The sequence below is a fragment of the Apium graveolens genome, chromosome 3, assembly GCF_009905375.1.
Source record: "Apium graveolens cultivar Ventura chromosome 3, ASM990537v1, whole genome shotgun sequence".
Taxonomy (NCBI): domain Eukaryota; kingdom Viridiplantae; phylum Streptophyta; class Magnoliopsida; order Apiales; family Apiaceae; genus Apium; species Apium graveolens.
In genome coordinates this window covers 79093202-79163382 of record NC_133649.1, presented here as the reverse complement: position 1 = coordinate 79163382, position 70181 = coordinate 79093202, and the positions used below count along the sequence as shown (strand labels likewise).

At 34.0% G+C, this 70181-nt stretch overlaps 5 protein-coding genes, 1 non-coding gene and 1 pseudogene across 6 annotated transcripts; 3 read left to right on the top strand and 4 right to left on the bottom strand.

The window, feature by feature from the left end:
- Positions 1 to 18852: 18852 nt before the first annotated feature.
- Positions 18853 to 20421, top strand: LOC141710789 (CENP-B homolog protein 2-like). The gene has a single exon (XM_074513314.1). It carries the CDS (start codon positions 18853 to 18855, stop codon positions 20419 to 20421), a length of 1569 nt encoding a protein of 522 aa, XP_074369415.1.
- A 1342-nt stretch (positions 20422 to 21763) lies between these two features.
- TRNAT-AGU (transfer RNA threonine (anticodon AGU)) lies at positions 21764 to 21837 on the top strand. Its single transcript has one exon. It is a non-coding gene; the product is annotated as a tRNA-Thr (tRNA).
- Positions 21838 to 23310: 1473 nt separating this feature from the next.
- On the bottom strand, positions 23311 to 25294 carry LOC141712481 (mediator of RNA polymerase II transcription subunit 22a-like; annotated as a pseudogene).
- A 5479-nt stretch (positions 25295 to 30773) lies between these two features.
- Positions 30774 to 31214, bottom strand: LOC141714377 (F-box protein CPR1-like). The gene has a single exon (XM_074517896.1). It carries the CDS (start codon positions 31212 to 31214, stop codon positions 30774 to 30776), a length of 441 nt encoding a protein of 146 aa, XP_074373997.1.
- LOC141714376 (F-box protein At4g22390-like) lies at positions 31211 to 31713 on the bottom strand. The gene is made up of 2 exons (XM_074517895.1): positions 31709 to 31713; positions 31211 to 31619 (listed from the first exon to the last, which is right to left on the bottom strand). The coding sequence occupies exons 1-2, from the start codon at positions 31711 to 31713 to the stop codon at positions 31211 to 31213; spliced, it is 414 nt and encodes a 137-aa protein (XP_074373996.1).
- Positions 31714 to 56844: 25131 nt separating this feature from the next.
- On the top strand, positions 56845 to 57876 carry LOC141714374 (AP2/ERF and B3 domain-containing transcription factor At1g50680-like). Its single transcript, XM_074517894.1, has one exon. The coding sequence runs from the start codon at positions 56845 to 56847 to the stop codon at positions 57874 to 57876; it is 1032 nt and encodes a 343-aa protein (XP_074373995.1).
- Positions 57877 to 60061: 2185 nt separating this feature from the next.
- Positions 60062 to 64875, bottom strand: LOC141712480 (uncharacterized). Its single transcript, XM_074515449.1, has 9 exons — positions 63035 to 64875; positions 62841 to 62900; positions 62636 to 62738; positions 62419 to 62493; positions 62180 to 62330; positions 61965 to 62034; positions 61175 to 61240; positions 60396 to 60518; positions 60062 to 60289 (listed from the first exon to the last, which is right to left on the bottom strand). The coding sequence occupies exons 1-9, from the start codon at positions 64461 to 64463 to the stop codon at positions 60111 to 60113; spliced, it is 2256 nt and encodes a 751-aa protein (XP_074371550.1). The 5' UTR covers positions 64464 to 64875; the 3' UTR covers positions 60062 to 60110.
- Between the last annotated feature and the right edge of the window lie 5306 nt (positions 64876 to 70181).

The window sequence follows — 70181 nt, the reverse complement described above, 5'->3', positions numbered from 1 at the left end:
ACCAAGTAAATGGGAGTATTCCAAGCTCGAGGACCCCAAACAGAATTGTACTTGAAGTGTGCATAATGATTACTTGGACATTCAAGGAGGTAAAGCTGGAATGTATACCACGAGAAAAAAATAGCAACGCAGATGCTTTGGCCAAAATGGGATCTCAATAAGAAGTTGTGTTACGAGGCTCCATACCCTTGGAAATCTAGGAAGTCCCAGGCATTTCAGATGTGGAAGTAATGCAAGTAGATGAGACTCTTGAGGAAACATGGATGACGCCCATTCTTTCCTATATTAATAAGAAAACACTACCTTAAGAAAAGTTTAAGGCTAGAAGATTTTGATATTAGGCCACTAGATATATGGTTTATGATGGAGTATTATACAAGTGGGGTTTCAATCATCCGTTACTTAGATGTGTGGACGAGAAAGAAGGAAATTATATCTTGAGAGTGGTACATGAAGAAATCTGTGGTAATTACTCGGCGGTAGCTCGTTGGCAATGAAGATATTACGCCAAGGTTACTACTAGCCTACAATAAAGGAGGATGCTGTGAACTTTTCTAGAGCATGCGATCAATGTCAACATTTTTCTAATTACTCATCTATGTCGACAATATTTTTGACATATATGATGAGTCTGTGGTCGTTCGCCATATGGGGGATTGATCTCATTAGAGAACTCCCTAAAGCTAAAGTGGGTGTCAAGTATACAGTAGTCGCGGTTGACTACTTCACTAAATGGACGAAGGCCATGCCGCTAGCAACTATTACCGCTAATAAAATCAAAGACTTCGTCTTTAATTCCATTGCGTGCAAATTTTGGATCTTATATAAGCTTGTTTCTGATAATGGGAAAGAATTTGATAGCAATGAGCTACGAAAGTTGTGTGAGGATTTGAAAATCAAGAAGGTTTGTGGCAGTGTATCACCCGCAGAGTAATGGACAGACTGAAGCTGTCAACAAAATCATAAAATATACTTTCAAGACCAAGCTGGAGGAACGCAGAGGGAATTGGTCTAAGGAACTCCCGAAGGTCTTATGGTCTTACAAAACTACTCCAAGATCCACTACAGGGAAATCTCCCTTTGTGCTCACTTATGGATATGAGGTTATGGTCCCGTGGAAGTTGGTCCGGGATCACTTCGTAGGGATCATTATGCAGAAGGAGACACAGAGGTTAATTAGAGGCTTCACTTGGATCTCTTGGAGGAGACAAGGGAAAAATCTCAGCTGAAGCTTGCGGCGTATCAATAATGTGCAACGAGGTATTACAACAAGAAGGTAAAGGGACAATAATTAAAAGTTGGTGATCTGGTGCTCAGGAAAGTAATGCCAAATACAAAGAATCCTCATCATGGAATGTTTGGAGCCAATTGGGAAGGACCATACAAGATCAAAGTAATACCGTGGAAAGAAACTTATCATCTTGAAGACTTGGAAGGAAACCTTTGTTAGATATTGAGTGCAGTGAAATATAACACATGGGGGGGTTAATGTGTTACTTGGATTTTATTTGACTTTTAAAACTGTTTGGAATATGGATGAACAAAGAAGTTAAGAATTGTAGAGATATAATATTTAACAGTGAACACACCAAAACACAATATCCAAAACTCACTTAATTGTATTAATTTAGTTTTTCTTGCTACAAATCTTTGTTCTTAGAAATGAGAACTCAGCTACAATCTTTAGAGAGAATACAAGATTTTTCTAGATCTGTTTGTTACTTTTGAACTAAGGACCCATGTATGATTTATAGACTAGGAGCACGGGTTCACAAAACTTGCACTAAAATGTACTAAATCATTTTCTAAAGCAACATTATCTATTTCCTTTTTTGGTGTTAGCAAATTTGTGCAGAATATTGTAGGATTGTGACCATCCTTTGTCTAGTGAATCTTGGCCCTTGATTTTGTATTCTTCAAGCTGATTTTGTAGTCTTTCCAGTTCAGTGAATGAATTGTTTGTTGACTGATAACCTTGAATCTTGAACTTGTCTGCATTCTGAATTATGAGATAGGTTGTCGAGGTCTCCTTTTATTCTGTCGAGAAGTGACATATCAATAAGTGAAATGGCTTATCGATATCTCGAGTTCTCGATATATATAAATAACTTGTCGAGGTCTCTAGTTCTCAACATGTAGAATAGCTTTTCGACATCTATAGTTCTCGATATGGCTTTTGACTTGTCGACATCTTGAGTTCTCTATATGAAAATTTTGACTTGTTGATATCTCTAGGTCTCTACATGAAGAAATGACTTGTTGATATATCCAGTTCTCTACATGGGAAATTTGACTTGTCGATATCTAACATCTCTACATATAAGTTGACTTATCGATATCTCTTGGGACTTCTCGATAAGTCTATTTGGACTTCTCGACAGACTTCTCGATATCCCTTGCTCTGTGACTTGTCGATATCTTGACTTAGAACATTTTTTCCTAGAACAGTATTATTCAAATCCAAGCTGCTACACCTCTCTCTAAGGCATGATCATGATTTGATCTTCTTCCAGAGTTTATTCCTTAGCTTGAAGGCTGTGCATGGAATAATCCTCCAGTCTAATCTACTTAATATTTTTACAGACTCAAGGAATACAATTACAAAATACAAATACAAATTAGCATACAACTTAATCTTAGGGTTGTCAATATAACTTAGTCTTGTTATATATAGGCATGTCCTACACAACAAGCTTGTTCTGCGAGCATGAAATGTGGAACACCTTCAAAAGTATTATTATTAAGATGTGGCTACAACCCCTTACCAATTATTTATATTTCTAGTTGATTTAAGTAGGGCTATGCCTAAATGGTAGACTAGAAGCAATAAAATTCCTCCTAGCCTAGGGGGTAATGCATAGTAGTCATGGGACAGATGTAATTTTGATACTGGAGCGCATTATTTATAAAGACTTTGAAAATTTTCTCACTTCTTAGTGATTGTTATTTGTTTACTCTTGTTTACTCCTATATGAGCATCATATGTAGTGAAATTTTTTCAAAAGATGCATTCTAAGTGATAACTACAAAAGGATGGACATTATATATAAGTGATAAAATATGTATAACTTATGGCATGCCCTCATGTGGGAAGGCGCGCCCTCAAATCTGTTAATTGAGGTAAACTATAAGTTTCACTTGGATATTTTAACTGGCCTCCAAAAACTATGATGCGTCTTTATAAGAAGACACGCCCTCCTATTGTTAATACTTGTAATAAGTGAAAGAGGGAGGTAGATGCGCTTTAAGAAGATGATGCATTCTCATTACATGACAATCAGTTTGAAAGCTCAAGTAGACATATTGAGCATGGCATACTTGTATAAAGCAATAAAAAATAATACAATTTATTTCATAAATAAAAGTAGACACGCCCAGGTATGAGGACACGTCCTAACGATATTAAAGGTGCATACTTTATGAATAATTTTCATAATATTGTTAAAAGATGCACTCTATAGGATGAGGACATGTCATTCAGTCACGATGGGTAAAAGAGACTAAAAATTATGTCTAAGTGATGATTATTATCGAGTAGACGCGTACTCAAGATGTGCTGACTGGAGGTACTATAAGATTATTATTTGCAGATAAAATGAGTTAGACGCGTCCAAGCATGTTGATGCACCCTCATTATACACCACTCAACTTGAGTGTTGAAACAATTATGTTAAATATAGAAAAAAATGTAAAAATTTCCATATATGGAGATGAGGATGTATCCTATAGGAAGACGCGTCCTCCTATAATTTAAATTCAACAATGCATAAGAAAGGCAAGATGCGCCTTGGACTGAAGGCGCGCCCTACCAATGATACAAACCATGCATGATGTAATTTAAGGCACAAAACCTTGAAGAAGTTATCATTCAAAATATTAAAAATAGTTTACAACTTTGCAAGACTTGAGGGGACCTGCACCCATAATTGTCTAAAAAATAAAATTCAAATATGAAGACGCGTCCTAAGATGGGGGGCGTCCTAGTTTTTGCCTTGAGGGCCATCCTGGTTGTTACCTTTGGAAGGAGATAGATTAGGTTGAGTTTGAAGTGGAGAAGGAGATGGAGACGCGTCCCCATCTTCTTCATCTTCCTCCAAGCCAAGAGCAATTCTCTTATCTTTAATGGAGTCTGCATCTCTCACTCCAAAGTCACTCACCCATTTCTGGGTTTCCTCGTCGAATTAGAAAAAGTGTATTCTGGATCATTTGCAATGAAACCAGAACACCACTCCTCAAAACCAGCTGTAAATCCAGCTTGATGCACCAGCTTCTTTTCGGCCTTCCATCCATGCACCCTATCATCATTGAGAACATCCAAATCTGTCTGCGTGGTGGAGTTCAAGACAACAACTTCATCTATAGACTTTTCCATAGCAGTTATATGGCCTTGAAGACGCACTCTCCCATATTGCAGGTTGAGGATCTCAGTATCTTTTTCTTTGGTGAGGATCATAATATGTTTCTCCAAAGACTTGATCTTTTCTTCAACATTACTCTTATCATTCTCCGCAATAGCAAGATGCGCCTTTAACCTGGAAGTCATGTTTGCATTTTCTTTTGTGTAGAGGTGAAGTTCAGTTGCAGCCCTTATATGGCTTTTTCTATATGTCTTCAATTCTGAAGATCCAACTCTTCACCTCATCTTCAGAAAAACAACCAGTAGAAGACGCGCCTCGATGTTTGTGAACCAGTGAATCTTTATCAGGAATGGTTTTTTGGCGCTTTGAGGGCGCGTCCACCAAAGTGGTGTCAGTAATCTTTGGATGAGGAGAGGGGATAACAACAATATGAGGATCCTTGGTCTTGGGGTTATTTTTGGTACCCACATGCTTTGTCCTACCAGTTTTTGGCTTCTTAGAAGCACCAATGGAAAAAACCTTAGGAAGAGAAGTCATTTCTGCAAAGAAACATTTAGAAAGTTAGATTTGTACGCATCCTCCATGGACGACACGTCCAAAAAATATGAAGAGAGATTTATATTGATAGGAACAAGCATCAGTAAAAGAATAACATATGGCGCGCCTTAAGCAGAAGATGCGTCCATAATATGCATAAACATAATACTAACATATAAACTGCAAGTTAAACAATAAAATAGCAAGTACAGGTAGGAACACAGGATGCACCCTGAGAGGAAGACGCGTCCAATAATATATGGCTAACAAAAAACTGGGAACAATATTTATCAAGGAAGATAACAGCTAGAATATCTATGACTAAAAGATAACGTTTGACGCGTCCTAACCAAAGACGCGTCTAATAGTTATCATAGTTACCTTGCTCAAGATCAACCTTTCTGTTGATATCGATCTGCATCAACTCCTCAATATTGAATACTTTAGCTTTCTCAGAAGCGGTTGGAACAGGTTTCCCATTAAAAAATTCCCGATATTGACAAAGAGAGCCTACTCTTTTGGAAAGAGTATCGACTCTCTTTAAGTTGGCCTCTATAATCATCTTTTTGAGATTGAAGTTTTTCTCAGCAAACTTCAAAACTTTTTCAGCTCTTTTCTTCTTCTTGCCTGGCAATTTCTTTTGAGTTTTTTTTTGTATAAAAAATGGTAGAAAAGTTAACAAAAAGAAAGAAATGAAGGTTTAAAGAACTAGTAAGGCAAGGAGGACGCACTCACAACTTAAGACGCGTCGTGGCTTACTTGGATCCAAGTTAAAACGAAAGCGAGATCTCTTCACGTCATAGAGATAAAAGAATGATTCTTTCCACTTTCGTTTGTGGCTGATCTGTCCTTCATTAAAACCTTTGTTGTTGAGCCATTTATTAAACACAAGGAAATTATACTCATGAATGGACTTTCTAATACCAAAAAAGAAACTAAATTCTTCAATGGAGGGCGTGCCGAGCTCACATTCATGGTACATAATGAAAGAGCCTATTCTAGCTTGTAGGAATTTGGAGAAAACTGGACTGGAGCTACATCATACCACCTTAAAATCCTTTTGATGTATGGATGCAAGGGCGAGCCAACGCCAAAAGAAATGAGTTTTGGTGTAAGCACCATCCTAGGGATCCTTAAGTTTTTTATGTTGATGATGTGTGGCCTCATATTACGAAGAGGGAGCGCCCAGATGCCCTCATATCGTAATAGTTCATGTTTCAAATCTGTAGCCGTGGAGTTGAGGCCAACGCAAGCAAGTTTATTTTCATTCTTTCTCGACACATTCTTCGTCTCAGGAAAATTCTCAAGATCTTTCCGGTCAAAATCTAGATCCTAATCTTCTGGATCCCAATGCTCAAGCGGGGAATCAGATTTTTTTAGGATAAATGGGATATTTCTTAGGTTCAGGGGACCTCTTTTCAAATTCACTCTCACCGTGAGGAGAGGACGCGTCCTGAGCAGGTGACGCGTTCTCATAGATTGTCGTGCCTTCATTATCTTGAACTGGAGAACTAGACGGTTCTGGGTCAGATTCGACAACTCGAGCCTGTAATTTTTGAGAAGTAGGAAAGACGACCTTATCATCTATCCAATCCTCTATGGCTGATACTCTTGTGGCTTGGGAGTATCTTTTATGTTTAAGCTTCTTTCTCTCCATTCTTGAGGTCAGAGGTACATCATCGATGTAATCGTGTCTAAAAGCAGACATGTTGAAACCTTGTGATTTAATTTCTTCAAAAGCTCGAGCCCCAGCCTCAAGAAAATAATTGGTTCTATGAAATTCTGATAACTTGGGAATGAATGATATAGAATATGGGGATTCAAAACCCAATCCCCTATTGAGAACTTCAAATGGATGAAATGGAAAAGATGAAGATGCGCCCTCGCCTTTCAGCTGAAAATAAAAAAAGAAAATGTTGAAGGTGTGTCCATGATTTAGAATGATAAAAAAGGGAGATGACGCGTCCACGAGAAAGGACGCGCCCTGACTTATAAAAGAAAATATGGAAAGCATACAAACAAAGACGCGTCCTACTTATCTACTATACGTGGTCTAAAGTTAAAAAGAAAACATGATTGAAAGCTCTATACAGATGGCAGCAAATTAGTTGAAAAGTGAAGCAAGCATATGATGGGACGCGTCCTGAACGGTAGATACGTCCATGTTGTCTTCATTGTTACAGGGGATAGTGAATCGAATACCATCAATTTTGAGGGAAATATTCTAAACCCTAAGAACATGTAATTAATAATCACAACAAAAATATATGACAGTTTACCATATATATACACATATACTTATAGGAAGAATGAAGAACAACCATGAACAAGAGAGACAACCGAACAGTTTTATGCACACTACAGACGATTCAAAGCAGGAAACCAAGAAATGGAATAAGAAATATGTACCTTTTGACTTGGGTAATTTATTGAATGGAAGAAATCGGGAAATAAATGGTGAGATCGCCGTATTTATGAACTTCAATCTTTTTACAGTGGAGCAGTGGCGGTTTAATTGAGAGGGAAATGGTGAAAATTGGGGTTTTACTAATGAGGAGGTATTTATAGGTAAAAGGAAAAAGGGGTAAAGGATGACGTGTGCAACAGCTGTCAACCACGTTTAAAATTTTGATAGACTTTTCGCAGATGGATGACACGTCCACGAAAGACGTACCCTCGTAACAGTAGAGGGGGGATACACATTTTTGCTAAAAATCAAAGATTAAAATCCCAATTTTGTTTTCAACTGTATATGGAATTTGGGGGGTAATTGTTATAGCCAAAATTTTGTATCGGATCATTTTGGGTCAAGAACGGATAATTGGAATCAAATTGGAGCAAAAAGATGAAGAATTAGGTTTCAGGCCCCATGGCATGAAGTGTGAACGCGCCCTAGCTAGAGGATGCACCCTCATTGGGTGAAATGCATAATATGACTGTTTGGAAGTAAGATGACAATGCAAAAGGAAGTGAGTGCATTTCGTAGAGTGAGGACGCGCCCTCATAAGATGAAATGCAAGATGTGAATGGTTGGATCACAATGCAAGGGAGAATGCGTGCATCCCACAAAATGAGGACGCAGCCTGGCCTTGGAAGATGCACGATTTTGGATTCAATGGAATAGTTGTGCTTGTCTTCATCCAAGACAAGGCACACAAGAACGAACTTAGGACAAAGCGGACATGGAGGGAGCAATGGAGGATTATTTCATTAACATATTTGTTGTAGGTACTCTTTGAAGAATTCCCTCCTTGAGTCGGTCAAGGAGGGGGATGTCCTTGAAAAACTTGAAGGCCTCCATGAGCATGCCGGATGATTGAAGGCTTCCTCCTATATTCAACTAATGTCATCGTTGGGGATGCGGGGTTAACATTGGTATGTGCTTTGGGAGCATTGTTCTTGCATTCAATGGGTGTCCTCATTAGAGAACTTTGGAGTCATCATGCACTTTGCACCCAAAAGCTTGGGATCACCCGTCCTTTATCTGGTGGGTTATCCTCATTCGGGGGATAAGAATGTGTCTGGTATTTGGGGTGAACCGTGGATATACATGTGTTCACAAATCAAGGGAGATAGCTGTAGCGGAGTGTTATCCTTGCGCAGGGATATACATTATCCATGAAGTCCTACGATTAGGAACAAGCCTTGGGCCTTCGCGATTGGGCTTCATAGTTGGACATTCATAAAGTCATCGGAAGATGGATTCTGGAAGAACTTCTACCGTGCCTAGGAATAAGTAGTCTAAACCCATTATATTTCTTGTTCCCCAAGAACTATGTCAGGCTTGATCCCTATATAAAGGGTACGTAGGAACATTGAAAGAAGTTGGAAGTTGAGAGCTAGAAAAGGGCCATCATTAACCCTAATAATTCTCAGCCACCAATTAACACACAAACACCACACACCTCTTGATTTTCCGACAAAGAACCACCATCATAGATCTTGTTTCCGGCGTGAAACCTCTAACTTTGTTGTTTGTTATCAGATTCCTCCGTCAACACGTATAATATTTTAAATATTCATGTTGTTATTATTAGAGTTGAAAATGATGATAGGATACATTTGATGTAGATTTTGTTTGCTTTTTGACTTAAAATTAAGGTTGTCCGTACATGATTCAATTCTTTTTTCGCCGGTTTATTTTTTTTATTAATGTTTGATATATTTGGGAAAAGAGAAGAAAATGGACGATTGAGTATTAATCTAAAAAATGATATTTAATTATAAATAAATGTCATGTATTTGATTAAAAAATTAATCAACCTAACATAAAATTTAATTATTTAATTATTTTTTATATCTCAATCTCTTTATTTATGCGCGTAAAAAATACATGTAAGTATATAAATATGTATTTTTATTGTGAAATGTGGTCAAAATAAATACTTCTCATAATATTTTTAATTAATTAATCTCACACTTCATTTCTTCGCCAAAAATTTGTAAAATGATTACAATATAGACGTGTTGACTTTGAAATTTTTCATGAGATCGAAATTGGGAGAATGATTTTCAGTTTTTTCAGTTCTACTTACTCTTACTTGCCTTTTTTGCAGGCCTAAATGATTTAGGGAGGAAAATATTTTTTTTAATTTTGAATTTATATCCTATATCATTTTCGATAAAACTATAATTGCTCGGATTTTGAAGAACATGTTATAATTAAATTTGTTGAGACCCTTACAATTTTAACTTCCGATAAAATATTTAATTTAAACTTTTCTTTCTTTCATTTCCACGTTAATCTACTTATAATAATATTTTGATAATTGAAAATTTTGTGTCGTGACATGAAATTAGAAATCAGCATTCGAAACTTCTCAATCTTCAATATATATCTATATAAGGGAGAATCACAGTTGGCTGACGTGGCAATACTCACGATCTCCAATTCTATATTCCCGACTTCTCTTGATTTTGATTTCTTCGGAGAATCACAGTTGGATTACGTGGCAATACTCACGATCTCCAATTCTATATTCCCGACTTCTCATGATTTTGATTTCTTCGATTTTTTTTATAATAATTTTGATCAACTATCTGCATTCCTGTAACGATTCATGAACGAAAGCCCTTTTATATTCCCAACGCATACTTTTTTGTGCCTACATGTATACAATTTTAATATTCACAAGCCTAATTACAGTTTTGAGTGGATGCTTCCAATCACCTGTATGTATCTATATTTGTGTGTATGGCCGAAATTTTTTGCTTTTTGCTCTGTCATAGCGGTGAGTTACAATTTACATTTAACATTTATGTTTATGTTTATATTTATAATTTATAATTTATATTTACATTTACAATTATAAATCAATCTCAGTATATCTCAATTACATTTATCAGGAGTATTTGATTCTTTGGGTTTTAGTGTTTTCTCTCTCTTTGATATGTGTATATGCGGAACCATTGACAACATAGCGAAATGAAAATTAAAGCAATATCAAAATTATGCGTCAATCACTTCTCAACTTTGGTGGATGCATGAAATGGGTGCATATATCGCTCTCCTTAATCAACAATTTCAATTTAGTTTCTCTAGGTACATCTTTACTCTTAGATTATTTGAATTGCTTTGCATTAATTGGAGTTGTATGTATTTTTCAAGTTGGTATATGAAATTGAGCTATATTGACGTAATATGAAATTGAGCTATATTGACGCAATATTATACTTAAATGTTGATTAAGATTCAAAAAATGTGAAGCCACATAAGACTTTGAACTAGGAATTTATGATCTTTTAGGTTTGGTATGCTACTATATGTTGTCATGCTATTCTAAATAGATTTTATGCCCAGGAAATATATATAGATATAGTTGTAAGCACACATGTGATATCTATTGCTCTCTTCTTTCTTTGAATTACCATTTTATGGTCTTTGCTTATAACTTATTTATCATAAGTGGGCTTGAGTCTCAATTATTTAAGGTTTCTCATCAATCTGGTGAAGGTGTTACCTAATCTACCATCACAACCCCTGCATTGAAGCTATATAGTTTGATCTAATGTTTTTTTCTTTTAATAAGCATCCTACAACCATGTAAAAGACTGCTTCAATTTTTGGTAGAATATTTCTCATGGGTTGTTGGATTTTGATCATTACTTCATCAATTCATCAATATTAGGATTTAATATTTTGCTATAAATGTTTGATCTATTGACAGAGATACGAGGGATGGCTGGATAAAACAACAGAGAAGCTCAAAAAAAGAAAAATTAGCTGGAAGAATTATGAAACTGCTATATCAGCCAACCACAAATAAATGAGCATATGTGGTACACAGACTACCCTAAAAACCTCTTCGACCATTTATAAATTATAAAGATCAAACAATTATCACCATAAATATGTGTATAAATGGCATGCATGTGGTATGAGCTGCATATTAATACATTGACAGGGCGTGTTGTGTGTTCTGCCAAAGTTGTGTTGCTTTTGATCTTTTATAAAAAACTAAAGTGCAAATCTTACACGTTCGTATATTGATGCATGAGATCTTTCCGACTTAGTTTTCAGTTGATACTTGATTTAAGCATGTCTACAGATTGGTCAACTTCTTGGAGAAATTCAACTTTATGCAAGAATCTGATAAATGCTAATCAGCAGCTATGAGTTCTAAAGCCATGACTTCTTTCTTCTCTTAGCCAGCCAAGGAAGCTACTCTAACTCATTAGCTCTGAGAAAGAAGGGATAAAAAAGCGAAAAAAAAATTAATATGGAAGCTTTAAGAGCCAAGGTACCAAACATCTTCAATCTTTCTAGACAAAACTGTTAAGTAATAGATTTTCAGTAAATAATTCTATTGAACACAATTAATCTCTAATTTGTAGCTTTATTTGGAAATCAATTCAACTATAATTACTTAGTTTTAATTTGTGGGCAGTTATTTAAAAAAAAATCTATTTTGAGACATGAGTATACTATTATGATATTTAGTATCATTAATTACTTAGTATGATAATTTACCATTCGTTGTAATTTGTAAGTGTCTATTATGATATTTACGATGTTTTGGCATTGATTTGCCGTTTTGATTTTATCAGAGGAAAGGAATACTGTATAATGAATCTTAAAAACAAGAACCAACACCTAATAATTTACGTAGCATTTTAATTTTTGCTCAATAAGTGTTGGTATGTGAAATTTAATATATAAATATATATTATATAGTAGGTTTAGATTATTAGAAAACATGTTCCCATTTCAGATTCTTTACATTGTTGTGTCGCAGCTAACATTTATACAACAAAATGATTAAAAGTGCAAACACTTTAGACTACCTTAGTAACCTCAAATGCAGGAAAAATAAGCCAGAGTCGAGAAATATGTACCATTTATCATTGAAAGTTAGTGAGAATTCAAAATTAATTTTTCTAATGTTTGTTTATATTCGATTCTACTAAATTTTATACTTTGGACTGCTAATTTTGTCACTGTATCTGAATGCCGCTTGATAATAGACTGTATTACTAATGCTAAATATTTATTTTTATCTTTTAACATGTTAAGTTGTTTTACTGCAAAGTATGATGATTTAGTAGCAAAGTGTTTGGAACACGTTACAGAGACATCGTTAGTGTTCATCGTACTCGTGATAGCATTGTGCATTGTATTTCAGCTTGATGAAACTTAACTTACGTTGTATTTGCGCACTATTCAAATTTTTATTAAAAAATAGGTTGCTTTCATTGTTTCATGTATCGTTAAATAACAAAAATTGTGTTTGATGATTACATTTCGTAAAATAAAACTAATATAAGTGTCATTTGATAATTATGAATCTAAGGGGGAGAGTCAATGACTGTGGTGAAAGATGACGTCTGAGATGTAAAAGACAGCAGCGCGCTACAGTTACCAGGTCTCATCTCTCTTCATCCTAATTCAATGTCTCTCATTTTCTTTGTGCTCCTAAGAGGAACGGCTACATTAACATCAGTTTCACTTAAATGAGCACTTCTATTTTTGGCATATGGGAGAGCTAATTCCCACAATACATATTACCGTTGGCTATTTGGAGCTCCGGCTCTCCCTGCCGCATGTTATATGCTTCCAGAAAATGAGGAAAATGCAACCCACATGGACATGACTTTTTTGATATCAAATATAATAAAGTGTAAAGAGGGATAATTTCAGAAACCATATCGCGCTTTGAAAGAAAAGGGTTTTAATCTTGTATCAATCCAGTGTAGAATTCAATGGACAAGCGTGTTGTGCATATGTTGTGTACTTGATGATTTCATAAACAAAACATCTAAGTGGATTTTACTTAGTGAAATAATGTAGCACTCGACGGATAAGAATTATAGTCCCGACGGATAACTCATTATAGTCCCGACGGATGTTAACTTATTATCCATCGAGTGAGTAGCTTATGTAGTAATAAGTCTGTAGCACAGTTCTGTATACATCTTTGTATAGATTCTGTAGTAGCCTATAAGTCATGTTGACTTTAACTAGATATGCAGAATAGGTTGAGTAATTGTATATAAATGATGTCTTGTAATTCTGCATAAGTGAAATGAAGTCAAGTGCCAAAATAGCTACCGACGGATGATTAACAAAGCCATCGACTGATGATCAAATGACTATCAACGAATATTTAATATAGCAGTCGACGGATGATCAATGAAGCCATCAACGGATGTTCAGAAAGTTGACGGATGATCATATATCCAACGGATGTTCATAGAATCCAACGGATGATCATGTAGAGAATTCAAACAGCAGTTGAACAGTGAAAGCTGAGCACAGCCGTCGAGATGTATACAAATCTACTGTGGAAGCCCATTAACTGGGTAATAGAGGACGAAAAGCAGCAAAGCTTAAGTCTGATAGTTTTTATATTTATTCAGTCTTTTTGACTTTGTAATCTTGGTAATATATAAACCAAGAACGTAGCAAATAAAAAGACAGGTGTTGAGACACAAAAACAGAGAAATCTTTGTAAGCAAAATCCTTAGCATTTCCCTGTATTCTCAGCAGTTCGATTTGTAAGCAGCTGTGAGCATTCTTGCACACAGAGTCCTCTCGATATATAATATATATCTCTGGTGGAATTGTTTAAATCCACCAGAAAGTTTTTAAAGACTCTTATTTTTAATTACTTATATTTTAATTCAATTAAGTTTCTATTCCGCATTGTGCTAATCAAAACATTTATATCTATATTCGAGTTGTACATTTTTATTTCGAGAAAATGGTTCAAGAATTCCATTCAAACCCTTCTGCAATTCTTGCTATATTGTTAAATGACTAACAAAGCGCAATAGAGAATGAAACACCTCAGACACGCACGTCCGGATGTGGTGAGGAACATTTGGTAGTTAAGGGAAACAATCAAAGAATTTTAAGTCTAAAGGCTAATTAATATATCTTTTCTTCCGGTTCAGGTTCACTTATTTTAGAAATATGAGCATTCTTTTAATGAGTATTTGATAAAAGCACATTATTTTTTTTGGGAAGGATGAATTTTTTGAATGATATTTCAGTATGATTATCTTGGTGTGCATAGTGATATAGAGCTTGAAACAAAACCAGAGAGGGTTGAGGTTGAGTAGTCTCATAATACTAAGGTTAACACCGCACACATCCTCTGGCATGAGCAAACACATTTGGCAAAAAGTAAAGTGCAAGGTTATTTAACTAAATCTATTTATTTATCAATGAACTTCCAAGGATGTTATCAGTTGCTTCAGCATGGCTTATTATCCCAATTTTATTTGTATTTACAATATTTTTGTTTATGATTTTGAAGCAAGATTAAGATGTTTCATAGAGCTACTTTTGAGGGAAGCTGGCATTAACAAAAAGGAAAAAAATGAGATCGCAAGGTTAGTAGATTTTATTTGTAAGGAATTTACGGAGTGAGAGGTATGGCAGGTAGTCAGGATCATTTATTTAACTCCTAAGTGCAGTTGCTTGTGTATGTTGGTTGTTCATTTTGGCAACCTGAAATATAGTGTACATTTTCTTCATGTTTCCACTTTCTTGCAAGATTTAACGAGTGATTATAAATAAAATCTTAGTATGAATGCATTGATAAGGGCTTGATGATAATAGTTGTTTGCCTATATATATTGTTTTATGGAGTGCCAACTTCTTCTCAAATTAATTATTTTAAAAGTATTTTAAAAAAATTCTGAGGTTGAAGAAATATTAGTTATCTCTGTTTTAATATAAGATTTTTATATATTAAAACCATAGCACAATTTCATCTAACACCATGCTCACATCCAATTTATCTTTTCTTTTAATATTAAAATATTATCAGTTTTCCTTTGTCTAATAGCATGTCAGTATTAACTCCTTGTAAAACAAAAATAATGTTTAAGAAAGCGTTGTAGATGGATTATAAAGTTGTAACTTCTTCTCATATAATTTTTAAAGCAGAATTTCCTGACATCAAAAAAAAGGTTAACTTCATATTTTTAAAAACTGAAGTTTGAAAAAACTCAATAATTAAATGCTTAAAAACGAAGATAGTAGTTAAAAATCTAATATGAGGCAAATATTGTTGGGTTTCGAAGGCATAAAACACAGCGGATAAACGTAAATAAAATAAAAATTTCAAAACCCAAAAACAGGATCCATGTATAATTATGGGCAGATTATGGAGATAACGAATCATACCTTTCAAGAGCTTAACTTTCACAAACTCAACGGAGATCCTAGCTATCACGCTTTCTGTCTACCTCTCGGAGAAACACCTCTATGGTATCCACACGAGCACCTTCAAGAACGTCTCACGAACTTGACTACGGAATGGATGTACTAGCCTCCTTCTTGACGATCTGAATTGCCTCTGCCTCTCTTTGCTGCTAGGGTTTTCTCAAAAACGTACAAGCCTCTTTAACCTATCATTATGTATTTATAATGGCTGATTAAAAAAGGCCCATAACAGCAAAGCCCAACCCTAGTAGGTATTGGATTAAATAATAAAAACGAATTTCTATTATTTAATTAATAACTAAGTCATACCTAATTATTATGGGCAAAAAAACATTCCTTTTAATTCGAATTTATATTATCTCAATTAAGTCTTACTTAATTATAATAAAATTCAAATAATCATCAATTAATTTAAATCCATAATTTAAATTAACTATTCCATTAAGTGCTCTATTTGTGCGACCCTATAGGCTATTATTTAATTGGCAATAATTTTATTCTCTAATAAAATTATAAACAATGAGCGGTATCTAGTAATACATCATTGTTACCCAATTAAACAATAATTAAATCGTGATTAGATAAAACCTTTCGTGATTAATGTTTTCCGTGTAATATAATCCCTTTAACCATACATATTATAGATTAAACTCGAGGCATGTATTTAGTCATCCTCTTCAACATTTAATCCGGGTTTACTTGATCCATGAGTAGATTATCGAGACAAATCATTATTTGAGCATGGGCATACTTTTATAATCTCACTCAATCAAGAGGCCAATAATATCTCTCCTAATTATAGGAGGGTTAAATCCTTTATCTATCATTCATATTTCTCATACGACTCATGATATACCCGATGTCCACTTTTATCATCACCCGATCAAAAGTAACTTTTAATGTAGTCAAAGTATATTAATCCTCGTATAGAAATATAATGATTTCAAGTCAAAGGATCGTTACACCATTATCACTGTGAGTCTTTCTTATGACTTTATTAAACATGAAGAATCTCACTGTGGGTCTGTCCAGTACCATGTACTCTCACATGTACCTATGTATTGACTTTAGTATCCCCATACTTATAACCAATGAGATGTGGTTATCTTGTCAAACAACATACTAGTCTATCTATGTATTATTATTGTCCTATATAATAATACTCGACTAGGGACCTTTAAGAATATGATATATTATATAATCTCAAGTTCAAGTCATGTACTTAAACTATATAATTTGTATCATGATTCTAAGGACATTTATTATGCTAACAAAATATCGCAGTAATTAAGGTCATAATAAATACATTTATTGAATGATCAACTGACATAAAGATTATAAAAGAATAATGTATTGCCTCTAGGGCACCTACACTAACAAATATAACACGCAATTAGAAAGTTTCATCTTTGTCCAAATGAAAATGAACCTAAAGTCTTTATCATGCAAAGGTTCGAGACCTGGATGTTCTTATATTAGCCAAATTCTTAAAACATGCCTCATTTGTCTATCTAAATCTCTTGAATATTTTTTTTAATTATAATCAATATTTTGCATGATCCTAACATAATTCAGAGGTTAAAAAATATGCTACCAAAATTTAATGAAATATATCAATTTCGCAAATCAACTAACTTTATCATCAAATATACTCCAACATGTTTATAACTACCGCGTGAAGCGCGGATTTCTCACCTAGTTGTCTAATATTTGATGCTTCTTGAGTGATGATATTTCAAAATATTTTAACAGGTGGAATTATGTAAATATAGTGATCTGAAATATTTAATAAAGTTACAAATAATTGAAAACTGACAAGTGAATTTGAATCAACCTTCCCAAAAACCTAAAAGAAATTCTAGTTTAGGGGTTGTTGTCATCCATTTGATTGATGAGAAGCCTTTTTTTTCTTATTTTATGTTTATTTACTTTTCTTTCCAATAAATGTCTATCTTTATTGAGAGTTTTAGTATCATGTTAATGATTTTTTTTATATTTATGTAATGTGTTTGTTCTATTTTCATTTGTGTAATATCCCGTAATTTTTATAATTAGATTAATAATAGAATAATAGAAAAAGTATTAAAATTAGATAAAGACTAGGATTTAAAATTGAATTAGAATTATGGGCCTAAAACTGGGATCAGATTCTAATATGGATAACTTGTAGGTTAGGATATTGGATTTTGTATCATTATAAATAGATCCTATTTGTCTTGTTTGTTTTTATTCAAAAAATTCGTAGGGCCCTTCTCAGCACAAATCAGCAATCTTGTAAAATTTGTAGAAAATTTATCGTAAGTCAGAATTCATTGATTCTGGACTTTTCAGAAAGATCTTTTCGTTTTCTACAACTTTCGAGTTCGTGTTTTTCAAGAAAATATCGTTTAGATGGTCAAAAATGCTAAATTTCTATCTGATCAGAATTGGAGGTAAGTTTTTGATCGATCTTACTAGTGTTTACAAAATTGTGTGTTATGCGTATATTTTTTTATTATCAAAACTTGGGCTAAGTGATAATATATTTGAAAGTACTATGTGTTAGAGTATATATATTTGAGATCTCTGATTTGTGTCATGGTTTGTGAAAATATCGAATAAGAACTTAGGATCGTAGTCACCGGATTGTAGTGACAGTTTTCTGAAAATTTAGCACCGTTATCACCGGGTCGTAGTGGTCGTGACATGAGTTATTGATTTTGAATTATTGTTATTTATGTGATATGTGTGTTGTGTGTATCGAATAAGAATAAGAATAAGAATGTGCATCGAAAGTGTTTGTTTCGTATATCATATCGTATAGAATATCGTATTTTGTTATATGTATATACAGTAAAACCTCTATAAATTAATATAGTTGGGACCGGAGAATTCTATTAATTTAGAGAGGTATTAATTAATCGATAAATTAATAATTATTAATTTATAGAGAATTTTCGGTAGCAAACAAAATTAACTTTTGATTAAATTTTTATTCACATAAATTTAAATAAAATGAATTGTACGATTTATATTTTATACTTAATTCAATTAATTCAATGTATATGAATTTAGAAAGTCAATGTAATGTACAATATATTAGATTCAAAGTCCATGTAGTGTATAAGTTAAATTCATTGTATTTTACATAGAAAATATTCAATGTATATTAGGAAAATTCAAAGTACATGAATTAATTTAATTCATTGTATTTTACATAGAAAGTATTCAATGTATGTGTAGCCATAAAATATATTATATATACTGTATATACTAGATTGGAGGAAAAATTATACAAACAAAACAATGGCTTCTCATCTAAAAGGTGTCACAAAATCAACAATGACGGATGAAGCAAGAAAAGCATTATGTGAATATAAAAGAGAAAATTCATCATGCACTCAAAAAGATCTCCAGTTGTGGCTCGAGAATAAGTTTCATCTAAAAGTTAGTCAAGGTACAATATCAAATACACTGAAAAGGTCAGCAGACTATCTTGCAGCTAATTACTTGGAGAAAAGAAAAGATATTAAGCGACATAAACCAGCAAAATATCCAGATATGGAGAAGGTTCTCTATGAATGGTTTCTCCAGTACCAAGATCGTGTTAATATGACAGGAGAGCTAATTTTAGAGAAGGCAAAAGAGACCATGAAAATTTTATACCCTCAACAAGATCAGGAGCACACTTTTTCTCAAGGTTGGCTTGAGAAATTCAAGTTAAGACATGGTATTAAGTCATTTCGTCGCTTTGGAGAAAGTGGTTCTGTTGATGTACAGGACATGGAGAAGAAACTGGAGTCCATAAGGGAAAAAATAAACCAGTTCCCTATGAAAGATGTTTTTAACATGGACGAAACTGGTTTGTTTTACAGGTTACAAGCTGATCACTCTCTTGCTACGAAACAACTTGAAGGAAGAAAACAAGACAAAGAAAGGCTCACGGTTGTTATATGTTGCAATGAAGATGGCTCTGAAAAAATTCCTTTATGGATTATTGGAAAGTATGCAAAGCCACGGTGCTTCAAGAATGTTAACATGGGCAGCTTGAATTGTCATTATTGTGCAAACAAAAGAGCTTGGATGACTAGTGTACTTTTTGATGAATACATTCGTTGGTTTGATAGCCAAATGCAAGGCAAAAGAATTTTGTTTGTGGTAGATAACTGTCCAGCACATCCAAAAAATATTGAAGGACTACAAAATGTTGAGTTGTACTTCTTGCCACCTAACATGACATCAAAAATCCAACCTTGTGATGCAGGAATTATAAGAGCTTTCAAGATGCACTATCGCAGGAGATTTTATCGTGGGTTATTAGAAGGTTATGAGTTGGGACAATCTGATCCAGGAAAGATTAATATTTTGGATGCTATCAATTATGCAGTCGCGACGTGGACGACAAATGTAAAACAAGAGTCAATAACAAGGTGCTTTCAACATTGCAAAATTCGTTCCATAGATGAAGTTTCGAGCAATTTAAATGAACATACAACTCCGGAAGAATACATTCATGAACTTGAGGTGATGATTAAGGATCTAGGTTATCGTAATAAAATGGATGTTAATAACTTCTTAGATTATCCGGGTGAAAATGAATCATGTTCCGAGGTCCAGAGTATAGAAGAGATTGCAAACACCATCCTTGAAAATAGTGTTGAAGATGATCTTGAAGACGATACAACACCGTTGGAGCCGGTTACACGTAAAGAAGCACTCAAGACATCAAAAATGCTTAATAACTTTTTGATGCAACATGAAAGCACCACACCCGAGCTTTTGGATGCAATAAGGAAGATTAGGGATGAGCTTCAGGTTGATTTAAATTATATGAAAAAGCAAACTACAATTGAATCATATTTTACAAAGATGTAATAGCTATATTTTTATGAATATAAGGGAATTATTAATTTATAGTTTTATTGAGACCATATTTTTATACAGGGTTTTCAAAAAAAATTATTATCTTATTATCTTATCGAAATTGATCATTTTTTGAACTGGCCCAAGTCGGGACCGGACAAAATTATTAATTTAGAGAGATTATTAATTAATCGAGTATTAATTTACAGAGGTTTTACTGTATGTTATTTGGTCTACTAATTGGATCGATTGGTCTCTTGCTGGGCTGTATAGCTCATTCTTTCAATTTCAGGTTTCGTCTAATATTCAAGTTGAATATCATTGAAGTTCGAGGACTTAAATTTGGAGTATATTGACTTTTGGACTTTCGTTAACGGCGCTTTTGTAATAGTCTCACTTATAATTGAATTTTGGAATAGTCAAATATATTTTATATTAGTTTTGGTTTAGAATTAATAAAATTAATAATTTAAAAGTGCGGACTATTACAATGTGAGAGTTAATTAATTTCAGTATCCGGAATCTTAAATCTGCAAGAGTTTATATATTGGTTTATTAATTTAAATTATATGAAATCACAATCATGTTCAGTCATGATTCGCTTGGATATGTTGTAAATCAGTTACATACTATGTAACTCACGAATTGTTAGATTGGCTTTCCAAAAAAGCCGTATACGTGGTTATGGCGAGAGATGAACCACAACTGAAGATGAGCTCAATAATCGTACCTTGAATAATAGGAAATCTTGATTTGTTTTATTTTACCGTGTGTTGTTCATTTCTGATTAAATTTGTAGATGTCGTATGAATTTTAATTATTAAATTAAATATCTTTTAAAAAACAATCTTGGTTGGAATTTTTAAAATCCTGCCTCATAAAATCAATCAAAATCTTGTAGCATCCCATAATAATTTATAAAGTGAATTATAATCTATTGATATCTAATAGTGATTTAAGTTATTTATAAAAATCTGTATTTAATTAAGATTTTTTAATTCTTCTAATAGGTAAAAATATTCAAATACCAATTATTTTTTTATTTCAAATAAGTGTTTAATTTTTTTTTAAATCTCATAATTAAACGAGATTTTAACAAAATTTATCAGTTTGAATTCACCAAAATCATGTTAATTTAACTCGATTCTACATGTAATATCAAAATTAATAACATTTTTAAAAATACAAGTTTTGTTCTTTATTTTTTAATTTTTTTTAACTTTAAAATCAAATACACTAAACAAATATATATATTTTTATAAATTAAACAAATAGAACATAATTTTGAACCCCAACTTTACATGACTATTGTAATTTCTATTATTAATTCCTTGATGAAAAAGTCAACCAATCTGCTCTCGTAGCTCAGTTGGTTAGAGCACCCGTTTAGTAAGCGGGAGGTCTTGAGTTCGACTCTCAACGAGAGCATTTTCGTTTTCCCCTCAATAATTTCATTCTCATTCCTTGTCAGAAGGATGTACTGCTACTATTTTGATTTACTCGTGCTAACTATAGATGCACAAGAAACCCGTGCCCCGATCCGGTCAAGACCTGGCTTCGTTGAGTTCGACTCTCAACGAGAGCATTTTCGTTTTCCCCTCAATAATTAATTTCATTCTCATTCCTTGTCAGAAGGATGTACTGCTACTATTTTGATTTACTCGTGCTAACTATAGATGCACAAAAAGCCCGGGCCCGAAAATCTGACCCGGCCCGATCCGGTCAAGACCTGGGCTTCGGGCATCGACGGACCCTATATTTTTAAGCAAAGTCCGGCCCGGTTAAAAGCCCGTGTTTCGGCCCGGCCCGGTTAAAAGCCCGTGTTTCGGCCCGGCCCGGTAAAACCCGGTTATAATCTGATTATTCTAATATATTTTATTATATATTTATAAATTCACATTTATTATAAATATAAATAATACTTTAAACACATATATATTTACATATTTGTGATTAATAATGTTATTTATAATTTAGCAAAAAAAAATAATATTATTTATATACTTCGTTGCATAAATAATGAAAAAAGATATAATAAGTACACTATATATATTTGGATATCATTGTTATGAATATTTGGATATCATTGTTATGATAACAATGATATCATTGTTATAATATATTATTTTATAAACATGTTTATTTTTTATCGAACTTAAATGTTTTCAACGAAGTAATGTTTTCATAAAATATTTCATGTAAACTAATCCATTTTTATGATGATCTAGTCGCTAACACATGTATTCTTCGGAATCTCTAATAATACTCGATCCGATTTAAATTAGAAAAAAAACTCGGTCCGATCCGATCCGGCCCGAAAAAAAGCCCGGTTAGGCCCGCCTCGAGGGCCCAAACAGGCTCTGACATTTCCGGAAAGCCCAGCCCGGCCCGGTCCGATCAAAGTCAAAACCCGAAAAGCCCGGGCTTTTTAAGGCCCGGTCAAAACACGGCCCGGTGGGCCTTTTGTGTGTCTCTGGTGCTAACTAGCCTAATGCTATTGCTGTTCTTATAAATTTTTGACCTTCTAATAGCGTATTGCTATTCTTGTTTGAGATAAGATGTTGTGACTGAAACTAGGGTGCCAATTGACGGGCATTGCAGCTAATGTTAAAGAAATCGAAGGCTCTTGGAGGACTTGCTAGAGGACTCCATAAAGGTGCCAAAGTGATTGAAAATGCAAATAAAAATAAAACTGAACATTGTATTGTGATGATTATTTGAATTTTGACCTATACTGGGTATTCTAAAAGTTATTCTGTTGGTGTTCAGGCAGTTATCTACTTCTTTCCGCGAAGTCCCAACTTGGCTATCCAATTTTTTGGCTATTCAACTTGGTTATCCAACTATACGACTGGGACGTATGAAATAGCTTACAATAAGTACATTGATTTATACTGACAATAGTATAAATAACGCAAATTTATATATTAAAAAAAAGAAGCAGAAATATGTTTTATAGCTTAAAATGTTACAATTAAAGTTCACAGATTAAATATTGACATTAGCCTCACTGATTCTAGATAACAAAAGTAAGCTTCAAAATGTTTAAAAGGTTGTTAATAAAGCATCATCAAACCCTGCTCACAGATTATTCAAGACTACCCAATTTCTTATCAAAAGCTATTTTATGGTGGCAATTTGGTTTGTCCTAACAGATGAATAATAGTGCGATTCAAGTTCTGTAAGGCTAGCAGCAGCATCCTCTCCAATTCTAGCTAACATGCCATCTGTTTTCTCTGCCAGCTGGTTCAGCTCCTCTGTTCTCTGCTCTACATGATCGTTAAGGGTTGCAAACCCTGAAAAGATAGCTGTCTGTTTCAACTCTGACACTAATTTAAGCAATGAATCGGCTGCCTGAATCTGTCTTCCACATATGATAACTCTCAAAAGTGAGAAGTTGTAAAAAAACGTCTAGAAGCTAAGAAACATGTAATAAACTTACAATATGACCAACAAGACTACTTTGTGCCACACCAGTGTTCGTCAATTTTCTTCAAGAACTCTATAGCAAGTATATGTGCTACATCCAATGAGAACAAGGCTAACTTGGCCCCTAAAGCTAAATGACAGCTGACAGTAGCCCTCTTATCCCGCTGACTTCTTAATAACACCAGTACTTTCAAGGCGAATAAAAACCACTATGATGTAGGACATGATTTAAAAAAACAATGATTTATTGAACGAAAACAATAGTAAGATGATAAGCAATGAATTATACGAATCCCAAGAATAATCAATAGAATTATTCCCAAGATAATTGTATAATCAAAGCTCCGAAATAATGCGGGGATTACAATGCTTATATAGGAATGGAAACCCTAATAAATAACCTAATGGACTAAGGCCCGTAACAATTGGGTTTTATTATAAATAACCTATTTAGTTAATAAACTACTAGCCCCACATAAAACACAAACAAATAATTTTAATCCTCTCTAATCTAAACACATATAAACTAAATAACATATATATAAACGTTTTCCACTCCCGTTCTTCATCACACTATTAACTGTACATCACTTCACAAGAAACTAGCCGTACCCCCACTAAACATTGTAGAAAGTTATAAATAATCAATTAGTATTCCATGTAAGAGATAGAAGACATATATAGATACCAACTTCTTTCCTTTGCTAATCCGCAATAAAGATTCCATTAGGATGGTTCACAAAACATTTCTATGTATGTAAAGATCTGAGATGGCATCCTCATACCATTCTGGATGCGCGCATCTCCATCATGAAAGCTTCTTGTGAATTTCTAACAGGTGGATCGTTAACCTGCGATGTGCACAAAGCTGTTAGTTTATGACATTCCTTTAATCTGATGCAAATGAAAGTAGAGCCTTTGAATTACATGACACTTGAGAGTTGCAACACTTAAGCGGACAAATGTAAAATAGGAACAAAGAGCTCAGCTACATTGTCAATTGGAAAATACTCCTACTAAGGACCTCTTGCACTCATATTAGGATAAATTGACCAGTAAATCTACAAATGTAACCTTAAAGATTAACAGTTCATAAATTTATACAGTTTTTCACTGTCATAGTTACAACTAAACAAGTACTTCCTGATAAGGTAGAGTGAACAATGATGTTTGAGTGTTTAGCTAAAAAGATACTAACTGTTCGGCGTTTTTTATAATAAATGAAATTTCTAATAAACCAAACTTCTTGCAGAACCAACTTTGCCATGTGAGCAAGGATGTGGAGAGAAAAATACAGAGGGAGTACCCGGGCAACATTGACAATGAAACTAAAATTGTCAACAATATTTCCAATGTCATTGTCGACTCTCTGTTGCAATTACTTCTGCTTTTGAGCAGCAGCAAGTGCCGCTGCAGCTGTGGGACCACCACCACCTCCTGCCCCTCCCTTGTTCATGATAAATTTGAAACAGGACCTAGTAATACATAATATGTTACTTATTTTTTGGGAAATTAAATTGTCCATTTATGAAGACAAAGCTGACAGGCCGGCTAAAAGAGAAATTTCGTATTCATGATCGAAAATGTATTATTGTATATACATAATACAATATTATACATGCTGTTTATAACTATGTCATACAACGAGGAAACTGGCAACCAAATAGACATATGTTAGAACAGCTACATTTTATGGAAAACAACTCGAAAAAAACAATATTAACATTAAATTTCAATTAAATAAGTAAATGCAGATATACTTGCCCCGCATTACGGCACACATGTATCCCCGTAATAAATTTTTGAATAATATGAAAACATCAATCCGCAACGCACACAGTACTGCTACAAGTAATGAATGAAAATGTTAAATTAATTAGTGAAGTATTTTAAGAAGTAATGAATGAAAATGATGGAAATTTTATGGAAAAGGCATCGTTGTAAAATACTCCTCTCTCCCGTTCATTTCTATACATTTTCCCTTTTTCCATTCAATTCTATACATTTTAAAAATTACCAAAAGCAGTAATGTTTTATAATATAAAAATTAACTACAACCACTGCTTTCTTCCATTACACTCACTTTATATATTAAATATTGATTTGTTTCACGGCTTTACTCACTTTTCTTATTTTTCACACTAAATTACATTTTTTCTTAACTTTCGTGCCTATTTCATTCGTATAGAACTTAATGGGACAGATCCAGTAGCTGATACAGTTATCAAACTCGAAGTCGAACGGAAAGGACGAATTTCCACAATTAGGTCACCAAATTGTGTTCAATATTACATTAAGTAAGTACATAGATTTTGGAGTGAACTAACATTCAATTGATATAGATTCATCTAACTTGAAATCGTAAGTAGCGTCGAGTTCAGATTAATATAATAAATCAATTATATTCATACAATATAGGGGGGGCGAGAGAGAGAGAGAGAGAGAGAGAGAGAGAGAGAGAGAGAGAGAGAGAGAGAGAGAGACTGTTTACCTGAATAGAGAGTCTGTATGTGTTCGGATCCGGCGGGAATAAAGATTAAAGAAGTTCCCAATTCCAGTTCCTCAAAATTATATTGAAATTTTTGTAATCTGTTCTGTCAATCCATCTCTAGTATCTATCTATCATCCCGCAATAATTTCTTTTCACATTTTATGCTTATTAAAACACTATTTTTTTGAATTTTTTTTAGTTTTATTTTGAATTAATTCAAATTGAAAGTATTATAATATATTTTTTAAAATATTACAAGGTTTATTTTTATCAACAAACGAATATATAGATTGCGGAATGCGGATTCCGAAAAATTTGGGTATTCGATTTGATATTATCAGAGTTTTTTTAAGTGAGATGTGAAATGAAAGCAACGATTACAATATATAGTACATGCAGTGTTCTAAAAATTCGTAATCGGAACTAATCAGTTGAGTTACCGATTAGCGATTAATCGGTAAATCGGAGATTAATCGGATATATTTTTAATATTATTTAAATATTATTAAGATGTTATATTTTTATATACGTATTGTTATATTGCAAAATGTTTGGGCTTGCAGGAAAAAGGCCCATGGACTTCCATACTTAAGGCCCGTGTAAAGTAGTACAGTTTAAACTTTATAGATGTGATTAGGTTTAGTTGTTTTACACAAGCCCTATTCTTCTTCTTTTTCATCGCCTCCATTAACTATCACTTCTGTTCCCCTCCGTGTAATATACCAAAACCATCCATTGCTACCACTCAAAACCACCACTCCGGTCATTCTTTCGCACGGAAATCAAAATAATCTCATATTATTACATTCAATTTCTAACCGATTTTTCAATTCTACCCGATTTTGTCTGAATTTGACCGGATTTCTTCAAAAACGTTTTTCCGGCCGATTCTATAGAAATAGATCGGTGGCCCGCCGATTGACGATTAATCGGACGATTAATCGTCAAAATCGGCGATTTTTACAACCCTAAAATTAATACATGATTGAGATAAAAGGAAATATTTAATTTTTGAGTTGTTATATAATTTTTGAACAAATACGAAAGGAAATATTTAATTTTCGAGTTGTTATATTATTTTTGAACAAGTATGATTTATAGTCTCATAAATATTTGGAATGAACGAGGATCGAACCCCAAATACGACATAGAGATAAATTTTTAACCAATTAAGTTATTATAGAAATCAACGTAAATGTTACTATTTAACAAAATCCGGCAGCAAAGTTTGACCGTGCCGGGCTTGACCGGGTTTTGACCAGATCGGTTCGGGTCAAATTTTCGGGTCCAAACTTTTTGTGCATCTTTACTGACTCACATTTGTAACTAAATTTAAATTTAATTACCCAATTGATTAAAATACACAGATTCCTTCTGGAGAGAAAAATGGGTAATGGCATGTATTATTACAATTAAAGAGAAAAAGACCCAAAATCTCACAAGTAACATAATATGACACTTTTTATCACTCAATAACGCATTTAAAAATATGTTTTTAGAAAATGTATTTATGCTTTGCGTTTTTTGTAATTTTAGTATTATTTTTTATGAAAAATTTTAAAAAATTAAAAAGTAGATTAAAAACGCATGTTAATATTACGTTAGCCCTATAAACGAAGCTTTTAAATACGTTTAAAAAGGTTAAACACATACTAAAAATGCGTTAATCCAAAAAATTCAGAAGCCCGTATTGACGGCTCATAAGAAAAGAATCTGGTTTTTATAAAATGATTAACGTATGTTCTGTTTGCGTTTTTTCGTGGTATTAAAGATCATTTTACTGAATTGTGATATTTTAAATTATTTATTACCAATTTATGAAATTAAGTGCCAATTTTTAAGATAATTACAACAACGCCCCGAAGAAAAAAATAGCAAGACTCACACTTACACATTCCCCATGTGACTATTTCAATAGAAATCCCAGAAAATTATGTGAAGTAACAAATGGTGAAAAAAAACATAAATGGAATTTTATAGACCACACGTCCAAATTGCAAACCTTCCTATAACGGTAGTTCCAGATGTCAAGTGAATCCCAGCAATTTTTCACGTATATATTAGGGCTGAGCAAAAAACCGAATCAAAACCAAAACCGAACCGAAACCGGAAAAAACCGAGCCGAATTAAACCGATCTGAAATCGAAAATAAAAAACCGAACCGATTTAAATGGCTCGGTTCCGGTTATGCGTTTCAACCGAACCGATAAAAATCGAACCGAACCGGTTAATAATATTAATAAATAATTATTATATATATAATTTATATATCATTTATGAATTTTGTGATTATACGTTTACTAATTTCGTGAATTTTATAAACTGTTTTTGATTATTTTATTGAGTTGATCGGGGTGCGTTTATTATCACTATTTAATATGTAAAAGCATAAATAATTGCACTGGTATTTACCTGGTCTGCAGTCTGCTTAAATCCTTCAATTTCTTTCTGCTCAAACAATTATTAGTAGAGTATCCTGCTTCTGGTCAACCAAACGTATAAGCTCTAGTAAATAATTAATCTGGATCAATTTTCCAGTTTTCTCAATCTTCTGCTTTTTTTCTTTTCTGGGTGATGCCCATGTATTACTAACTTTCAGTAAAATAGTTGAAACGTAGAACTTAACATTGTTCTTGACATTGTTCTTGGTAGTATCTTAATCTCTGTAAAATGAAGACTTGTTATAAATAATATTGGATGTAATTTTTTTTTATATTTGTCGGTTTTGTAACCCAAATCGAGCCGATAACAACCGAACCGGAGTTTTTCAAACCGAAACCGAATCCGAACTGACGGTTACGATTTTCGATTTTAAAAATCAAAAATATATGGTTACGGTTCCGGTTTTATCAAAAAACCGAGTCGAACTGGCCCACGCTCTTCCCTAATACAGACCATAAAGCCAAACATGACCATATAGCATCTATCTATACTATATAATCTATACTATACTATAATAATTATAATAATCGGAATGTGGTATAATTTGTAATTTGGTTAACCCTCATTTTGGTTATCCTTTTATATCACGATCATCAGATATTCTTTATCAAATAATCAGAGTCGTAAGATTCAAATATTAAAATAATACACTTATTATTTATATAAATACATATAAGTTATCATGTTCAAATCTTACCAAAAATAAATATTTACATTATTATTTATGAATAAGATGTCATCAATTATATACTATTTATACTATTTAAACCTAACTTGAAATTATGCACAATGAAATTATAATTATATAATCATTATTTAATATTTAATTATTTATATAAAATTTTGATAAAATTATAAAAAATAAAAATATATAATTATTATTCAAGACTCGTGCATCGCACGGGCCGTAAGCTAGTATAATATAATAGGCGGAATATGGTATAATTTGTAGTTTGGTTAACTCCTTATTTTGGTTATCCTTTTTTATCACGGCCGTCGGATCTTTTTCGTCAAATAATCAGAACCGCTAAATCCAAATACTAAAAAAATACACTCAACAAGTTAGGTTTGAATCCCGTTAACAACAAACATTAATATTATTATTTATAAAGATACATATAAGTTCTCATGTTCGAATTATGTTAATAACAAACATTTTTATTATTTATAAAGATACATATAAGTTTTCCGATTCAAATCTCACTCACACAAAAAAAAAATTCTCACTCACCAACAAAAAATATTATTATTTATGAATAAAATCTCATTAATCATATGCTATTCATATTATTTAAACCTAACTTGAAATTATAATTATATAAAATTATTATTTAGTATTTAATTATTTATATAGAATTTTAATAAAATTATACAAAATAAAATTAAAAATAGATATTAACCAAGACCCTAGGCTTAGTATAAATAAAAGAGAGAAGTACAAATACAAATATTACACATGCATATAAGTTCATCAAAAACTAATATAAGATCGGCAAATCTAGCATTCTGGCATAGTGTAATTAGAATAAATGAAATACACGTCACTCAAAATAACAAAGAAATGCAGAGGATGATCAACGAGCCATATTACCTTCTTTATCCGGAGCAAGTGTCTCATAAAACAAAGTTGAAGAATTTGTCCCTGCAGAGAGCAACATCCAATACATCCAGTATTTCAGCAACCATGATACTACTTATAGGCTAGTAATGTAATAAAACCCAACAACTAATTTCAGGCCTGCAATAAAGAACCAACACAAATGAGAGAGATTAGAGATTTGCTTACTTGAGGCTCTTCCTTTGCTGTTGTTTTTTCTTTTCTCGTGGTTGCTCTGGCAGCTGCTTTCCGTCACAGCAAAAAAGATTGTCAGGATGAACAAGACTTTCAGTGTAGACTTCCAAATCAAATACGTCTCGCATATTAGTTATCTCAACAGCCTTAACTTCCTTCCTTTAAAAGTTATACCACATTGCCGTCCACTTGTAAAAGAACATCCTTGGATCAAGCCATAGGCCTAATAGACACAAAAGATCTAATTACTTCTGGTTGTCCCACTGTTGATAGCTTGCACCAAGAGTTTGCCACCCCGTAATTGTTCATCACCCAGACATCTATGCGAACATGATGGTGGTACTCAAGTACGGAGAGGGATTTTTCGAAGCGAACAATGCACATGTCATTAACATTCTTATTCTCAACTTTAGGCATTTGAACCTCCCTATAGTTTTTAACCCCAAGATCAAGAATTAATAGGCAGCTTTCTGAACCAAGAGTCTTGATTGCAATCCAGTGCAGAGCTCCAGCCATAAATATACCCCATACTCCACTTAAATAATACTGCTTAGAAATACCTTGAAGCCGACTCCATGAATTAGTTTTCAGGCCGTAAACTATGACATTATAGTCGGTCAAAGTAGGACCATTTGGCAATTGAGTTCTCATAACCTTGTACTGTTGTACACATCATTTGCATCATCACACCCAAAGCCACATAGCGGCGACTGGCCAAAGCCGAAAGGCTGACAAAAATCAGTTGGTGCAGCAGGTAACTTTTTGCACTTTCTGGTTGCTGGGTTCCATAAGAAAATGTCAATCATTGGATTGTACAAGCAAAGCAAGCCATTGCAAGAACCAACAACTCCAGAACCGTAGAATTGAGTCTTCAATGGCTCATCATGTTCTCTAGCAGTAGCATTATCTAGAGAGTCAAGATCTACCGGGTCCAAAAGAAAAGTGAAACCTCTAATAATAAGCCCAGTGTTGGTGTTGCAGTCAATGGCTCTCTTGAGATGCGTTTTGGCAAAAGGTGGACTATCAGTAAGGGAACACCATGGTTTAGACACACATCTGCAACGCAGAAGAATCTTCACCTGGAACTTTGAGTAATATGAACAATCTACGTTGTAAATTAAGTAATGAAGAAGAACCAGTAGAACTCCATTAATGGATGATTCTCAAGCTTTTACAATCTATTGAAAAAAAACCAGAGTAGATACACACACAATACACAATAGTGCAAGGGAAAAACAAACCGATTGTATTGCTTTTTTTTAAAAAAAACTAACTTACAGAATGGAAATATTAATACTATTCTAAACAAGATACGAGCAAATTATTCTCCTACAAATTAGCCACTAATTCCACTTCTCCTAATAAATAGAAACATACCACCGACCAAGTCGTAACTCCTACAAATCAGGAAGCTGACCATTTATTTAAATAAATAAACATGCTGTAATTAAATACCAACATGCTCCCCCTAATCTAAGCATGTTTCTGCATATTCTGAATCCCAAGCAAAGCTCTCATTTGTTCGAACTTCACAGTCGCCATGGCCTTTGTAAGAACATCAGCACGCTGTTCATTCGTACTTACATACTTAACTTCAATCTCCCCACGCTCAACACACTCACGAATGAAATGATATCGAATATCGATATGCTTACTCCTACCATGGAAGACCGGATTCTTTGCAAGATCAATAGCTGATTTATTATCCATATAGATGACCACCGGACCATGTTTCACTCCTGTAATCTGAACCAACAAATTCCGCAACCAGACTGCTTGACACGCAGCAGCTGTAGCTGCCATGAATTCAGCTTCGCACGAAGATAGAGCCACGCATCGCTGCTTCTGAGAAACCCACGTAATTAAATTTTCATTCAAATAAAATACCATAGCACCTGTGCTCTTCCTATCCTCTGTATTTCCAGCAAGATCACTATCCGAGTATCCTTCCAACAAATGATTACCAGTTCCTTTTGAGTAGATTAAACCATAATTTGTCGTCCCTTTAATGTAGCGCAAAATCCTCTTAACAGCTGCTTGGTGAAGAACCGTGGGTCGTTCCATGTATCGACTCACAACTCCCACTGCATAGGCGATGTCTGGTCGAGTATGAACCAGATATCGTAACCCACCCACGATGCTCTTGAATTGAGTAGTATCCACAGCTGTACCCTTTTCATCTTTATCCAACTGTATCGACGTCTCCATTGGATACTTAGTCGGCCTGCACTCAGCCATCCCAGCTCGAACTAGTAACTTCCTAGCATATGACTCTTGTTTAAGTTCAATGTACCCTTGCTTTTGATTGACCTCCATGCCTAAATAATGAGACAATTTACCGAGGTCTGTCATGTCAAATTCCTCCCCCATTTGCCTTTTAAATCTTTGTATACTCGAGATATCGGTGCCTGTAACCAACAAATCATCAACGTAAACCCCGATGATTAACACTACCGAACCTTCTCTCTTTGTGTATACAGCCTGTTCATATGGACACCTGCAAAAACCAAGCTTCTCCAAAAATTTGCTGAGACGGGCATACCATGCTCTTGGTGCTTGATGAAGGCCGTATAAAGCTTTCACCAACTGGTAGACTAGATATTCCTTATTCTTCACTTCAAAACCTGGTGGCTGAGACACAAACACCAATTCTTGCAGTTCACCATTTAAAAAGGCTGATTTCACGTCATGATGGTGAACCTCCCAATCGTTTCGAGCCGCCAAAGCTAGTAAAAGTCGTACCGTCTCAAGTCGAGTAACAGGAGCAAACACCTCGTCATAATCAACACCCTGTTTTTGGACATACCCTTTCGCTACAAGACGCGCCTTATGTTTGATAATATTTCCGCTGGTGTCTTTCTTTAGTTTATACACCCATTTTAGTCCGACTGGTGTGTGTCCTGGTGGTAATTCGACCAGATTCCAAGTGTTGTTATGTTCAATAGCCTCAATCTCTGCTTTCATAGCCGCTGTCCATGCCGGGTCAGCTAGTGCTTGCTTGTAATTGGCTGGTTCCTCCATTCCCAACAGTAACATGTCCTCATCGAGGAACACTTCCTCACTATCAGCATAAACATCATTCAAAGATCGAAACTTTCGTGGAGCACTTTCATCGCTGGTGAGGTTTTCAGTTACATGTGACTGGCCAGAGATTGCAGATGACACTGGAGTCTGAACATCATTATTTGCACTGTACCGTGGAGACGCAATTTCTTGTACATTAGTGTTATCACCTGGGATGTTCATCATATGAGATTCTGAAACTCGAATATAGATTGCAGGAGACTCCAAATCTGTTCCTTGAGTAGTCCATTGCCAAGCTTTACCTTCTTCGAAAATTACGTCACGGCTTACATGAATTGTGCCATGAACAGGATCAAGTAACCGGTAGGCTTTGGTTCCCTCTTCCTTACCCAGATTGACCACGATCTTGCTTCTATCATCCAATTTGGCCGTGTGCACACTAGGCACTTTCATGTGTGCCACACAACCAAACACTCGAATATGTGCAACATTTGGTTTATCACCACTCCAAGCTTCGTACGGAGTCATGTTTGACAAGGACCGTGTGGGCAACCTGTTCAATATATATACCGAATGACGCACAGCTTCACCCCAAAGATTTGAAGGCAAATTCATCTCCTTTAAAAAACTACGAGTCATGGCAACAACAGTTCGATTTCGTCGCTCCACAACCCCATTTTGTTGAGGGGAGTATGGAGCGGTGAAATGTCGTGTGATGCCTGCCTCATGACAGAAATCAACAAAATTCTTAGACATGAATTCTCCTCCCCTATCAGTGCGAAAAGTTTTAATCTTATCTCCAGATTCTTTTTCCACAAACGTTTTGAATTTCTTAAATGCACCAAATGCTTCATCCTTGCTTTTTAACATATATGTCCACATTACTCTACTAAAATCATCTACCAGGAGAAGAAAGTACCTATTTCCTCCAGCCGTTGATGGTGAAATCGGTCCACAAAGGTCTCCGTGTATAAGCTCCAGTCTTTTCTTCGCCCGAAACTCTGTTTGTCGAGGAAAGCTCGTCCTTGTCTGCTTCGCCATTAAGCATCCAACACAAACCTTCTTTGGCTGTATCAATTCTGGTAATCCCTCCGCCATTTTTTTCGATGACATCAACGACATTGCCTGAAAGTTCACATGTCCAAAGCGTGTATGCCATAGCCAAGTAGATTCCTCCGCCTTTGACATCAAACATACTGAGTGTGCTGTTTCGAGAAGAATTTTATACAATCGATTGCCAGATCTCTTTACTTTCATGAGAAGGCGCCTCTGATCATCATAAATCCACATATATTCCCCTTTCATTACAACCTCATTACCCGATTCAGAGAGTTGGCCCAGTGATATGATGTTGTTTCGCAATTCAGGGATATAATACACATCATGAAATAATTTTTCAGTCCCGTCTTTTGTTTTGAAAACTACTGAACCTTTGCCTCTTATATCGACCGTGGACCCATCTCCAAACTTAACCTTTCCCGTTACCCCTTCGTTCAAATCCCTGAATTTTGTACGATACCCAGTCATATGTTGACTTGCTCCATTGTCTAGATACCAGACATTGGACTCCGTAGTTTGATCACCACTTTGACTGAGCCTGGGCATCACATTTTTCTCATTCAATAGCAACTGCTTTGATTCTTCTTTAGTGCATTCTGTAAAGAGTAATGCGGGTTCATCGTCTTGTGAAAACGTTAAATTTGCCTCCTGTTTGGACGTGTCTCTGTCCTTGTTTTGTTGATCACGACGAGGCCTTCTGCATTCACACTCGAAGTGACCTACAATATCACAATTGAAGCACCTGAGTGTCCGTCTGTCACGACCTCCACGACCCCCATCCCGATTGTAATAATTACCACCTCCTTGGTTCCTTGATGTTTCCATTCCTCCCTTGCCATATTTCTTAGCCCATTCTTCTTTAGTCATCAGCAGTTTCTCATCGCCAGTCTCTCTTTTCTTCCACTCCGCTTCTGTCAACAGTAACTGATTACTTGTGTTTTCAGTCGAGCCTTTCAATCTCTCCTCATGTGCTTTAAGTGACCCAATGGTTTCCTCAACTGTCATGACTTCAAAGTTCCCAAATTGCTCGATTGTCGACGTAATTTGGAGAAACTTTGGAGGCATGGCTCTCAACATTTTCTTAACTACATATGACTCTGCCATATTCTCTCCCAGTTCGCGTATCTTAGTGACCAACCCATTTAACTTCATACAAAAATCATCCAGACCTTCAGTATCAGTCATCTTTAGGGATTCAAACTCGGCCTTCATCGTCTGAACCTTGGCTTGCTTGACCCGATCTGCACCCAAACAAAGAGTTTTGAGTGCCTCCCAAGCCCCTTTGGCTGTCTTTTTCTCCGCAATTGTAAGCAACATATCATCTGGAATACATTGATATATTGCAGCCAACGCGAGCTTGTCTTTCTTCTCCTCGACCACGGCCTTCTCGTCCTTCGATTCAATCGCCTCCCAAACACCATGTGCTTGCATAAACACTTTCACTTTCAATGACCACGCTGTGTAGTTGGTCTTTGTCAACATCGGGTAGTTTAGTCCCACCGTACTCTCCTTGCTCTTTTCCGTTTCCATAGCCATTACTCTGGGCATATACTTTGGCATACACCTTGTTCAGGCTCTAATACCAAGTGTTGAAAAAAAAAACCAGAGTAGATACACACACAATACACAATACTGCAAGGGAAAAACAAACTGATTGTATTGCTTTTTTAAAAAAAAAACTAACTTACAGAATGGAAATATTAATACTATTCTAAACAAGATACGAGCAAATTATTCTCCTACAAATTAGCCACTAATTCCACTTCTCCTAATAAATAGAAATATACCACCGACCAAGTCATAACTCCTACAAATCAGGAAGCTGACCATTTATTTAAATAAATAAACATGCTGTAATTAAATACCAACACAATCTGCTACTATATCACCAATATATGTCACAATGTATGTTTATATACAAAACATATACCCTACTAACTAACTAACTAGTCTGCTTGTAACTAACTATATATATATATAGAAAATAAATAGCACACAGCATGTGGATGGTACAGCTGTAGTATAGGTGTAGATATAGTGACGTGGCAGCACATTAAACGGGATATATTTCAATACTCCCCTTCAAGTTGGAATGTGGTTGAAACATTCCTAACTTGGACAGCAGATCAGTGAAGTGTGGTGAAGGAACTGTTTCGGTAAAAATATTTGTGAGTCGATTCTTTGTTGGAAGATAGGAGAGTTAGAGAAGGCCTTCCATCACTTTGTCTCTAGTAAAGTGACAATTTATTTCGATATATTTAGTGCGATCGTGGAAACCCAGATTCTTGGCAATATAGGGCAAACTGATTGCCACAATGCAATGTGACATGCTTAAGATTGATGACGCCCAGTTCCTCCAAAAGACGTACTAGCCAAGTGACCTCGGAAGCTACAGAAGCCATGGCTCTGTATTCAGCTTTAGAGGATGATCTAGACACTGTGCCTTGTTTTTTTATTTCCAAGAGACAGGTAACTGGCCAAACAAGAGTAAGTAACCAGTGATGGATCGTCTTGTATCCGGGCAAGAAGCCCAATCTGAATCAGAGAAGGTTTGGACAATCAAGGAATCAGCCGCTTTAAGAAGGATGCCTTGATCTGAAGTGTGACATACGTATCGTAAGGTGTGGTGAAGAGCTTCAAGGTGAGCAGTCCTGGGTTTATGTAAGAACTGACTTAATATTTGAACATCGTAGGCGAGGTCAGGTCTGGTGTTTGTTAAGTAATTGAATTTGCCCACCCAAGAACGATAGAGTTCAGCATTAGAAAGTAAATCACCATCAGTGGTACGAAGTTTGGAATGCAATGGTAGAGGTGTAGTAGCAGACCTGGACATATCAAAATCACAAGTACTTAAAATTTCTGTAGCAAATTTTCGCTGGCTGAGAACAATTCCCCGTGGAACATATCCAACCTCAATACCTAGGAAATAGTGTAACAAACCTAAATCCTTAATACCAAACACTGTGTCGAGATGTGATTTCAGTGGATCAACTTCTGTAGATTGATCTCCAATGACTATAATGTCATCTACATAAACAACAACAATAGTGATGCCTTGACCTTGCTTTTTTATGAAAAGACTATGGTCGTTCTTAGATTGATTGTAGCCTAAAGAAATGAGCTCAAAGTACAACTTTGTAAACCATTCCCGGGATGACTGTTTCAATTCGTAAATGGACTTAATCAATCTACAAACTTTGTCGTGTGGATTGGGTACACCTTCAGGCACGTGCATGTAAATTCCTCCAGTAATAAAAAGGCGTTTTTTTACATCCAATTGATATAATGGCCAATTTCTGTTAGCAGCTAAGGCAATGAGACATCGAAGGGAACTCATTTTTATAACACGAGAAAACATTTCTTCATAATCGATTCCATATCGTTGATTGTATCCCTTAGCCACCAGTCGTGCCTTGCAACGTTCCAAAGAGCCATCTGCATGAAGTTTAACTTTATACACCTATTTGGATCCAATTACTTTATTTCCAGGAGACAAGTCAACAAATTCCCATGTTTTCTTAGTGGTTAAGGCTTGGATTTCTTTTTCCATAGCTTCAAACCAAACAGGTTGCAAAGAAGCCTCTTTGAAATTACTAGGTTCTGTAATAGTTGATGGTTGAAAATTAAAGGCTTTGTGTGTTGAAGGTGTGTTATCAAAAGTCATGAGATTGCACCAGTGCTGAGACTGCAACTTATCAAAACAACTACTATTACAATAATAAGAAGATAGGTAGTCAGGTGGATGTCTGACTCTAGTAGAATGTCTTAATATTGGTTGGTGAACAGAAGTAGAGGTGGTGTCATATGACTGATCAGAATTGGAAGAAGTATGATCGTGTTTCTGATTACTATTTGAAGTCTGTGAAATAGTTTGCTCTACTGGTGTGGGATTAATATCATCATCATCAAAATATGTAGTGCCAGTAGCATTAGAATACGGTAAGAAAAATGCATTTTCATACTTTGAATTCAAAGAATGAGAAGACAATATGAAAGGGAAAATGATGCTCATAAAATACAATGTCCCGAGAAACCTGAATTTGCTAATATTTGAGATCCAGTACTTTGTATTTTTTTCTACGTGGCAGTAAATTCAAGGAAGACAGAAGAAGATGCTTGAGGATCTAACTTACTTCGATTAACCTTTACAGTTGACACAAAGCAAAGGCATCCAAATATTCTCAAATGCTCCATGTTAGGTGCTTCTTTATATATTCTCTCATAACATTTCAAATGATAACCAAAGGCATACGATTGATTAGATAGGCAGCATATAACACACATTCTCCCCAGAATTTTTCAGGTAGTTTAGATTGATGAAACAGTGCATGTGTTGTTTCTAAGAGATATCTATGCTTACGCTCAACCACCCCGTTCTGCTGTGGGGTGTAATTGCAACTTGTTTGATGTATTATTCCTTTATTCTTGTAGAACAAATCTAACTTTTTTGATGTGAACTCGAGTGCATTATCAGAACGAATACACAAAGACTTTGGATTGAAATTGATTTTCAGCATAACAAACATAATCCATCAAAAGTTGCAGGACATCAGATTTCAATTTGACTAAATGAACCCCAGTTTATCTACTATAATCGTCTACTATAGTTAAAAATTATGTACAACCATTGTGATTCTAAGTTCTGTACGGACCCCAAAGATCAATATGAAGAAGCTCAGGTACACTAAAAGTTTTAATACTGTTAAGTTAAAATGAATTTTGAGCTTGTTTAGTAATGGGATAAATTTGGCAAACATTTGTCTTAACATAGTCTGTAACATCACAATCAGGTTTTAACAGCTTTATTTGTCGAAATGGTAGATGCCCTAACCTATAATTCCATAATTTGTCTTTCTCAACAGCAGCAACAGAGACACAAGCTTTGATATTTGTAGAAGGTGCAGTAGTAACAGGAGCTTTGATATTTGCAGAAGATAGTGGAGTGGGGACAGAAAAAAGCATATAATCCATTGTGCAGATCACCGAGAGGCAGTGGTGGATCTTTCTGCAAATGGCCCTGTAGCTAGACCTTGCAAATCATTTGTGTCGTGTATAATCGTGTCGTGTACTTTCGTGTTTCGTGTATTTGGGTAGTAAACACGAATACGACATGAAATGAAATCGTGTACCTGTTTTGCAAACATGAACACGGCACGAATTCAAAACGGGTAGACACGACACGAACTGTAGTACACGAAAATTTTCGTGTACTTTCCATGTACACGACAACGAAACGATATGAAATGGTACACGAAAAAACAAAAAAATGAAATGTACACGAAATAAACACGAACTGGAACATGATAACACGAATTCAATACACGAAATTTTGAAATTTTACAAATCCTGTTCAAATTTTGGTTAAACATAAATAAAGATAGATTCTGTGAATTCTATAGCTCTTGCAACACTAAATTTCACAATCTGCTCCACAATCTTGAATTCTTGATTCAGCAGCATGTCTTAGCTCTTCAGGCACTGCAAATACAAATTCAACATTAAAATTCAAATTATAACTAGCAAGGTTGCACTTTGCACTTCACCAAGCATTTCAAATCATCTAACCAGCTAACTGATAACATGAAATAGATGGAATTAAGTTTTAGCAACCTAAATAATCTAAATCAGCAAACTATCAAATGTCATTTTCATATTTGAACATAATGCTTCTAGGCACAGGTGTGACAAGTATCGCAGTAGCTATATTCAAGTGCACAATGTTATCAAGGAAAACACCATATTACTGACCACATAAAATGCCAAGTTGGTTACTACACAAAAAATTGCTACTGTAATAACTCTGTGGTAAGCGGTACCGAGGGAAAGGCTTCACAAAAAAAGAACATTTATTTTTTATCTCAAAGACAGGAAGATTACACAGACAAAGATCTATGTAAAAACTCGAAGACCGGCAGAATATACTACTGACTCCATAAAAAATCCAGGACAGTTTATTAGACAAACAGTTCACCATGTAACTAACCCTTTTAAAACAGTACCAAAGAGGGTTAGACTTCACAAAGAAAAGATTGATTGTTTTTATCTCAGAGATTGGTAGATTAAATTAATAAAAGGTCAGAAGTACAGAGATATCTGTATAATATACCAACAGACCCTTCCCCCGTAGTGTTTTTGGGCATGCTCCCTGGTTGAATCAACATTTTCCCCACATTCATCAACATGCAACACTATAACAAAAGCCAACTATCAAGCTGATAAGGGTCCCAACTATCAGAGGTGTAATGTCAGATAAAACTCAGAAAGTAGGGAAGTCGACATGTCTCCAACTATACAACCCCCTGTCTACAGCTATAGCAGAAATGAAGGAACGAACAAACTGAAAAAATCGACTACGCAGTAACAGGCTAACAACAGGAACATAATAACCCTATCCAGATAGAAGATCAGTTCAGAACAATACCTATCCATAATCCAGTCTCTGGTAGGCATGAGGGTCCTCAGAAATCAGAATAAGCCTGCAATACAGATTTCAAAAAATGCAGAATGCAGAAATCAAAAAATGCAGAATGCAGAAATCAGAAAATGCAGAATGCAGAAAAGCTGTTACAATACAAAACTGGACAGAATGCAGAAAAACAGTTACCTTAAATACAAGGATCAGTGTCATCTTTAATATCAAACCTCATGATATCTTGTGTAAGCTCCTCGAGTGAATAATTATGGAAAACTACAAGGGGTACTAATTAAACTCTTGCTTAAATTTCCAGTCACGAGTGCAAATTAATAAAAAGGAGATACGTACCTTCTTGGTTAAATTTCCAATCACGAGTATAAATTAAACTCTCAACGATGTTGTGTGCCAAACAACTACGATATTGATCTAGAACTTTTCCCCCGACACTAAAAGCCGACTCCGATGCTATGGTTGAAATAGGTATTGACAGCACATCCTTAGCCATAAGCGCAAGATTAGGAAATCTTGCACAATTCATGCCCCAATACTCCAACACGTCTATATCAATAGCACGATTCAGCCCCTTTTCCTCCAAATATCGATCAAGTTCAGTTTTTTTCACAGCAGAATTAAGATCATTTTCCAAGGCGTCAAATTCCTAAAAAATGCAGAATTTTAATTAGTACAGCAGAATACTAAATCTGGACAGAATATATTATATGATAGATTTGAGGAATACCTTCATTACATCAAGTGCTTGATTGTCAATTGAACTTCCGGGCTCACTTTCGAACACAACATTGTATGTGGGTATTCTGTCCTTGTACAGTTCAAATTAACCCTTCAAGGTTTCATTTAGTTTTGTTATTTGATAACAATTATCTCCATAAAGCACTTTATAGCAAAACTCCACGAATTGAGTCTTGTATCGAGGATCAAACACAACCGCAATAGCAAGAATCATGTTATAGTCCAACCAATACTTATCAAACTTTGGTTGCATTTTTTATAGCCATTGATCTTGCTACAGAATTTGGGTCAAGAATAGCCTTCTCTAGTGTATGTTGAACTATGAACACATTTGGAAAATATAAATTGGTCGTGGGATATTTTGAGCCTGAGAACAACCGAGTAACATTATAAAATACACCAAAAAACCTACAAATACCCTCAATTTTATCCCATTCTTCTTCTTCTTCTTCTTCTTCTTCTTCTTCTTCAAGACCATGCTTGTAATTAGAATCACTTAATTTCAAATGAGTAAATGCTCTACGGTAGTAAAGTGCACCATCAAGCATTATGTAGGTTGAATTCCACCTTGTTGGAACATCTTGGCGCAACCCTTTTTTCCTTTCTAAAGCAACTTGTGTTATACACTATTTAAATTTTTCGTGTTATACACTATTTAAATTTTTCCTTCCTACCTTGGGAACCTTTAATGTACTTAACGGATTCTCTGATTTTAATAATCGATGCATCCATATCTTTTAGACCTTCTTGCACAATCAAATTAAGAATATGTGCGCAACATCTAATATGAAAGAACTCTCCTCTAAAAAGCAAAGCATTCCTCAAGTTTAGTTGTGTTCTCAAATTACCAACAAATGCATCATTACTTGAAGTATTATCTAAGGTAATACTAAACAATTTAAATTCGAGGTTCCATTCACACAATAACTTATATATTTTATCAGAAATAGTCATTCCCGTGTGTGGTAATGGCATGTATGAAAAAATCAGCAATTTCCTATGCAAAACCCAATCATCGGTTATAAAATGAGCCGTGATAGTAATATACCCATCAGTTGCAACAGAAGTCCATAAATCAGATGTTAAACATACCCTACTGCCACAACTTTTCAACATGTTCAACAATTTTCTTTTTTCAATTTTGTAATTAATTAATATATCATTTCTTAAGGTATTTCTATTCACTAACGTAACTCTTGGGTTTGCATATAAAAAGGCCTCTCTAATACCCTCGTATTCGACAAAAGAAAGAGGCAGATTGTGTCTTACCACGGCGTTGGTTATCATATCTCTGAAAATCTTGGGATCAAACGCTCCATTATGTAGCAACATAGATCCCTGGCTCTTTGAAATTATCATTTGCCTAATATTGAAAGAGGTCACGCAGATTTTTTGATGCTTCAACAAATTTCCAGTCCCGGTTGCTGAGTTGTAAATGACTGTATAACCGCACTTCTTGCACTTGGCTATATCTGGCTTATCTCCAACACCTTTAAAGAGGTTGAATGTATCCCAGGATTTTGACCATTTTCGTTTAACGCCCTTCTCTTTCTCAGGTTTCACGAAACTTTCTGTTTTTGGTCCGGTTTCTTCATTCTCCATCCGGTCTGCCTCATCATCACTTAACGATTCATATTGCTGTATAAAGAAACAAATTTATTTATAAAAATCGATTATAAATGCTAAGGAATACAAGATTCGAAGGTTGAGTAAAAGCAACTAATTAGAGGGTATACACTGGAAAAAATTATTTTATAATTAAAGAACTAAACATAATTAAAGAGTGAAGGTTGTGAAAAATTACCGGATCATTAGATATTGGTTCATCTCCTTCTTCCATGTTCCTCACTACTCAGACAGACTGCGGCTCTCAGACAAGTCAAAACCCTAAAATTTTGTATGTATGTTTTCTAATTTGTGTTTGAAAAGTCGGGACTCTCTCTGCTCTCTATTCTCTATCTATCCACTAAAATAAGCCCAACAACAGCCCAAGCCCCAAGTCCCCAACCCAGCCCGTAAATTTTATGGTGTGAAACTGATTTATAGTGTGAAAGTGATTTTTAATGATTTATATTTTATGTATAAAATTTATGTTTCATAAATAAATTTTAAAATATATTAATATTATTTATTTATATCGTGTACCTCGTGTTGTGTCGTGTACCCGAGGGTAAACACGAACACGACACGAAATATTTATCGTATACTTTCGTGTTCGTGTATTTTCGTGTCGTGTACCTAAAATTCAAAAACAAACATAAAATTTCTGTGTCGTTTCGTGTCGTGTGAAAAATTGACGGGTCTACCTGTAGCATACACTGTTTATCAGTAAATATCAATGTAGAGACCATGTCCTGACATAGCTTATGAACATAAATAAGTTTATATTAAAAATCAGGACATGTAAAACTTGCACTTTAATTTTTCTACCATCAGGAACAGTGATAGAGTCTCCATTATTAGTGATAGCTTGGAATGATTCAAAATCTTATAAATCTGGACAAATGTGGTCAGTAGCACCACTGTCTAATAACCATTGTTTATTAGAAGAATACATTAGGCAGATGTTACCTTCCAACAATGCATGGCCAGAAATGGTATTTTCCTTCTTATTTTCAGAATTGGAGTGCTTTCCTAGAAGCTTCATGAATTGATGATACTGTTTTGTGGATAATTGATTAGTATTTGAATTATGGACATCAGAAGCATCTATAATATCCTATTGATTATGAACCATAATTGCTACTCTTTTGTCCTTATTGCCTTTGAAGTTTGGTGGAAATCCATGAATTTTGAAACACCTCTCCAGACTATGCCCGACCATTTGAAGTGAGTACAATAGTAATATTTTGTGGCTTAGCTGGCCTTTTGAAATTTCATGTGAAACTTCCACTCCTCTGAGAACTGTGAAAACTCTGTGGCCTAACAGTTTGAGCTTGTCCCTGAGAATAGTGCTTCCTTTTAGTAGCAAAAGCAAGTGAATCAACATCAGTGTTTTGGGAGATCTCTTTGTGAATTTCTTCCTGTGCTACAATTCTGTAATCCTGAGTCAGAATTGGCAAAGGATTAATCATGAGGATATTGGCTCTTACTGCTGAAAAACGATCATTTAGCTTTATTAAGAATTGCAACTCTTCGAGTTTGCTGCATTTGATGTATTTTTCCTGTCAAATTGCAGGTGCAAGCAGTAGTAGGGCATACACACACAGGTAAAGGTTGTGTATCATATATGTTGTCCCACGGTGTCTTCATTTTAGTATAGAATTCAGAAACACTCTGTTGACCTTGAGTTAATTTCGATAAAGTTTGTTCTAAAGAGTAGATCTGAGTTATTGATGCAAAACCGAACCTATCTTCAAGATCCTTCTATATGTCTCTTGCAGTCTTCAAGAACAAAACATTATGAGCAATTGTTTCATCTAGATTAAACAAGATCCAAGAAATAACGAGATCGTTACACCTCTCCCATGCTTTGTATTCATCAGTGCTAGGGACAGGAACACCAATAGTTCCATTAATAAAACTCAGTTTATTCTTTGCTGATAACATAAACATCATACTCTTTTTTCGGTTATTGTATCCATTTCCATTGAACTTCACAGAAACTAATTGATTAACACTAGCATCTGAAGGATGTATGTAAAATATGATTGAAGAATTAATTACTATAGCAGTATTTTGAGTATTTTTTTGAGCAGCCATGGAGACAACTTTAGGTCACAGTATAGAGTTTAGAACATGAACAAATTTGATAAAACAAGGAGTGAATCACAAGAACAAATATCAATCGATGCAACGATTTATGTGACCAACTCATATTCAATCAATAAAATTATGATTTGCTTCGAGAACAAGTAAATGTAATATCAAACAGTTTGCAAAATGTGATTAAAAGTGAATTTGTAAAAGGTGTACACCTGAGTTGTTGAAACGGTGAATTTTGGAACGAAATTACAGATATCACAAACTTTGATTACGTAGCGTAGAGCGGATCGAACACGAAGAAGTACAGAACGGATCGAACACGAAGAAGTGCAGAACAGATCGAACACGAAGAAGATGAAAGAATCAAATCTGATCATCCTCATCAACACTATTTAGTGGCTCTGATACCATGTAACTTTGAGTAATATGAACAATCTACATTGTGAATTAAGTAATGAAGAAGAACCAGTAAAACTCCATTAATGGATGCTTCTCAAGATTTTACAATCTGCTACTATATCACCAATATATGTCACAATGTATGTTGCAATATGTATATACAAAACATATACTCTACTAACTAACTAACTATCTCGTCTGCTTGTAACTAACTATATATATAGAAAATAATTATCACACACGACATGTGGATGGTACAGCTATAGTATAGGTGTATATATTGTGACGTGACAGTACATTAACCGGGATGTATTTCAATATAACCGGAAGACGTTGTAAGATTTCAGTAATCAGATCTTCCGTCAAGGTGGGAGACCAATTCAGCGTTTGTGGTCCATGGCTAAATTACACAGGTAAAATGTCAGTTACATTAAAATAACCTCACAATTAACAGCTAAAAACCCAATTCAGTAAGCCAAAGTGTTAAGGGCAATATCACCGATTCTTATAATTCTGAGATTCCTTATCTTCAAATAACCTCACAATTAACAGCTGAAAAACCAATTCAGTAAGCCAAAGTGTTAAGGGAAATATCACCGATTCTTATAATTCTGAGATTCCTTATCTATAAATAAATCATGGTTTCGAACTTTAAGACCATCACATGGCTAATCGCGTAGTATATCAATAACATTAATAATACAGCAATTCGCAGTTACGCGCTTTAAAAAAACTAATACGAAATATAACCTTTAGCATTACAAATTTTAACAAGGTTAACATCAAATTACGACTACAAAATCGGGGTTAAAAATTTGTAGGAGGTGATTTTTAGTGAACAAATGTGAAATTTACATAAATAAATGCTACAATATTATTGAAATACATCCCGGTTAATGTACTGCCACATCACTGTATATACACCTATATTATAGTTGTACCATCCACGTATTGTGTGTGTTATTTATTTTCTATATATATATATATAGTTAGTTACAATCAGAGTAGTTAGTTAGTTAGTAGAGTATATGTTATGTATATATATAATGCAACATACATTGTGACATATGTTGGTGATATAGTAGCAAATTATAAAAGCTTGAGAAGCATCCATTAATGGAGTTTTACTGGTTCTTTTTCATTACTTAATTTACGATGTAGATTGTTCATATTTCTCAAAGTTACAAAATATGTAACAAATTTAACATAAAATGCAAAACATAATACAAGGGAAGGGGGCTAAAAAGTAAGGAAAATGAAAAATCGAAAAGAACCTGGAAGAAGACGAGGCATCAATATCGGAATGAGAAGAAAAAAGCTTCGACATGATCTGTTAAATTTTATCTTCTCCGTTTGGGGGTTTGTGCAACAGAGTAAAATTGTGCAGCTCTCAGGCCATATTTCTATTTTTTATTAGGGAAGAAAGTAACTGATCGGATATCTCAAAAATGGGATGAAATTTTTAAAGATAAAGTATGTAAAAATTACATTACGATCACTTGCTTTTGTTACCTTTAAAAACTCATGAACACGATTAGAAATGAAAGTGAAACTATTTTACTTACCTTCCACTTATTTTCCGTCATTTTTAAAAATCGGGAGTAAGGGGTTAGCTTTTTGTGAGTAGCCCTAAAGCATGCTTACTTTGTGTTTATTTATTTTTTTAATTTTAGGCTCTCTTTCCCTCGCAACCATTTCCCACTCATCCAAAAAATATTTTGAATTTGATGAATCCGAAAGATGACGTGTTTCAAACTTTCAATGAAATTGATTATAATAATTGAATATAATTTTTAAATAGTATACTGTCATTATTTAAAATTGGTATAAATAGAATATAGTATTTTAATATAACTGTATATAACGTGAAATTTCACTACATGTTTGGAGGGCAACACATATAACCAATAACATTGGGTTGACTAAATTTTTGCTAAAAATTAAGACCCATTGGAGTGCATATATTTTTATAAAATCCCTATATTTTTCAAATTAAGTAACGGCACAATGACTTTTTATCTAAGGGTTTATCAGTTGAGAATACTCTTATAAATATATAAAAGACATATATAGACAAATAATCATCCTAAAGAATAGTGAAAGTATTCACTAATCAACACAGAAAATGATCTAGAATTGAGAAAAAACAAATTAAAAAATCATATAAGATTATTTTACATTAAGCATGTCATGCTTAAGGTTGTAAAATGTGAATTATGGCCCTCATTTTTATAATATGAAGGAGAAGATTCAAAATCTCATAAATATTATGATATGATCTTTTTTATTATTCAAAACCTACTAATATTTGTGTTTATAGGTAATATAAATTAGCAGTGCTAACTCAGGGGTTTGTCGGTCAATTTTAAAGCTCTGCACGCTGAATAACCAAGATGCTAATCCCATAGACATCAGATTAGTTTTTTGAACGAGTAACGACGTAAATTAATATTGCCTTCTCTTTGGACAAATGCATGAAATACATGCGTTTAACAATTAACGCAATGTTTAAGTGTGCTTTCTGATAGAATCTAAGAATTCTATAAACATATAATTCTCCAGAATAGAGAAAAGGACCGTAATCATCATATCTAATTATCAAGATTAAAACCAAAGGCGGAAGTATACCTGAATTCATAAGACGATAATTATTGCGGTATCTGAATCTGTATTATTTTCTTGATCATTGTCTTCCTCAACCAAGTATTCCTTAAGTTTTTTTCTCAATGGCTCTCTCTGATTGGTAGTAGATAAGCCGATACGTGTACTTAATATATTGGAGAATATAACCCTTTTATATACCACCTAATTAAATCTCCCATTATAATTTAATTGAGCCTGAGATTAGGTATCCACTTATTAGGTCCATACAATAAATTAAAATCTAATTGGGTTTCTTATTTGATCACTTAATTTAACCCAATATAATAAATAACAAATATAATTGATATATATTTATATATAGCCCATAAATTAACTATTATTATTAAAATAATAATAACAATCTCCCACTTGGGCTTCATATGAATCCAAAATCAATTATATAAAACTTTAGTGCGCAATTTTATGTTATTTATTGTCCTTAGATTTTACCAAAATAATCCGGCCCGTCTACTATATATGCATGAGATTCTGGCGGCATTCTTCACAAACTTTACGTGACTAAACCTTCCATGGTCACCACACAAATATATTCAACAACATGAAGCAATGCATGGATAAGTGACATGGAAATTACAATAAGATAATTGAACAAAAATAGAGTGACATTTAATAAAATTCCATCAACTGTATTCTGCAGAACATAAACAACTCAATGTTTATTACATAAAACACCAAAATACGAACTCCCACTAAACCAAAGTATCACATAAGGTAACACCCATATGAGCAGTATGCTCGTGAAAAAATCTTAAGTGTTAATGCCTTAGTGAGCGGATCCGCAATCATGGATTTAGTGCCAATGTGTTCTATCGAAATTTGTCCACTCTGAATCTTTTCTTTAACAACTAGGAACTTAATATCTATATGTTTTGCATCTGTAGTGCTCCTATTATTGTTTGAATACTCCACTGCTGATTTATTATCATAAAATATCTTTAATGGCCTTTTAACACCAACAAGGATACGCAAACCAGTGACAAAGTTTCGCAGCCATAAAGCTTGACTGGATGCCACAAAATATGCTATATATTCTGCAGCCATGGTGGATGAAGCTATGAGCGTCTATTTGGCAGACCTCCATAAAAATCGCTCCACCAGCCAATAGATAAACATAGCCCGAAGTAGATTTTCTTTCATCTTTGCATCCTCCAAAGTCAGAATCTGAATATCCAATGATTTCTAGATGATCTGATTTTTTGTATGTAAGCATATAGTCTTTTGTTTTCTTCAAATACCGTAAGACTCATTTCACTGCTTTCCATTGCTCCATTCCCGGATTACTCAAATATCTACCCAACATTCCAACAATGAATGTTATGTCAGGACGAGTACAAACTTGAGCATACATTAGGCTTTCCACTGCCGATGCATATGGTATCCTTTGCATTTCCCTTATCTCAAGTTCATTCGTGGGACACTGTTTGAGACTAAATTTGTCTCCCTTAGACACAGGTGTATCCATTGGTGCACAATCTTTCATGCCTTATCTTTCCAGGATCTTTTCGATATAGCTCTTTTGTGACAATCCAAGAATACCTCGAGAGCAATCTCGATGTATCTGAATTCCTAATACAAAAGAGGCGTTACCAAGGTCCTTTATCTCAAATTGACCCATGAGAAATTTCTTGGTATCGTGCAATAAGCTTATATCATTAGTAGAAAGTAAGATGTTATCAACATATAAGATAAGAAATATAAATTTTCTCCCACTGAACTTGTGATATACACAATGTTCCACCAAGTTCACTTCGAAACCATATGATGTGATTATATGATAAAAATTGTGATACCATTTATGAGAAGCCTGCCTGAGATATCAAAATATTAAATATATATATATATATATATATATATATATGGAAATAAATTCCATAGATGGACTTCTTTAATTTGCAAACTACAGACTTTAGATCTCCAATGACAAAAAATTTTGGTTGCACCATATAAATTGTCTTGCCAATGTTTCCATTAAGAAATGCCGTCTTTACGTCCATCTGATGTAGCTCTAGATCATAATGAGCCACAAGTGCATTAAAATTCTAAATGAGTCTTTAGTGGAAACTGGAGAGAAAGTCTCATTGTAGTCGATACCTTTCTTTTGAGTGAATCCTTTAGCGAATAGACGAGCCTTATATCTTTCGATGTTACCACTCGAATCCCTTTTGGTTTTAAATACCCATTTGCAACCAATAGGTTTTGTGCCTTTAGGCAACTCGACAAGATCCCAAACATCATTGTCTTTCATAGATTGTATCTCTTCATTCATGACATCAATCTACTTTTGAGAGTTAGGACTCTGTATCGCTTGTTGCAGATTTACAGGATCATCTTCCCCAATGCCAATTCCATCTTCATGTTCTTGTAGGAAAACAACATAATCATCTGAAATTGCGCTCTTTCGCTCTCTAGTGGATCTTCTTAGTGGCACTTCTTGTGATTCATGAGGTTGTTGTGTTTGCTCAATTGGTTCATATGGGGAATTTCAGTGTTGTCTTGAATCGGAGGGCCTTGAACAATGATAGGTATCATAATCTGATCATTTCTCTCGGCAGAGTCATAAATAGGATCATGACTATCTTCTTTAAAGACAATACTTTTACCTATATCTTCCCTCCCAAAATCAACATCCTCAAAAAATCTTGCATTATCAGTCTCAAATAAGGATCTAGTAGCGGGATCATAAAATTTAAATCCGCGAGTACGTTCCAGATACCCAACAAAATAGCAACTGACCGTCCTAAAGTACAGTTTCTTTTCATTTGGCCTAGATGGCCTTTCATCAGCTGGACAACCCCAAACATGTAAATGCTTAATACTAAGTGTTTTCTTAGTCCAAAGTTTGTAAGGAGGGACAATTACACACTCTTTTAGGAAGTTAGCAAAGGGTCCTGGATGTTTTTCACCTGATCCATCATATCTTCCGTAGTATTAAACACCACGATCAGATCTGACAGCTTTAATACTACTGTTTAGCTGAAGTTAAACTTCAGCTTTATACTCTTTAAATACGTCCAGAGCTTGTGACTTTTCATGTATCAAGTATAGGTAACCATACATAGAGTAATCATCTATGAACGTGATAAAATACCGTTGACCGTTCTAGGAGGCCGTAGGGAATGGTCCACATATATCGGTATGAATCAATTCCAAGATACTTGTAGCTCTATTGACACCTAACTTTTTCGAGTTTGTTTTTTTTCCTCTTAATGCATTCAACAAAGACTTGAAAATCACTTAAATTTAAGGGATCAAGAATTATATCATTCACAAGCCTCTGAATTCTCTGTTTAGAGATATGACCTAATCACTTGTGCCACAACATAGCAGAATTCTCAGTTAACTTACGTTTTGTACCTCTTGCACTTGAGTGCAAATTTCATTATTAAAAACAACAATATCAAGCATATAAAGATTATCAATCAAAGAACCAGTGACAACCACATTTGAATTTAAAGAGAAACACACTTTATTATTTCTAAAAGAACAAGTGTAGCCATATTTGTCCAAACAGGAAATAGAAATAAGATTTCGTCTAAAAGACGGTGCAACAAATGTCTCAAATAAATCCAAATAAACACCAGTTTTTAATAATAATCTAAATGTTCCAACAACTTCAACTGAAACTTTATTATCGTCGCCCACATAGATGAATCTTTCGGCATCAATTGGCGGTCGGCTCCACAGGCAACCCTGCATTGATACACTTATGTGAGTAGTAGCACCAGAATCTACCCACCATGTATCCTTAGGTACAGAAGCCAAATTAACTTCAGACAAAGAAAAAAGTCTTACCCTTCTTCACATGCCAAACAACATATTTGAAACACTCTTTCTTCATGTGTCCAGCCTTCTTGCAAAAGTAGCAGGTTGTTCCCTTATCCTACTTCTCTTGCAACTGATGCTTGGGTTTTCCACTTGCAATATCCTTAACTCTCTTTCTTTTCTTATCATGAGAGCTTGATGCCAAGTGAGCACTATCAGTCTTCTCTCGCAAAACCCTCTCTTCCTCTTGCACACAGTGTGAAATGAGCTCATTAAGAGTCCATTTTTCCTTTTGAGTATTATAACTCACCACAAAGTGTCCAAACTGAGGAGGTAGATAGATAATCACCAAGTGAACAAGCAACTCATCCGAAAGTTCTAACTTGAGTTCCTTGAGTTTGCCAACAAGATTAGACATCCAATGATGTACTCCCTTATGTTCCCCTTTCCTTTATACTTCATGGTCACGAGTTTTGACAGAAGATTACTCGTTTCCGCTTTCTCATTCTTAGAAAAATATTGCTCAATCTCGGAGAGGAACTTCTTGTCACTTGTGCTCTCAGCAATAGAGCCCCAAAAGCCAGTTGGAATCATTTGCTTCATGATCGCCAGGCACATGCGATTAGAGCGTTCCCATTTCTCAATTTGATCCGTTTTGGGATCATTCGTAGTGGGAACTGGTTGCTCTTTCCTTAGCGCAAGGTCAAGATCCATACACCCAAGAATGATTTCAACATTCTCTTTCCACGTGACATAATTTGTCCCATTCAACATTGGAATCATGCTCAATTGAGTGGAAGCAGAATTAACAGAAGATGTAACTGTAATAGAAAGCAAATATACAACATAATGCTCAAAACTAGTATATACAATAATGTGATAAATTTTAAATATTAGCAACACCATCACAAGATACCTAGCGCAACATTAAATTTTAGTCTTTAGACAAAAAAATTAATTTATAATTGGTATTCTCCACGCAATAATCAAGTATTAACAATTAATTTCTGTCAAATAATATGTCTTTCTTTGGACCGACTTATTATTCGCATGAAAAACTTAATATTGTTACATACTTATTATCACAAGAATATTTTAATTTTGTCCAAACGTTACCTTCCTTTGGACCGATAAAATTTGCATAAAATTAAATATTTTATCATCATAATAATAATTTTAAATTAATTAATCTAAATAAAAGAGGTCACTTTGGCGACATATTGCTTTAATTAATCAACTTAAAAATATTCAACTACTTAAATAAATAAGTTATTAATATTTAACTCACAAATATTATATATTCTTTACTTTCTAGCTTACTAACCGAGCTATGTATTCGTTCAACATCCTATAGTACATCTCAATTGTCCCACTCAAGAAGAGACCTTAAATTATTAAATTGGCAATTTCTTAATCTACCAGTAAAGAACAATGTCTATTACATTTATATATAAAGGCCAACTAAATTCATGACTAAAGAATACTTGCTTGAATTCAAGAAACAACAACAGTATCATGGCCACAAAAATTATACTTATTTAATAAATCAAACTTGGTTCCCGACTCATCACAACCAAAACTATAGCCATTATTATTTTAACTTTGTCCATAAAAACAATAATGTAAAAATCACTTATCAAACAAAACTCACGAAATACGAATAAATGGGTATAAACATGATTGACTAGAGATCAAAAAACAATCATAGTCCAAGCAATAAAACTAAGTCCCATATATATCATGTCATCTGTCTCTATATCAATTCTTCTTGAAAACAGAAAATTGAATAAATCGAAAAATACTATGTATCAAATAACATGATTCAATTCCCAATAATCAAATATGAAGAAGCTCTGATACCAATTGATAGAATCTAAGAATTCTATAAACATATAATTCTCTATAATAGAGAAAAGGACCGTAATCATCATATCTAATTATCGAGATTAAAACCGAAGGTGGGAGCGTACCCGAATTCATAAGATGATAATTATTGCGGTATATGAATCTGTATTATTTTCTTGATCATTGTCTTACTCAACCAAGTACTTCTTAGAGTTTTTTTTTCAATGGCTCTCTTTGATAGGTAGTACATAAGCCGTTACGTGTACTTGATATATTGAGGACTATAACCCTTTTATATACCACATAATTCAATCTCCCATTATAATTTAATTGAGTCTAGTATTAGGTATCCACATTTTAGGTCCATACAATAAATTAAAATCTAATTGGGTTTCTTAATTAATCACTTACTTTAAAAGCAATAAATAGTTGTGTATTTGGTTTTGGACGCAAAAAAGTTAAAAATTACATTTTTGAGTGATAGAAAACGTTATTGCATGCTATTTAGACAAACGCATGAAATACATATGTTTAACTGTTAACACAAAATTTAAGTACATTTTATGAATTATTTCAAAACTCAATAAAATTAATTCTAAACATTAAACGGAAAAATAGTCAAGAATAATATTTTAGATAGAAAATGAAAAAAGTTACATTTTTGAGTGACAAGGAACACCATACTTGTGTGCTTGTGAGATTTTGAGATTTTTATTCTCACTGAAATGTTCATATATAATATAAACATTTAGATAATATATTAAGGCGTTGTTTGGAATTGTTATAAAAAAATGTTGTGATGTTAGAAAAAGTGTTAGTGAAAAAAGTGTTGTTAGAAAAGTAGATGACTATTTGCTAATATTTTTTTTATGTTTTGATATAAAAAATTAAACATTAATACTTTTAATGAGATTTGATGTAAAATTAGCATTTGTTTTCTGTAAAAGTTGAAAGCGGCTTTTTTGAAAGAGAAATGTTAGGTTCCCAATTTTTTTTCCCAAAAACTTCTTCAAATGCTGATGTGTCATATAGTAAATAACAAATTTCCTAAACATAATATAAGACCCCATGTGTATTAATATGCGTCCACAAATTAAAATATGTGATGTGTTTGACACGCTATTTGATAAAAAAATTGGGGAATAATTTTGTGAAATTTAGCACTAGTCTTTTCAAAAAATACTAGAGGCCTTACTCTCTCTAATAAAATTTTAAGTCAAAAACATTTTTCAAAAAAACAACTTTCAAATTTTATCAAACAATTCTTGATTATTTATCGGCAAACAAATGTTGTTGTATGCAACAGAAATGTCAAACATACCCTCAATTACATTTAATAAGAATGTAAATTTGGGCGAAAGATCTACAGTGAGAAGCCCATGTCTATCCTGGCAAAAACATACTTTCCTAAAGAGATAGTCCGCGAAGACCGAACAATTTTAAATCTATATGGTATTGATTTTTGAATATTGATCACAAGAGACCGATAAGCATCAAAGTAAAATCAATAAATATAACACAATTAAAAACAAGCTGTATCTCATTAATCTGGATTAACATTTCCCTTCACATAAACGATATCTTCGCCCCTGTAAACATGATTGCCGGAATATTTGTAACATTGTCAAATATTTCTGAAAAATACGATCTCCATATCCTTTTGTCGCGCATTATTCTCACCTTCCTCCTAATCTTCCCGTTAACTCATTCAAGATCCTTTAATTAGCCTTCTAGTAGCTAATTAGCAACACAATTATGGGTGACATCTATTTATGGAAATATTCTTTTACTTGCCAACTTTGTACGAATCTTCTCATAATAAACCTTAACAGATAGTCAGATATTATTACCGTGTACAGCTTATAAATTACTTGTGTTTGTATATAATTTCCTTGTTGTTGATATAATTACTCCTTTATCTAAGCCAGATCTTTCTCAATTACTGAATCACTAATTTGGTTAATTATATCTACTTGTTGTTTTGGAACAAACAGCAATATTAAACACCTGGTCTTGATTATATAAACACAGTACTATACAGGACAATTTTCTAATTCATACACCTTTTTCTTAGTCTGCAGATAACATAACACAGGTACACAACACACTGTTCTTTACACCAACACAAACTTACGTGTAAATTTATATTAATCATGTCTATGCATGCTTTGTGATTACTTTGCGAGTTCTTGACGGCTAGATGTGTTTTTTGTGATGAATCTTTTTTTTTACTAGTTTAACACACTCTTATTGTCATACACAGTCTTTTTTACAAGATCCGAACCCTCTCGATATCCGCTAAAGAGAGCGGGGCGATAATAATCAGCAAGTATGTAATACATATCCATCTGATGGGATTGCTTTATGATTGTATTGCTGATTTTGTAAAACTTGTGCATTCTTGTATGACTACATTGGTTTCTTATTATGTGTTGTAATAACCATGTTTTATAATGACCATGTTTTATACTTGTATGCAACTGGCTAGTGCAAGTACAGTATAAACAGAGTATTAAACAACAAGACTGAATTCTGAACTGTTACAAATCATGACATAAAGGGGTTTCTATGTATAATTGTATTTTAGATGTCTATTCTTTGATGCAATGCAATTTTTTGTTGTTGCCAAATTGCTGATGATTTCTGGTGTGCCTAGATATGAGCGAGGTTGTTTCGGGTGCCACTGTGAATTTGGAGAGGGGGGATACTGCTTTAAGCAGAACTACCCCACGTCGTAACAAGCGTGCAAGAAACGATAGCAATGCCTATAGTTCTAGATTCAAGGGAGTGGTTGCTTTACTGAATGGTCATTGGGGAGCACAAATCTATGCCAATCATCAGAGGATTTGGCTTGGGACTTTCAACTCGGAGAATGAAGCTGCAATGGCGTATGATAGTGCAGCCATTAAACTTCGCAACTATGATTCTCATAGAAACTTTCCTTGGTCAAGCATCAATGCACAAGAACCAAAATTTCAGCGTCAGTTCAGCACAGAAGAAGTGATATGCATGATAAAAGATGGTTCCTATCCATCAAGGTTTTCTGATTATCTTAAGCTGCAATGTCAATCCAAGGACTCGGAGAGTGCTGACCTGAACTTATCATTGGACCAAAAAAAGGGAGAGTTTTTATGTTCAAAACTATTTGAAAAGGAATTAACTCCTAGCGATGTTGGCAGTCTCAATAGGCTTGTGATCCCGAAGAAACATGCTGTCAGCTATTTCCCGCGTTTATCTAATGGAAACGAGGCCAGTGCAGAAATAGATGACCTTCAGCTAGTTTTCTATGACAGCTCAATGAGACAGTGGAGGTTTAGGTATTGTTACTGGAAGAGCAGCCAGAGTTACGTTTTCACGAGGGGTTGGAACGAGTTTGTGCGCGAAAAGAAGCTAAAATACAAAGATAGGGTCATTTTCTTTACTTATTCTTGTGTAGATGCAGCTAACAACATTGTGCACAAGAATTTTATGATTGATGTAGCTTATTATAGCGATAGCGTGGATGATGAAAGGAGTGATAATTTGGAGAGAAGCATGCATTTTAGGCAGGAAGAGTTTGAAATGCAGAAGAATAGTGCTGACAGTGAGGCTGGGAAAGAGTTTGACAAGGGTTTGCTGACATTAGGATCAGGAACTGCAGCAGAGCAACAGAAGATTGGTTTTAAGCTGTTCGGTGTTCAGATCATCTGAAATCATCTGCAAAGGAAGGTTTTTTCACTTTTGATGCTATCTCTATTTAGTTCAAGTCATGCCCAATTTTGTTATGTTTAATTTTGATCTTCAACTATCTGCTTCTCTGTGCAAAAATGTTTTGATGCCTTCAATTTTCTTTTTGACCTTACTGCGTCCCCTCCCCCAATTTCGTCGTCTTGTTTTCAACAAGAATCTATTAATGAGGGGTTTCTATATAAATTATTCTGCTTATTTTTTTTTATAAAAAACTCAAAAATATCATGTCATTAATTAAAAAATATCATGTCATTAATCAAACTAAAATTTATAATGATGGCTAAAGTTTTCTAATTTTAATAAAATATTGGCCCAAGTTCAACGTTAGTATATTAATGATTATATTTAACTTCCGTCTTTTAAAATAATGACGTCTGTCAAATATTATTAATCAAATATAAATAAGTGTGAAATAAATTTTATATTGGTGGCCAAAATTTATTTATTTTAACAAAATGTTGGTCCAAATTTTAAAAAGTTTATCACCATTGTAAAATTTACTTTTAATTCATTGCACTTAACGATTCGTTGAGTGACCCTTGACGGATGCCACTATTTTAAAAGATAAAAATTAAGGAAAATATAAGAAATCTCAAATTTTTACACCAAAATATTTTCCAAATCTGATGTGTCAAATGAATATTTGATAACTTTTCTAATAATAATATGAGACCCACAAATTAAAATGAGTCATGTTTCAGTCACGTTATTTAGTAATTTTTTTGAGAAAAATATTTGAGTTATCTAGTACTACTCAAAAATTAAATTTAATCACCAATATGTGATTTTCAAATTTGACCGTTAAAATTGACAAATTTTAGCTGTCACCAAGAATTTTACTATAATACGAGATAATTTGTATCGTTCTGAGTCATAAATCGTAATTGGTCGTAACTAATTACTTGTATCCGATTCAATCATGAAATTATTGGGATAACTATTTAATAATTTTATATTGTTATGTGGAATAATTTATATCGCTGAGACAGGTTGAATTATGAGATAATAATTCTGTAAATAAAATATAAATAAGTTTCTCTTATTCAACTTCCAACCGCCCAAAAATAAATTTGTGTGCACTCGGTCCAAAACGGACAATATCATATTAATATAAATTATGTTTACTTAGCAAGTCCAACATAATCCTCTACAAACGATTGATCCCTTAGCAAGCCCAACATAGTCATCTAGAACCGGTTAATTCGGTTGATTATACTTGAACACAAAATATCTAAATTTTTATTGTTATGCCACAAAAGTTTCTTATAAATTGCCCGCTCGAGCGTCCATTCAATGTTGTTAGTCTGCGTTTCACAAATCACAATAATTTAATGACTTGAATCTTTTATCTCAATATATAAAAGATCGATTTTTCTACGTCCATTAGTCACTAAATATCATATTTTTAAGTAAGTTTGATTGAATACTATTCTTTAATATTCTTTAATAACGATGAATCCTCTTGTCAGGGCATAGCGAACATATTGGCTGTGAGATTAATTTCATCAACTTGAAATTATATATAAATTTTAATTATATCAATCATATATTAGTTAAAATTTACGAGTAATTTTAATATTTGACCCCACTAAAAAAATTATACTTAAAATTTTTAAATTATAAATATTTTAAAATTTGATCTCAGTAATTTTATTTTCTGACTATGCCCCTGCCTCTTGCATACATAAAATTTTCATCAATTAAAATGAACCAATTTTATAATTTTTAGTACTTAACATTTGAGATTTTAGAATTCAAACACCCTCCAAGTTTAAAACTCTTGATAAATCAATATTTCAAACTGGCTTCTGAGTATCAAACATAAGCGTTGTGTAACCAATTCCAACCATGTTCAATGTCTCATGTTAGCTACTTAACACAACTGCAACAAACATGTACAGTAATGAAAAAACACATTAAAGTATAAACTAAAAGTAGCCACAATCTTGGAACATTCTTATAAAAATATACTGCATATACTTATTCAAGTTTAAGGTAGTTAGATAAAATACATGTGAGCGGGGGAGGGGAGCTAATTTGCACCATTGTAAGTGGTCCAAGCCAACAGTGTGGTATGGTAATGGTAGTTTTACAAGTAAGTATGTATGTCTGTTATATACACACAATTGTGAATCATGAAATGGGCTTCTTTTGTTTCTTAGTTTCCAGTACAGTAGGCCCAGGCCCTTGTCTTCTTATGCGTCCACTGAATTATTTTTCTTTTTTTCTTCAACTACTTCTACTACTAACGGTGATGATGAAGATTTCCCACTTATTTCTTCTTCTTCTTCTTCTTCATTATCATCCTTAATCCAACCCTCCTCTATCCTTATAGATTGCTGGTAGTATTTAAAGGCCACAAACACCATGAACACTGCATGCACCAACATTTTTTATTCAGTAATCATGGATTAACACCTTTAATCAACCACTTACTTCAAATTATTAAAGTTGTTTTGTGGTATAATGATGATTTTTACCTGCCCAAATCCGAGCAACCATGGAAGATAAGTTCCAAATGAGAGTGAAAATGAAGAACCCTACCGCTTTCTTATGGGAACATGATTCCCATGCGTCTCTTACACGAAGAATCCAAAATTTACCTGCATTTATTTGAAGTGTTAAAACGACTATAACAGGAATCTATTAGCAGAACTAGATCCGAATTGATATTAGAATATTGGGAATCAAACTCGCAACCACCCAGAACTGTTTTTAAATAAATCGAATGCATAGTGAGCCATCAAACAACAATGTGATTAATTTGCCTGGTTTTGGCCAAACAAGTGTATCAGTGTGGAAGATAAAGAAGTAAATAAATCCTTATCTTTTTTTTGGAGTAGCTCATTGGATACTTTCAGAAATAAACACTTATTTTGATTAAACAAGTCAATCCAAACAAGTTCATCTATAATAGTGGACCATGCTACCATATAGTAGATGAGAACCTTCTTCATCACAGAGCCGTTTGTTATGTGTTTCATCATAGTCCACAATAGACACCCACACACACACACAAGTGTCCCAAAGTTAGGTCCACACAAGGGACCATGGGTGCAGTGATCTTAACTTCACTGCATGATTCAATTCCGAGCTACTACTAACACTCACATACACTGCTGATTGAATCTAGCAGTTGTGTAAATGTCTACTTGAATAACAGTAAAGTACATGTATCATAACAGAAAAGGGGTACATAACTGCAGCAAGTAAAAATTGCATGTGCATGGTATTCAAAGTTAAAAAAGATGTTTCTTACCAAATGCAGACAGTTGAGAAGAGTAAGAAGAACAAATTTTTGGTACGGTGAAAGCTCCAAAGAACCCTGCAATTAAAAAAGAATGTTCAGCAATTGTACACTTTGCATCTTATTTGGCTGCCAAAGGAAATGACAAGAAATATGCTTATGAACCTTTAGTCCTGGTAAATTTTACGCGTTACGTTATCAGCCCTCCATATTTATATCTTAACATGACACACCATACAAAACTTACATACTCGAATAAATGTTTTGGTTTGTTTCCGAATCTACACTCTAAATAACATTTCATTCCAGAGTTCTTGGGAGTTATGTGTTCTCACTAGAAGAAACCTTATAGTTCCAAATACATTAAAGGTGAAGATGAAAGAGTAGCAGATCCTTCATCCCCTTTGTATATTTTTTCTAGACAAGACACATACACGGGTCCAGTGGTGGCGACAAATTGACATCTCATTTTAGGACACATAAGTTGAATACGACATTATCTTCATATTTCAAAAGCAAAGATACTCTTCCTTCACTAAAGATATAAAGCAAAAGGACAATAAACTTAAGCACACTTGCATTTTCTTTAAAAAGTTAGTATTACAATCTTCAGTTTGTTTATAATACAACTCTATTCAGATAGAACTTGCTTCAAAGTTTGTTTAATTAATTCCTAGGGACATTTTGTGTGTGTGTAGGCGCCCGCCCTTAGTGGCTTCTGATTAAGAGTGACTACATAATGAAAAATAAGAGCAATCAAATTCACAGTTAATATTTTTTTGTGTGTGTTCGGAGTACTCACCCAATTTGGCCATCTTCCATATAGTAATGGAGCTGCCACACCTTGCTAAAACAAAGAGCAACACTGCCAACTGCCAGCCACACAATTTGTCAATTTAAGCCAACGGTCACCAATTGAGAAAAGATAAATTTTAAAAATTATGTACTTAAATGCACACATATTAAATAGAAGAAGGAAGGAGCTAAACAGTAGAAGGCTGAAAGCAAAGAATTTACCTTCATTGTGGTGGCTGGATCACCAGAAAATAGAGCTCTCAGTTTCAAGAGAAACTCATTTATGTATGGAAGGAACATTTTTAGTAACCACATTGCTTCTTCTACCCCAAAAACATTTTCTTGGCATGTCTCATCTTCATCTATAACCTCTCTGTTATTACATTAAAAAAAGTTATTACAACGTAATTTGGGCATATTATTGTAACATGACTGATAAGTTACTGATTTGCATGACATACCGATGTCTGAGTGATCTGAAGAGAAAAGTTACGGCAAGATAAATAAGACCCACGTAGGAAAGTACTGATATTAAGCTGTAAAAATGCAAATAACAGAAAAAAAATTACTCGTTAGTTCTGCATCGGAACAAAATAATAGTTAAAAGTAACTAATTTTTACATCTTCAAGGCAATAAACATATGGATTAGTAAATACTTTAAGCATTAATATTCTGACCTTATATTGAGATCTGTGGTGTAAGAAGATGACATTATGACAAAAGTTCCCAGTCCAAAGATAAATGCTGATTTTGATGCATCTCTCCACATGACTAGATCAACTGAAAATCACATTCAAAGCATAATTTAATCTGTGCTCAAATTCCAAGTGCTTTAATAAAGAAGAATAATAATTGGCTTTATTACTGAAAACAAAAGTTTACCTAAACTCTGCAGTTTGCTGTGTCTCTTGGGCACCGAACAATATCCATCTGCAACTGGAACTAAATGGCAAACAGAAAAGAACAATCAAGAATGATACCGATCAAATCTATGACACTGGACTGTTGACTTTCGGAATAAGGATTGATAAGTAAAAATTAAGAAGAGGATTAGCAAAGCAGAAAAAATAACTTACTTGGTTCAGTTTTTGTGGGTTTCGAGACAATTCTGGGATGGATTGCACCAGTAGTAGTCTGTTTCTTAACTGTTGTTGAAGTGGGAGCGGATTTTAAGTTACTTTCTTGAATTCTCTTTTCTTCAACCTCAATCTTTTTGGCCTTCTGTTCTGGAATGCCAATTTCTGTCACAAGTAAGCTTTCCTTTACTGTTTCAGTCTCAATTTCCTCATCAGACTCCTCCTCTAATTCTTCATCCCAATCATCTTCATCTTCATCATCAGTGACCTCTAAGTTAGGAGGAGATTTGATTGAACCGGCATTACCTAGATTGCTTGTGATAGTCTTTTCTTCATACTCAATAAGTTCCTTACAATTACTTTTAGCAATACCTGTAGGGCTCTTCTTGAGAGCTACAGCAGACACATCAAGAACCTTTTTTGTCTCATCAAAAAGATCGCTGGACTCGGACTGCGATCCCTCTGATTCAATTGACATCCTCCTAATTTCATCAGCAGAGAGAATTCTACTAGAATCACCGACAATTTTATCCGAATTTGATTCAAATATGATCAATTGAGATGAAATCCCCTCGCTACCACCGGCAGGCACATTCGAGTCCTTACCGGCCTCTGATCTTGTCTTCCTCAGTCCAGCATTACTCTCATTTCTCACACTGGACGCCTTACTCGATGCAGATTTCACCTTTCTCAACTGCAGTGAACTCTTATCCATTCCATCATCAGGTCCCTTGGACTCTTTCTGTGACATAGCTCGTGTCCTCATACTCCGAACGGGTGGACTTTTCTCCACTCCATCAACAGAAACACTGAGCTCCCTACTCAACTCAGATCTTGTCTTCTTCATCTTAGCTGGACTTTTCTTGATTCCATCAGCAGATACACTCAATTCTTTAGCCTGTTCATCCGAATTCTTGCTCCAGTCAGACCTTTTTGTCGCACTCTCAGTCGAACTCTTCTTAATTCCATCAACAGAAACACTCAATTCCTTACACTTTTCACCCACACTTTTACTCACTTGAGATACTTGCCTTAAAACCTTAACCGGGTTTCTGTTAATCTCATCAGCAGAAACACTCAATTCTCTACACTGATCATCCAAATTTTTGGTCAATTCAGACTGGCTTTTCTCCGTCTCATCAACAGAGACACTCAGTTCATTGCATTGATCCTCCATATTATTACTCAATCCAGACTCTTGTCTTGTAACCTCAACAGAGTTTGCATCAAACACTTTAGAAGTGTCAGTCCTCCAAGTTGTTCTCTTGCCACTAGTTGCATCAAGACCCTGTTTAGGCCTCATCCTTTTATAAACTTGAGTGGCAGCATCATTACTTTTATCAGCAACACCAATATCCTTTACAGGACTATGAGTGTCATGATCACCATTCAAAACTTTGACAACGCCATTGACTTTATTAAACTTCATTCTGCTCTCCCCAAACAGACCACAGCACTTGTTGATGTGCCCACTTTTCTGTTCACTAAATCAATATCAACAACTTAGCAAATAAAAGAATATATTAAAAAAAAAGGTGCTTATTTAAAGCATAATGAGTCTGGGGTAATCAGTGGTTGGTAATGGAGGAGGGGGGGGGGGGACAGGGACAGACTTGGAGCTGAAGAAATGGCGGTTGGTATGGTTATGATGATGATGGATGATGGATGATGTATAAAGAATACAGGCAGAGGGTGGTGGGACTGGGATCACTATTAATCTACTACTACACATACACTTAACTCGTTGGCTATATATAGATAATCATTCTACCCAGAATACCACCAAATTGTTGTATACTACTTCTACATTCTACTATTCTAATCCTAACACTCTAAGATTCTAGCTCAACTAATAAACCAGAGGCAATATGTATTTAATATAGGAAATTCGGCTAAGAACATTGTAATATTTTAAATTATTTTGCGGATTAAAAAGTAAACCCCAATAAATTACATATTCATTAAGTCCTCCTCATGTTTAATCACACATGTAATTGTTAAAATTATATGTTCTATGTTCTGTATGCACTTAAATATAATCTTTTAAGACTATTGCTTGTCCAAAGAAAAAGAAAGTAAGCAATTGCATGACAGGAATTAGATGCCATCATATTTAATTGCTAATTTCACTCTTTTGTTTGTGCGTAGTAGTAGAGAGTTGTATGAATGGAAACTGCAGAATGCTTTGTTAAAAAAAAACACACGTGCATTATTATGGATATAATGAGTGAGATAAACCGGATAAAGCGAACAAAGTAGACCTCAAATCTGGTTGCATATATTGTTAGAATTATGATGTACTATAAAATTATGATAAGGGTATTTTGTGATATATTGAGATTTTAGATAAACCTATTATTTTAATTTGTATAAGAATAATTCTAAAGATTAGTTAGATATGATCCTAAACTAAAATTTAAGAAAAGTTACAGAAATTCTCTAACAATATGCTAGTGATTTTTAAAAAAATTATCATGCTTCTTTCATGTCTTTTTATAACAAACCACTACACTAGTAATTCCTTATCTTATTTTTAATAATAAAAAATTTAATTTTCTCTCTTTCTCGATTTCTAATACATAAGTAGAGTTTAAATATATATAATAATAAAATATTTATAAGAAATTTTGTTGGAGTTGAATTATAATAAGATATCCTAAAATACTAATATTTAATTTTATAATAATACTTTTGAGAAATATGTTAAGAATTTATTGGAATTGAGCTTGAATAAATATAGTTTTAAGTAAATAATGGGAAGATTACATATACCGAAGACTCCCGTAATAGAGACTGTGTAAAAAGTGATTAGCCCCTCCCACATGCTCAGCACACTAGTCTAGTCTCCCCACCACTGTCCTCTTTCTTCCCATAAGCTCTTTTCTTCTTGGTTCATGCAGGTAATCAAGGATAGGTTTTATGAGACGTAATTTTCAGATAATGTTATTACTATTATTAACACATCACATTATGTTCAAACTTATATTAAATTATCAAAAAAATGAGTTTAGGATTACCCCTTTTTGGAGACAGACAACCAAAATTACAATTCTGATTTCTGCGTCTGGTTGCTATGAATATCCCCAAGTCAAGACGTAGTTTTCTAAATCAACATATATCCCTTATTTATAGTGTTCTTTTTTTTAAAAAAAATTACGAAAGGATTTTAAATTCAAAATAGGTCATGTTTTTTTATAAGGAGGTAAATAAAAAAAAATCCTAATGTTTCATTCGGTGTCTGTTAGAGTGTCACTAATTGAAAAAGTTGATCTTCATCCAGATTTTGCTCGTGCGTGGTTTGGTCTCTTTACCATTTGGATCTTATTAATAAAAAAAATTAAAAATTTTTAATAAATTAATTCTGTTCCCAAGATTTTTGAGATTTGTTTTTACCTGTCGATGGTTCGAGTTTTGAAATCTACTCAGATTTCCAATTTTTTAAGTTGAAAGATCTTAACTTCAGCAAATTCCATATATATCGCTTAATAATTCATAACTATAATAGAATTATGATGGACAGTAAAAAGGATAGACATGAAATATATCATATTATCTGAAAAATTATTGAGATCGTATTATCTTCAAAATTATTGATAAGAAAATAATAGAGGGATGATGAAACCCCAAATTGTATCGTGATAAATTTCCTCAATTTATGGATTATGTTTTTTTAGCACTACTAAACTGCAAGTGATGTTGGGATTACTTGCTAAACTTTGCTAGCAAACGAAAAACCAAATTACACTAAATACCCTCCCATTCAATAAAAATTATACTACTCTACGCCCATTTTGGTAATTATACTTTCAGTTATGGATAGTCCAACTTTAAATGGGTTAACCAACTCTTCTATTTTTACACTTTTTGGGTTGAAAGATGGATAATCCGGTTTCATGGATAAAACTCATGTCTATTAATGTCAAATCATATCAAATATTGTGTAACAAATTAACAAGATCAAGATTATCATTACTCCTCAATTTAAGTAAAATTCAAATTCAAATTACATTTTTGGTTCACTTAGTTTGCAGGCTATTACGTGAACCCGGAGGGTTTACCCAGTGCGCACCCGAAGGGTAGCGGCTGCGGTTTACCTACGATAAAAAAAAAAAATCAAATTACACTAATGTTTGTAAACATAGAATTCAAATTCAAATGGCATAATACCATCAGTTTTCTATTCTCATTTCTCTCTCTTTATTCTTAAATCTCACTCTTCTCTATTATCCACGAACCACGTAAACGTAATTGTTGAAACTGATCTTAACTGCCGCCTAATCTTCAATCATTCTATTTGCATAAAGCGAATTTAAATTTCAATTCATCAATTTTTCCACACGAACTCCCTGCCTTATCCCGATCGGGCAATCGATATTCAAAATCAGGTATCAATTACTTCTTTTATCTCATAATCTATTTTTATTTTTATATCATCCTAAAGTTTCTTTACAGTTGCTCATGATCTTCCTAAGCCGGTGATTTTATTGAATAATTATATTTTGAAGATTACCCATTATTTTCTGTTTGTTGTTTGCAGCCTTTACATTTATCCAATTTTATGTACTAAACGATGGATCGGGTTAGTAATGTCACTGTTTTTGTATCTATGTTTGAGTTTTTTTGTTTAATCCAAAAAGTCTCATGTTAATTTAATAGGTCAAAAATGAGCATCCCTTGATCCACACTCTCCATGTTAAGGTACAATGTTCTTTTTTGATATATATATATATATATATATATGGATATACTTGTTAGTCCCTTAACAATATAGCAAGAATTACAGAAGGGGGGTTGAATGGAATTCTTAAACCTTTTTCTTGAAATAAAAATGTTCAACTCGAATATAAATATAAGTGTTTTGATTAGCACAATGCGGAATAGAAACTTAATTGAATCAAAACATAAGTAATTAAAAACAAGAGTCTTTAAAAACTTTCTAATGGATTTAAACAATTCCACCAGAGATATATATTATATATCAAGAGGACTCTGTGTGCAAGAATGCTCACAGCTGCTTACAAATCGAACTACTAAGAATACAGGGAAATGCTAAGGATTTTGCTTACAAAGATTTCTCTCTTTTTGTATCTCAGTTATACTTTTATTTGCTACGTTCTTGATTTATATATTACCAAGATTACAAAGTCAAAAAGACTAAATAAACATAAAAACTATCAGTCTTAAGTTTTGCTACTTTTCATCCTCTATTACCCAATTAATGGGCTTCCACAGTAGATTTGTATACATCTCGACGGTTGTGCTCAGTATTCACTGTTCAACTGTTGTTTGAATTCTTTATATGATCATCCGTTGGACTTTATGAATATCCGTTGGATATATGATCATCCGTCGACTTTCTGAACATCCGTTGATGGCTTCATTGATCATCCGTCAACTGCTATATCAGGCATCCGTTGATAGTCATTTGATCATCCGTCGATGGCTTTGTTAATCATCTGTCGGTAGCTATTTTGGCACTTGACTTCATTTCACTTATGCAGAATTACAAGACATCATTTATATACAATTAATCAACCTATTCTGCATATCTAGTTAAAGTCAACATGACTTATAGGCTACTACAGAATCTATACAAAGATGTATACAGAACTGTGCTACAGACTTATTATTACATAAGCTACTCACTCGATGGATAATTAGTTAACATCCGTCGAGACTATAATTAGTTATCCGTCGGGACTATAATTCTTATTCGTCGAGTGCTACATTATTTCACTAAGTAAAATCTACTTAGATGTTTTGTTTATGAAATCATCAAGTACACAACATATGCACAACAATACTGTTTTTCAAATATTGCAGATTATAATGCTCTACACTGACTAATTCGGTAATTATAAATCCTAATATCATTCATAATAAGTGATAATATATTACAATTCTTCTAAATATATATGCATTTTTGTTATGCAAACCTAGCTGTTATAGTCATACTAGAACTACATGCAAGTAGTTGAAACTGGTAACTAAGATTTTTTTATGCGTTTTGTTCATTTCTTTGCACATACTAGAACTACATGCAAGTTGTTCATTTCTTTGCACGTCATTATTTTTGCAGAATTGTATTGACCTAGATGTATAATTTTTAGCTAAAATAGAATTGTGTTATTAACATCTCTCTTAAATCAAATGATTATATAGCTAACATAGAAACCTGTAAAAAATTCAACTTTGGTATTGTCTAATAAATAGATGCTTAGCTTATTATGTCGGTGTTTTTCATTAATATCATTCCTCCTCCAACTCTGTTTATTGAGTGTCTTTTTTGATATCTTCTAGCGAGATAATTGCTTATGCTGGTATTTTTTGCGTTGTATTTGCAGATGGAGGTTTGCAATATTTACCAAAGTTTAATTATGGTAACAATCACACTCTCTTGATTCTCCCATAGTTGCGAGTTCTGTTGCAGCAAAAAAAGAGGCATACAGAAAAGTGCTAATGTCACTGTTCCAGGACCTGAAGAGATGTGTTAAGAGGCCAGGTGGTCTTATAAACATCAGCAATAGTTATGACGTTTTTTTCGATAGCTATCAGTTAACATAAACTTAGCTACTAATTTCTTTTTTTCATATATTCTCAGTTTGTTTTCCGGCCTCAAGAGGTAATCAGTCAATTTTATAATTGTATAAATCTTATTTTGTCCATGATTTCGAACACCTCTGTAGTACGTGTCCATATGTGTTTTTTGATTACTGAAGTGTTATTTTTGTTGGCTTAGTATTCGATGATACTGTGAAGATTAGAAAAACTGTGAAGATTAGTAAAGCTATTTTGATGATTCTTACCATTTTTGTTAACTTGCATATCCTTGACTGAAGATATCATAAAATGGAAACGTTGTCTTTATCTTTTCAGTCGCCGATGTCATTGCTTTGCCTTTGGTTTCCATCTACTTATCTTACAAAGGTATGTGTACGCATGCACTCTTAATATATAATCCAGTTGAGTCTACCTCATTTTAGGATAGCTTGTAATTAAGTGATAGCTTAACACACATAAGAAAAAACTCATAACCATGTACATTCTCATGTTTCATATCTTTTTCCAGTATACATGTTCGTGTTGAATGCAAAACAGGGGTTATCAACCAACTCAGGAAGAGTTGAGATGAATTTTTTTTTGCCCC

Coding starts and splice junctions, on each gene's coding strand:
- LOC141710789 (XM_074513314.1), top strand. CDS start 18,853: ATGGCTTCTCATCTAAAAGGTGTCACAAAATCAACAATGACGGATGAA.
- LOC141714377 (XM_074517896.1), bottom strand. CDS start 31,214: ATGAGAACTCAATTGCCAAATGGTCCTACTTTGACCGACTATAATGTC.
- LOC141714374 (XM_074517894.1), top strand. CDS start 56,845: ATGAGCGAGGTTGTTTCGGGTGCCACTGTGAATTTGGAGAGGGGGGAT.
- LOC141712480 (XM_074515449.1), bottom strand. CDS start 64,463: ATGAAGTTTAATAAAGTCAATGGCGTTGTCAAAGTTTTGAATGGTGAT. Junction 62,901..63,034: donor ACCCACAAAAACTGAACCAA/GTAAGTTATTTT, acceptor TTTGCCATTTAG/TTCCAGTTGCAGATGGATAT. Junction 62,331..62,418: donor TTCAGATCACTCAGACATCG/GTATGTCATGCA, acceptor ATGTAATAACAG/AGAGGTTATAGATGAAGATG.